This window comes from Sorghum bicolor, chromosome 3, assembly GCF_000003195.3.
Source record: "Sorghum bicolor cultivar BTx623 chromosome 3, Sorghum_bicolor_NCBIv3, whole genome shotgun sequence".
Classification (NCBI taxonomy): Eukaryota; Viridiplantae; Streptophyta; class Magnoliopsida; order Poales; family Poaceae; genus Sorghum; species Sorghum bicolor.
In genome coordinates, this window is record NC_012872.2 from 25,470,008 (window position 1) to 25,542,096 (window position 72,089).

A 72,089-nucleotide genomic window follows, 5' to 3' on the forward strand; every position below is an offset into this window, starting at 1 on the left:
CAATTAGCAATGATGAATAATCAAGCTCAGTGATTTAGAAGGGATAACCGCTTCCAAAAGGTTGATGTGGCTAGTGAGATGTATCAAAGTTTCCTAGAAGAGGCAGCAGAATACAACAATGAAGATGAAATAGCCGCAGCCGAATTGGTCTAGACGAAAGAGCCAACTCAGGTTAGTCAACGTTGGTTGAGGCAGCAAAAAGGAACTTATGACTTCGATGTCTCCAAGTCATATAAGTTGTTCAAATTGTTGGTAAGGGAAGGACGTATTAAATTGCCAGAAGGGCATCCCATGCTACGCCCTGAAGGAGTAAAAGACAAGAAATATTGTGGCTTCCATAACACCAATTCTCATTCCATCAATGATTGCCGAGTTTTTAGACTATGAATTCAGAAGGCTATTCAAGAGGGACATTTGAAGTTTGATGGCAAAATGAAGATTGATGCTCAGCCTTTTGCGCAGAACATAGTGTCTTTCCCTATGAACATGATTGTTGTAGATGATCCTAAAGGCAAAGACAAGATGAAAGTGTTGACCTCTGATAGAGCGAGAAGGGCTGGCGGTGTTTATCCCGATCGGCAAATTACAAATGAGGAGCTTTGGCAACGCATTCAATTCGAGATTAGCCAAAACGAGAAAAAGGAGGTTTCCAGGCCCAGGGTTACAACCTGAATTCTGTTGAACAAATGGCAGCGAGAGCGAAAATGCCACTAGAGGCAGAAATACTATGAGGAACGAGAGTTCATGGAGGAACACTAGAGGTACGAAGAGGAGATGTACCGAAGAGAACAAGAATACATAAGAGAATAGGAGCAATCTCATTATTGAAACTGCCCGCTAGGAATAATTGCCCTGAATGCAGTGATCAATACTTAGGTTATAGGCAGTCTTGGGTCTGCCGCCGTCTGGTCCATGAAAGATTTGGGACAAAGTTTCCTGAGGACGATCGACGTTTAAAGATAGGTAGCTCTGAGAATCGGCAAGGGAAGAGATTTGCCGATCAGGGTTGGGTTCATTGCGAGGAGTACGGAGGGGAGAAAAGGCCCCATGAATATATATGACAGAGAGGGCAGTGGTGCCCACTAGGACTAACAAGGAGCCAGAAGAGAAGAGTGCAACGTTTAAGAAACAAGGAGTTAGAGCAAGTGGTTGTCGAAAAGAAACAAATATGGTGTCTTAAGAAGAAATCTAATGAGCACGACCATTCGGCTGATGAACGTATGGCTTTTTTCCTTCCATCAGAGTTTATAGCTCCTGAATGCCAGGATATCTAGGAGGAGGTGTACTCAGATTTTGATGAGAGCGAGTATCAAGATTTAATGGCCCAACTTGTCCTGACTCAGAGGGCAGTTTTTGATAAACCAGCCAAGCATTGACATTTGAAACCACATTATGTGAAGGGATACGTCAATGGCAAGCCTCTGACCAAGAAGTTTGTTGATGGACTGTCTACTATCAATATCATGCCATACACTACCTTTAGAAAGCTTGGGATGACAAATGAGGAATTGTTAAAGACTGACATGGTGCTTAGGGACTTTGCTGGCAATCCTTCTGACACTCGTGGAGCCATGCATGCTGAGTTGATGATTGGATCAAAAACTTTGATTACTACCTTCTTTGTCATTGATGATAAGGGGCATATATTCTGCTCTTAGGGAGAGATTGGATCCATGCTAATTGTTGCATTCCTTCAACTATGCACCAAATTCTCATCCAGTGGATTGGAGATGATGTAGAAGTTATTCACGCTGATGATTCGGTAAGTGTTGCTGCTACGGAACCTGCTTATTGGGAGTATGATGGTATTGACTGTTTCTCTGGTAGAGTGTGTAAAGAAGGTCCCGTGAATGTTTTCAACAGAGATCAACAACCGATCCAAGCAGTCAGCTCTCAAAGCAATTTTTGATGGGTAACCCGATCGATGGCAACAAAGGAATGTTGGGGCGTGGATTTATCTCGGCCGATAAGTTAGAAGAAATAAATGTTGGCGATGTTGTTTAGCCAAGGCCGATGTACATCAGTGCAAATTTAGACCAAGAGTATAGATCAAAGTTGATAGACCTTCTTAAAGAAATTAAAGATTGTTTTGCTTGGGATTATACGGAGATGCCTGGATTAGATCGTTCCATTGTTGAACATCGGTTGCCTAACAAGTCTGGGTACCGTCCTTACAAACAACCCCCTCAGAAGATTTTCAAAGAGGAGGTGTTGGATGATGTGAAAAAGGAAGTTGAGAGGTTATTAGAAGCAAATTTCATTCGGCCATGCAGGTATGCAGAGTGGATTTTGGGCATAGTTCTAGTATACAAGAAAGCCACTCCAATGGATGGACACCCAATATCGGTTGCTGATTTGCTAGTTGATGCAGCAGCGAGTTATGAACTCATCAGCTTTATGGATGCTAATGGTGGTTATAACCAAATCTTTATGGCAATAGAAAATAGTTCAAAAACAGCTTTTAGATGCCCTAGTCATATTGGTTTGTTTGAGTGGATCGTTATGACATTTGGTTTGAAAAATATCGGTGCAACTTCTCAGAGGGCCATGAATTATATTTTCTATGAATTGATCGACAAGATTGCAGAGAACTATATTGATGACGTAGTGGTCATGTCTTGGAACCATGAAGGGCATTTAGCCGATTTGAGAAAAACTTTGGAGTGCACTAGGAAACATGGTTTGAAGATGAACCCGAACAAGTGTGCTTTTGGGGTTTCGGCTGGTGAGTTTTTGGGCTTCTTGGTACATAAATGAGGGATTGTGGTTGGAAAGAAGAGCATGGAAGCGATAGACAAGGTTGCCTCTCCAACTAACCTAACAGAGTTGCAATTACTGCTCGACAAAATTAATTTTGTAAGAAGATTTATATCCAACTTATCAGAAAGGTTTGTGCCTTTTTCTCCACTACTGAAACTGAAAAAAGATCAAGAGTTTATATACGGTGACATACAACAAAAGGCTATCGATCAGATCAAAGAATACATGAAGGCACCGCCTGTGTTGGTACCTCCACGACTTGACAAGCCTTTTAAGATGTATGTGGCGGCCGGTAGCCTGACGATAGGATTGGCCCTTATGCAGGAGTTTGAGGGAAAAGATAGAGTAATAGCATATCTTAATTGAAAGATGTTAGATCTAGAGACAAGGTATTTGGCTATGGAAAAGCTTTGCTTGTGTGTGTACTATTCATGTACCAAGTTTCGACACTATCTATTGAATGCCGAATGTGTGGTAGTTTTCTGAGTTTGATGTGATAAAACATATATTATCAATGCCAATTTTGAACGGAAGGATCGGCAGGTGGATTTTAGCCTTGTCAGAATTTTATTTAAGGTACGAATCGGCGAAAGCAGTAAAAGGTCAAATTATTGCAGATTTTATTACCCAACATCATGATCTGTCTATTGACATGATAAGCATTATACCTTGGGCTTTGTTCTTTGATGGTTCATCTTGTAGGAAAGGTGGTGGTGGTGGTATTCTTTTAGTTTCTCCACAAGGGGTAACCTTTAGGTATGCTATTCCCATTGAGTTTTATGTTACTAACAATCAAGCAGAGTATGAGGCATTGCTTAGGGGGCTTTGGATTCTTGTGGAAATAAAGGCCATTGCTGTTGAGGTCTTTGGGGATTCTGAGTTGGTAATAAACCAGTTAACTGGTCAGTATGAATGAAAAAATGATATATTCAGAGGATATTATGAAGAGTGTCGGGGGCTTTTGAGGAATTTTCAGGTGGTAACCTTACATCATATCCCTAGGGAGCATAACGAGGATGCAAATGGGTTGGCCCAAACTGTTTCTAGATACTAAGAAGATCAAGAAATTTTTGCTTTGGATAAAGATCAAATGGTTGATGATTGGAGAAATGAAATTGCCAATTATCTGAAAAATCTGTCGCAGAAGGTTTCCCAAAAGCTCAGGTACAAAGCCCTCAAGATTGAGGTTCTTGATGATCGGTTGTAATATAAATCCATAGATGGGGTACTGCTCAAGTGTTTGAATCAATAGGAGGCTAGAAAGATGATGTATGAGGTACATGAAGGGTTGTGTGGTGCACATCAGTCGGCTTACCGAATGAAGTGCATAATTAGGAGAGCCGGTTATTTTTGGCCAACCATGTTAGAGGATTGTTTTGAGTATTATAAGGGGTATCAAAATTGTTAGAGATTCGACAATATTGAAAGGGCTCCAGCATCTGCTCTGAACCCAATTATCAAACCTTGGCCATTTAGAGGGTGGGGTATAGATTTGATTGGATAGATTCATCCTCCTTTTAGCAAAGGACATAAGTTCGTGCTGTTGGCTACAGATTATTTTACCAAGTGGGTTGAAGCTATCCCTTTAAAAAAGGTTACATCAGGAAACATGGTCGATTTTGTTAAGGAGCATATAATTTACAGGTTTGAGATCCCTCAAACTATAACAACCGATCGAAGGACTCAAGTTCACTACATCTGAGTTTTGTGATTTTGCCGAAGAGATGGGTATCAAGTTGTACAATTCTTCTCCTTATTATGCACAAGCCAATGGCCAAGCCGAAGCATCAAATAAAATTATGATTAAGATTATTCAGAAGAAGATTGATGAAAAACCAAAAAAATGGAATTTAATTCTTAATGAGGTCTTATGGGCTTACCGAATGGCGTGTCATGGGTCTACTCAAACATCCCCCTATGAGTTGGTTTATGGGCATCATGCTCTGTTACCGTGGGAGTTACAATCAAGTTCGAGACGAGTTACATTGCAAAATGACTTGAAGAAGGAAAGTTATAAGGAATTTGATGATGGATGACTTGGAAGATTTACATTTGGTTCGTCTCAGGGCATTGGAAAATATTGAGAAAAATAAATTATGCGTTGCCAAATATTATAACAAGAAGGTTAGAGTGAAACAATTTGAAGAGGGAGACTTGGTTTGGAAAGCTACATTGCCGATTGGGACGAAAGACAGAGTGTTTGGTGAGTGGTCTCCAAATTGGTAAGGACCTTTTCAGACAGTGAGATGTGCATCTGTCAATGTGTATATGTTGAAGACTTTGTTGGGGGAAGAATTTACTAGAGCTATTAGTGGAAGATTTCTTAAAAGTTTTTATCCCAGTATTGAGGTTGGTTCATAAAAGGATTTAGAGATATAAACATGAGTAGCCGATGTAAGCGCATCGCCTTTAGCTGATAAAATACTTTGAAGGTTTGGAGAATAGCCGATACGGTATGTGTTGCCTTTAGAAAAAATGTAAACTCAGAAGAAGATGAACGGGAGTCGTAGATGAATATTTCATAAAGATAAATTGTTCTTGCAATCCAGTTCCTAGATACAGACTACTCGTCGAATAATTTATTAAGAACAGAGTGGGCGTCCATGGATTGGGCGAGGATGGTTGCATGATCGTTATAGCTCTCTAGGAGCTCGTCGATGTTCTCGATCTCTTCTGGGGGCCGCCGGAGAAGCTGACTGGCATGATGGAGAAGTCATCGCGGGTCTGGGTGGACATCGCTGCCAGTCCTAGAGCCACGCCGTGGTGCACGCCATGGATGACGGCTTGATCGATACGGCCGTCCGCATCATCAAGGTGCACCTCGGCGGTTTCTCCTTGGGGTTCACCTTGTCGGCAATCTTGTTCGCCGCAGCCTTCAAGCGATCATTTTCTGCAAAAAGCGCTGCGCTGAGCAGAGAGGATGGATTAGGTAAGCAGATAGATCGAAGAAAGGAAAGTCCAGACAAGTCTTTTGCTAACTAGTAAGGGCGTCATAGAACTGCTTCTGCTGGTCCTCCCATTCGGCTTGTTCAATGCCGAATTGCTTGGAGGCATTACCCAGTTCCTCCCAGGCCTCATCCTTCCCTTGAGGAAGATGAGCACCTCCTCGTGAGTATACGGAAGATCGATTCCGATGAACCCGAGGAGTCGAAGGAATCGAATGAAGGGGTTCCTGGCTCAGTCGCTGTCATTAGGGGGAAGAAGATGGCCCTGGCTGGTGGTAATGACCCTCACCCTATTGAATGACAAAGGGAAATCAAAACTAGAAAGATGAACAAGAAGTAGAACTGCAAGGGGGCAAAAAGTTGATTTTCACCCATGACGTTGACGTCGTGGCGCTCGGTTTCCTTCCGCTTCCCCCTCGGTGGGGCGCTGGCCACGGTCATCACCGCTCGCCATTGCTGCTCTAGGAGTTAGGTTTCTCTCTGGATTGCTTTGAGCAAAGAAAGTGAAGAGGCACAGATGAGAATGCTTGATTGGGGTGTTGGCAAAGGCTGAGGAAGGGAGTTTATTTATAAGCCGAATGAGAAGTCATGGCGTATATCTCGGAGTAGTGGGATGAGAATAGCAAATGACGGAGTAGAGTTTTTCCTCTCGGTTGGGCCGTTACTGGATTGGGCCGGGCTCATTTAAGTCGGGGGCCACTCGGTTGTATTACTCAACGGGAGATAAATACGATCGGCTATATCCCAATCGGGAAGTTAAAGATGATTGGTTGAATTCTGGGCAATCAGATGTATTCTAATTGGGAACTCAAAAGTGATCAATTATGTTCTCAAACAAGCAGAGATATATAAAAGTAAGATATAAAAGGGTCCAATAATTCTGGAATATAATATATCATGCTTAGTCTATTATAGATCCAGTGTCTACTTGCTCAGAAGCTGGTTAATTGCGTCTATGGCTTCGGCCCTGATTCGGCTGACATTGTCCAATACCTTCTGGTCTTCATCTTCAGAGCCTTGGATGTTGGCAGCCTTGATTTGAGCTGCTGATCCTCTTTGATGACAGATGCTATCTTTGCTTTGGCTGTTGCTATAGAATTTGGTGGATCAACCATTTTGTCTTTATGGGACTGAATTCTAGCATTCAATTGGGCCAATTGAGCTTCCAACCTAGATTTTTCCTCCTCCAAGCTTTTCAACTCAGGATCTAGAGTTGACAAAGAATGTTTAGCATCACTACAAGAAATGTACCATCTTATGACGATTACGGCATGACATGTGATCGAAATGTCACTAAATCGATGAGTTTATGACATTTTTTTTGAAAGCAATCTCAACTTAGTGACATAAATGATTTCATGTCACAAAAAATGTCTTCAATATAGTCAAACTCCATATCAGGGCTCCGGGTGCGAATTATTTCCCGTGACTTCACTTTCCCAGACTTTTCACCGAGCTACAGCCATTCACTACCGCCAACCCTCTCCTGCCATTCAGCCCTCAAAGCTATCAGGGGCAGCGCCCCATTCCCCTCATCGCACCACAGCTATGGGGTGTTCCCATGGCGCCTTCCCGTCACCGCGTCGTACGCTTGGTTCGGCGGTGGCGCGAACCTCTGATTGCCGGGGTGGACAGGCGTCGTGCCGATGCTGAGGGGCCCGAGCAGATCTGCGCTAGGGCAAAGCGGATCTGCGTTGGGGTGCCGCAAACCATGGGCCGAGGAGCTGAGCGGAAGGGCACAACGGTGGTAGCGAGCGGTAAGCGTTTTCCTTGTATCCTCTCCCTCCGAACTCATCCAGAGGGGCTTCAGATCTAATCTACATACCCATTAGTGTGTAGGGTATTGGTTCCTGGGATTTTGCGGTCACCACCTAAAAATTTTTTGTTGCTGCCGTACACCACCTGAAACATTGATGGTAATGTGTAGTTGCTGCCGTACACCACCTGAAATTTATTCTTTCTTGTATGGGGGATTTTTTTTGTTTTGGTCTGAAGCAATTTGTGCTTGTTTAATTTACAACAGTTTTTGTTTTTAGTTTTGGTGTGAAGTAAATGAATCACGAATGTTTCCTTTTTTGTCTTGTTTTGGATGTAGTTAGGGATTGGAGATGACTCCTCTCGTGCCAACTAACTTGGACAACAACGATGGTCACTAAATAGCCTTGTATTTTGTGGTGAGTAGCCTACTCAAAGCATGTGTGTTGGTTGTATATATTAGTAGCTTCATATTGTCATCCAAGAATTGTTAGCAAGCACTGAAAGTTTCTTATATGTTGAGGTGTGCGGGCAAGTCTTGTGTTATGAGAGAGCAGCAACATTGTGGTGAGGCAGAAGAACATGAAGCCATGATGCCAGAACAGCATGAGCTTGTCAATGGACATGGATGCTTTAACAATGTTCAGATGACAGGATCTAACTATTTTCTGTTTCAGGCCTGGGCTCTAACTCGTTGGTTGGTTCCATTTATCTTGTTTTAATTGTAGAGAGGAACCACAGAGATGTGCAGAAGCTATTGCATTGCCAACACAGGCCTGTTAGGAAACAATAGTTACTTTACTCCTAATTATCATCTTTTATTTGTATGGTAGCTTAGTTAAGTTGATAAATAGAGCTCTGTAATAAATTTGCAACAATAGTGTTTTAGATGGAAGCTTACTTACATTGACTAGTTGTGAACTTAATTAATTGATTTAGTCTAGAGTGTTGTTAAAACAATGGATGATGTTGGTGTAGTGATATCATATATGCATAGATTATTATAACAGTTGTTTGATTTCTTCCAGCTTACATATGAAAAGTTCCTTTTTGACTTTTTCATTTGTTTTAACAAGTGATGTTTGTTTCTAATATATTTTCTACAGGACATGGAGAAATTTCAGCAACCTAAGGTATTCACACATGCTCCTGACACCAAAAACACCTATCTGCCAGCACCTATTGAACTATTAGTTTGGTGACTAAGGTCACTTGTGAGATAGGGATGTGAGATTTCCATTTGTTTAACTTATCTGAGATAACTTTGTGACTAAGTTAACTTATTGAACTATAGTTTGGTGTTCGTGATGAATGTAATAAATATATTGATGAATGACTTATGATATTATGACATGAACACTTAAACATCACAAGTTATCATTAAAGACACTCATCTTTTGACATTTTAATTAGTTTTTGTGAACTTGGTGTCATAAATGGTGATCTGTGACTTATTTTGCATGAATTATGACACATATCAAATGTCAAAAGATGACACATTTCTTGTAGTGCATTTTGAATTTGAGAGTGCAACTCTTTAGCTTCTTGCTTCTTTAGGGACATGTTATTCTGCAGGGTAGCCCTGGAGGATATATTCTTGTTTGCTTTCCTCACCATGGCAAAGTAATCATCAAGGTGAGCTGCAGATTCTAGAGAAGCTTTGACGACTAACGGAATATCTTGATCAATAAGCTCGAGAAGATCACTTATTTGGTCTGCTTCTTGAACCAGATTGTTGATATCCTTGTTTAGCAGCACAGCTATATCCTTCAACCGAGCTTGATTCCCCACTGACAGAGTTTGTTTGGATGTGTCTTCTTCACCCTTCTCACTGATATAGTCCTCAACAGCGAAGGAATAGCTGGTAGTCGGCTTGATGAAGTTCTTTAAAAAGGGGAGAAAATGTGTGTTAGGTGATGGGGTGATTTGCTAAAAGGTGGTTTAGAGCGGGATGTTACCTGTTGTGTTGGGTGATCGTCAGGTTGAGCTGTGTCTTGGTCTGGCTGAGGGCTTAATTGAATAATCAGAGGTGGTGGACTTGGAGCTTGATCAAAAGAAGATTCTTTTGCCAGTTTGTCTAGAATGTGATATGAGTATAGTGGGTAGACATGCTAGAAAGGGAGAGTACAATTATCTGAATGATATTACCGATATGCTCACTAGTTTCATGGATTTCTGCATCTTTGGTAGATACTTGAAGAAAAGTATCCACAGTTGTGGAGACATTGTTTGATCCCAGAAGTTCAACATGTAGCTGCGGTGGAGGTGATGAAAAATGGAGAGGGTCAAAGTTATTTCCGAATAAGGTTGTTACCGAATGAAAGATAGAAGATTCATACCTTTGGAGCCGGCTTGACTTTCTTGGACCTTTTCCTCCTGGCTACGCTGACATCCTCAATGTCATATAAATATCAGAGTGGAAAATGAGAAAATGAGTTCGAGAACAAGAGGGTGATAAGTACAATGGAATTACCTCGCTATCAGAAGCATCGAGACTGCAAATCTTGGCATATGGGGTGTACTGGTATGTTAAAGATATGGGCTTGCCATTCTTGCCACCATGAAGAAAAAAGAGGATGGGCAGCTTCTATCAACCCGAATGTATAGGGTTCATATATGGGCAGAGTGCATCCAAGCTCAAAGACTTTATTGGCTTCTATCCCATCCCTGATCACCTCTCTGAATCTTATGATTCTTGAGAGGAAGAGCCTTGGGGGCAACTGACCACATCCTAGTTGTCTGGCTGCTATGTTTGGATTATAAAATTCATAGGTAGGCTGCACTAACCTCCCATGATGAAATTTTGATGGCAGAATACAAGGCTTGATGAAGGAATTGAAGATCTCTATGGACACCTTACCTAAACAGCCGAATTCGTAGCTAAACTTGCAGGGAAGGGTTAAATCTTCATTTTCTCTGTAAGGAAGCCAAAGCACCTTATCAAAACCCTTGAACAATAACTTGAAGAGATGACCGATGTCTATGTCAATTTGGATGGAAGATGCTGCTTCTCCATAAGTCTGACAAGTATTGGTGTTTGTTGTATTGCCTTCGACATAGTTGACTGAAGGAAAGCTTAGGTTATGAAGGTCCACAGAAATTATTTGATGCATATACAATTGAAGCCACATCTGAACTAATCACGAGGGGCTACTCACACAAGATATTTCTACTCCCTGGTGCATCTGGGCAGTGATCTGGTGCATCATATGATAGACAGATCCCAGAAATATTTGGGCAGTGGAATTAGGGTGCCAGCAGCTAAGTCTTCGGCCATCACTATGTGATTCAGGGTTGGTTCATTGGATTTTCCATAAAAAATGAATCTGCAAAGCCACATGTTCATGAAAGCCTTGTATTCCTTGTCAGAAACAGCACAAGAATGGGCCATGTAAGTTTGGATATATTTAGCCCATCCAACTCTAGATTTAACAGCTTTTTGGCTACTGTTGCCTTTGTACTTAAAAGGGTATACTGGTTTTGTCACATTCAAACCAGTCATCATAAACACGTCAGCTAGAGTAAGAGTCATCATACCATGGCTGAAGACAAGGATAGTTTCTTGGCATTAGACCAGTAGTGAGCAGCTGCTATTAGGAGGGAGTCGTTTTTGAGCATTTCTGACAAGGATAGTTCTAAGCAGTGTTGAATGTCCTAAGTTTCCTAGTGACAGCTGCTTTTTTCTTGCATCCTCTGGTACCAACTTCGCCATCCGATGATTGGAGGAAATGACCAGTTCTTGAAGGTACTTGGACATCGGTTTGGCGGTATAACTCCAGATTTGAAAGGGATTCTCAGAATTTCCTTCTCGATAAACTCAGTCGGGTCAAAATCTCCCAAAGGACCAAGAAGATAGAGTCAGGATTGGCTACATAGGGGATTAAAATTTCATTCTTGTATTCCTTCAAAAAATGATAAAATCAAGGAGAGAATAAGTTGGAGGAAAAGGCGAGAAAATCAATTGGGAATTGCCAAATGTATAAAGGTGAATGTGATTTATCTCTGGAATTTCATTTTGGGTCGCCATCGAAGATTCGAGGTGGATTTGGGACCGTGCTGGGAGTTTGGATCTTTGAGCGGTGGCTACAGTTTTGAACAGTATTGACCTAAGAGAAGGAGGAGCTTGTGGTCAATTTCAGAATAAAACAACTTTTATCCCGAAATTGAGGGGGCATGTGTTAACACTGGATTTTGGGACGCTTAAGGAGATGACAGGTGGGCCAGTGCACGGTGGTTTCACGGAAAAGCAAGTGTTCTGAGTATTTCAACAAATATCTATGCGGTCAGCTAATTCCTAAATATTTGCCAAACGCCTATGCGATCGGTTGTTCTGAGGAAAGGCAGTTTCCGTTTAGAAAGCAACAAAAGCGGCAAGTAAAGACCGATCAGACGGAGGAGATCACGATAATTAAGGCAATGGAGATTCCGAGGAAGATTGAAACTAAAGATGTCACATTTTTAGGTTTTCTTTGCTATTGTGTATCGTGGTCTTTTAGGACTCGTGTTACTACCGGGGTATAAATATGAACCCTTGGTTATTGTAAAATTGTTCACAACCAAATCAATTCAACCGGCCCCGTGCCAACTTCGAGTCTTTGTCGTGTCGTCGAGTTCTTCGAGAGGAGTTATCGACCCATCGACCTCCGTTTGTTCCGACAACCTTGTTATCATGTCTAGTATCATGCGGTGGATTTAGACGTTGATACAAGTGATCTTGTTTGTCTCGACAGAATGGCCATGCGGCAGGCGTTTGCTTGACAATCAAGAAATCTTTGCTTATGCTTGGTTTATCTCGACTAAATGGCCGTGCGGCAGGCGTTGCTTGATAGCTCAGCAAAGCAAGATAGTTATCAGCTCTATTAAGATTTGGCAAGATCTAATAGATTCATTAAGTTATCACGTGTTGCATGTTTTAAATACTTTATGTATTTGTAACACCATTTGCCCAATCTAAATCGTTAAGGTTCGGCTCCATATATTTATAAATCTATTTATGCTCTAATGATTTTGCTTTCACGCCGTGATATGAATAGATCACATGCTTATAATAGCCAAACTAAACTAATGTAGGTTGTCGCATGTTGCGGGTTCATGCATGTCGAATACGTTTAAATTTGAATAAAGCTAGGTGTCGTGCGGCGGATACAAGTTTTTGATCAGTTTGATCATGTTTGCTTGCATGTTCCTTCTCCATAGATCCCAATTCGGCCAGACTGTCAGGCTTGGTTACATTTTAACTCATAATTTGTTAGAACTTATTCAAACATATTTTCCCATGCACGTGCATTCGGCAATCAATATTTTACGCTCATTATGTTTGTTTTGGCCGAATGATCTACGAACCTGTTGGCAGACAACTTTTATAGCTGTATGTCGTCGTAAGTGGCTTCAGGGCCATATATATGGAATTGTCTGGTTTCACCTGGCACATTCTAGTTTTGAATCTAATAAATTTTTTCCCTTGTTAGTTGTAGGTCAAACTGACTGGCACATTTCCGAACTTCGATGCACCCGGGAACCCGATTGAAGCCACGCTTTTCAGCTTGCTGTGTGTGAGGCACAGTGCGCCACATTTTGTGTCAACATATATATTCAACTCCAAAAAACTTCATCTCTATCTTCTGGATTTCCTTGTAGTATGCGTCCATATTCTCATGGGTCGTGTCCCAATCTTTGTTGAGCTAGTTGATGACCAAAGCCGAACCGCCATACACGTATAGGCTGTTTATGCCGAGCTCGGCTGCTAGTGGCATGCCATGTAGTCAAGCTTTGTATTTGGCAATGTTGTTGGATGTAGGGAAGTGGAGCCTAAGGATGTAGCAGAGTTTGTCCTTGTTTGGAGACACGAAGAAAAATACTGGCTCTGGCACCATCAATGTTGAGCAAACCATCAAAATACATTTGCCAATACTCGATAGTTTCGTGGCTAGGTGGTGCATTTAGGTCAGTCCATTCTATGATGAAATCGACGAGTGTTTGGGTTTTGAAGGTGGTTTGGCTCTAGAACTCCATGAAATGGGACATAATTGCATTGCCCACTTTACTATCCGGTCATCGGCGTCTTTCTTGCACAGGGTATCACCCAACAGGAAATTTGTCGTCAAGACAACATGATGCCCGTCGAAGTTGTTGATGCAAAAGCTGATCTACAAACACAAAGGGCTAATACCTGATTCAAACGTTAAGGCGTGCCAGCCGATTTGACCTTACTATCGGCAAAGGTGATAACTCGAATACTTTGGTCCCGACAACAGCGATGCGCCCGGATGCCACGGCCAAGAGGTATTCAATCGGAACTTGAGAATACGCCGAGCTTAAGTCGACGAACTCCTAAGAACTCATAATAAAAGGAAAATACGACGAAGTCGTCGAAAAAGTAGATGCTGGAATATGAGTAAAAACGTGTGTTTGATTGATTGATAGATAGATTATCGATTACAAGGCCCTAGGGTCCACATTTATACCCTGCTCAAAGAGCTACAACCAGACACGACTAGAACTCGAATTCCAAATTTAACAGAATCCGTGTACAAAACAATTTAAACAACTAAGGAAAACATAAAACTATCCTGCCGTGACAAGCTGGGACACGACCACGGACCAAGTAGCTGCCGTGACAAGCTGAGACACCACCACGGACCAAGTGGCAACCTCCAAGTCTTCCTTCCCCGTCATCGGCAGACTCCCCATCGGCAACGATCAATACTGGCCATCGGCATCACCACCCACGGACTTAGCCACATTCAATCCTTATCAGCAACTCTCCTGCAGACCAGTCACTATTACCCTTTCTTGCCGATCTACATCCTACCGATCCTGGGTAAGTGTCCAAAAACGGTGTAAACACATGCCCCCCAATTTCGGAGTATGAAATCATTAATGCTCCGAAATTTTCTGCAGTAATGATGTCTTTCCGCAATTATTTCTCTCAATTTGGTAACCGACAACCTTAATCTGAACAACCTTGATTCGATTCCTCCGTAGATTCCTCGAAATCCTCAACTTCCCACACGAACATCTCCACTTTAGTCGCCCATCGGCAATGTTACAGTTACAGAGACCCGCCAATGGATTGGCCAAGACGTTCTGTTCAGTAAAGTATCTTATTCTCCCAAACGGATATCTCCACTTCATCCGCCCATCGGCAATATTACCGTTAAAAGGCGCTGCCGATGGACCGACCAGGAAATCTCGCACAGTAAAATATCTCCAGATCACGACCGCCTCCTGTCAAATCGCATGCACAATCCCTTGATCACTGTGTGAACAGTTACTATATCTTCCTGAGTATCCTCGGATTTCACGGATACGGCGGAGTGATAAGTCAAATTTACCCTTGCCCATTTTGTCCTATAAATAGTTCCTTCTCGGGTACTCCTTCTCCATCTCATCATTCCACAGTTCCAACTCCACCTTCTTGGCGGTGCTGTTCGAGATCTCCAAAAACTCCAACAAAGCCCCTTCTTTACCAACCTCGAAGCCTTCAATCATCCTTTTCGTGAGGAGATGGCCATCAACTTCACCGTTCCTGAGGTTAGTTCTTCACTTCACCTCCTGCGTTTTTACTGTACCCCTATTCATCCGCACTTTATTTTACTGAACATTTTTCTTTTTCTTTCTTTGTCTTCCTTTTTTACCTTCAAAACCATTAGGATCTGTCCAATAAAATTGTCATCCGTACCGATCAACCACACCTCCAATGTCTCGGCCCCTTAGGGAATCCGGATCCCACCGATCTTATTAATGCTGAAACAAACAGAATCCCCTTTAGAGCCGAGAACTTTTCTCTGGATCTATGGAAGGACACCTTTCGTTCCTGGCCCAGTCCTACTGTGGGATGGAAGGATTGGTTCCTGAGAGTCAGTCACTCAAACGAAGTCCAATAGGGCGAGAGAAAACTGGACCAATGCATCAGGTTGTCCATTGCCGATATGTATAGGAATGAGTCAGTGTTGATAGTTGCATCATATTTCTGGTCAGACACGCTCAATGCCTTTGTCTTCGGCCACGGCCCTGCTTCCCCTACACTTGCCGATGTGGTCATGCTCACCGGCCTAGATGTATCTTCTGCCGATAGCACCCACTTCTTTGATACCAAACCCAGTGCTAAGGTAGAAATCCGCTCTATCTGTGGTTGGTCAGGATACATCCAAAAATATAAACGAGCAGGCCCTGTTAGCATAAAGGAGCAGACCAGCTTCCTGAACATGTGGCTGGACAAATTCGTATTTTGTGGTCGATCGGCAGGACCAACTTCAGTCTACCTAGCAGCAGCAGAAAGACTAGCCAATGGTGGCCGATTCCCCATCGGCCGATACCTGCTTGGCGCGGCTTACCACCTCCTTCACCAGGTAGCCAAGAAACTCCTGCTCGACCAGTCCATCGGCAAGTTGGGGGTCCCTGGTGGTTTATTAACATGTGGCTCAACCTCCACATGCACAAGCGTCTTGAATTTGACCTCTTTGCACAGCGCTTCCCCAGGGATATAGCCGAGGACTATGAACTGGATGAAGAAGAATCGGCGACTCGCCCTGCTCTGAACTTTGGTGAGGCTGCCATAGTACTACCCGGTACAGGAGGCAATGCAGACCAGGTCAGCCGATTCTTCCAAACCCTGTATGAAGGCTTGACAAGAGAACAACGAGCATGGATGCCCTATGAGGATCCAGACACCATGTTTCCCTTGGTTTTCCATCCCTTCAATGATGCTCTCAACAAGGACCACGATGTGATGACGACACTGATTACTCCCAGAGCTATACCAGTGAACTTCTTTGGTGGTGGGAAAACCTCCAACCAGACCTATGAGTTTTATAACCCATCGGCACTAGCCCGTCAACTAGCTTTCGGCCAGCTGCCGATTGCACTCTGTTATGCCGATATGATAAAACAACGAGAAGTTATCACTAACCTTCTCGAGTGGATCCGAGTAGCCCAGCTGTCACCGAACGCCGATACAGATGCAGACCTCTCAGAGTGGGTTCCAGCCCTCTTCATTACTCAGGCGTACAAACAGTGGTGGGAAGAATGGAAGGAGCACTTGTTCTGCAGATCGGCCCTTACATACCGTGGCATGATTGATCCCCAATACAAGGTCCCCGATGATACTGTAAGTACTTTGAAACCGATGTTTTAATCCTTTTACTCTCATTTTCATCGGTAACTTTCTGTGTTGTGTTGCAGGTTTATGACACTCCTCCATTGGTCAGCAGGAGTGGCAAGCCGATTGACCTTTCTCCATCAGGTCCGATCTCTTCAATCGGCAACAACGCTCCCACTTTGGCTGCCATCATGCATCGAGGCGTACGCCTCAAAAAGGTCACCACCAAAACGACTAGGACATCTCCATCGGTAGCTGCCTCTGCCTTGGCACAAGCCTTCAAGGTATATTTTCAAACTTTTTCATACCGATTCCAGTCTTACATCTATTACACTTGTACTCATAAATTTCCCCTTCTATATCAGCACACCGGCGCATCGGCAAAGACCAGAAGCACAAGTGCCGATGCCCCCCAGTCCAGTCAGCCGAAGAGAAAAGGTGCCAAGAGTACCAGAGCACAAACAAAGCGTCAGAGAATGGCAACGCCTCTTCCTCCATCTTCTCCAATTCAGGTAGAATCTTCTCCATCTTCTCTAGAAACACAGACACAGCAAGTACCATCTCCCCCTCAGCCGCAAGAAATACCTCAAGTGGAAGAACCCTGACCAGAAGAGCCCCAGCCAGAAGCACCTCAGCCAGAAGACACATCGGCTCATATGGGCGAGCAGACTACCGATCCAGCAGGCTCAATCATAGCATCGGTAGTTTCCTCGATCCAGACAAGCACTGCACCTCCTCAAGGTAACATACTTTTACAAAAGCATTGCCGATGAACTTGTTTTCCCCATCTTAAAATTACTCCTGTTACCCTTTCAGCTGGCATAGTACCGTCGGCAACCCCAGCCGATTAACCTGTGGTTCCATCGACATCTTCCAGTCAGAAGCAAGAGATTACCCTGAAACAAGTAAGTTACCCAATCTCTGCCTACATCATTTATCAATACCTAACCACAAAATAACTCTTTTTATTTCTTTTTCAGGAACAAGACTCTCCCGATAGTTTGTTCTCTTTCGCCATTGACATCTCCAAAGATGAAGGTGAAGAAGCCAGTTCTCTCGGGCAGTTGGAATTACATCGGCAGAAATTAGGGCAAAATTGGAAGAACTATCTACCCTCCTTCACTAAGACACAGCTCAACTGGTTGATGACTCCGACTCAGCCAAGGCTTTGTTCAAGACCCTTAGAGGCGAGATCCCTGCCGATGCTGAAGAAGTTCTCTTTCAAGCTGCACATCTAGAGAGCCGTCAGCTGCAGTATCAGAGGGCTTCCCAACGTCTTGCCGATAGAGCTGCCCATGCCCAGCTCTCTGAGGAGATGATGAAGGTGAAGCTCCTTGCCGATGAGAAGCACAAGAACATCGGCATCTTAAAGTCCTCAGGAGACGCTTTGAAGCATAAGATTTCTGATTTGTCGGCAAAAAGAGAGGCCCTGTTGGTAGAACTTAAGCAAGTGGAAGAAGCCCTGTCCCAGGCTCAACAAGAGGAGAACCAGCTGCCTGAGGTGATCAAGCGTCTTGAGCAAGAGAGAAATGTCCAAGCTCGCACAGTGCTGCAGATGAAGAAAAAGTTGAAACCAGTGGAAGGCTCTGCCGATGATGACACGAAGGTGATAGATGAAGCAAACCAGATCCTTCTGCATGCTATATCAACGATCCAGACGCTATTGAACATGTGAGCCATTCATCGGCAACATATTTGCTTCTTTCCTTTGAACACTCTTATCATGTTGGTCTAGCCGATAGGACTGTTATCGGCACTTAAACTTTTATGCATCGACCCATATGCTTGGGTAGTACCTCTTCAGATATTTGCCATTTAATGCTCTGGAAAATCCAACTCCTTCGAGAGTTTCTAGAATATAGGCACTACCATGAGCCGATCGACTTATCCGATAGGGACCCTCCCAATTGGGAGACCACTTCCCAAATTTTAAACTTTTAGTCCCGATCGGTAAGATTAATTTCCATACTAAGTCTCCATCGGGAAATTCTTTAGCCTTTACCTTCTTATCATACCATCTAGCAACTCTCTTCTTATTTGCTTCTATACTCATCAAAGCCCTTAGCTGATGCCCTGCTAGATCATCCAACTCGTCTGTCATCAAAGTAGCATAGTCATCGGCAGTCAACTGACCTTGAAAAGATAGTCGCCTAGAACCAGTCTTAATTTCCTAAGGTAACACCGCATCATGCCCATATACCAACTGATAAGGTGAAACCTTGGTTGATCCATGACAAGCCATCCGGTATGACCACAAAGCTTTGTTTAATAATGTGGGCCACCTCCTAGGATTTTCTTCAATCTTTCATTTAATAAGCTTGATAATCCCTTTGTTAGATGCCTCGGCCTGCCCATTAGCTTGAGAATAGTAAGGAGAAGAATTTAATACTTTAATTCCCATACCGATTGCAAATTCATCAAACTCCAATGATGTGAACATAGTACCCTGATCGGTAGTAATTGTTTGAGGAATTCCAAATCGGTAGATAATATGCTCTTTCACAAAATCAATCATATTGGCTGATGTAACTTTTTTTAAAGGAATTGCTTCAACCCATTTAGTGAAATAATCTGTGGCAACCAAAATGAATTTATGTCCCTTGCTGGATGGCGGATAAATCTGGCCGATCAAATCAATAGCCCATCCTCGGAACGGCCAAGGCTTGATGATAGGATTCATGGCTGATGCGGGTGCTCTTTGAATATTACCAAATTTCTAATAGCCTTGACACCCTTTGAAATACTTAAAGCAATCTTCGAGTGTAGTCGGCCAATAATACCCATTTCTTCTAATCATCCACTTCATCTTAAAAGCCGACTGATGTGCCCCACATACTCCCTCATGGATTTCTCCCATCAAACCCTTAGCCTCATCATCACCTAAGCATCTGAGAAGAATCCCATCAATAGTTCGATAATACAATTCCTCTTCGAGGAGCACATACTTGGTGGCTTGAAACCAAACTCGTCTTTCAACTTTCTTAGATGGATCCTTTAGATAATCAACAATTTCCTTTCTCCAATCATTGGCACCAATTGCCGATACTGCATTAATCATAGGCTGATATCCTGAGGCGTGCTGAGCCAACCGATTGGCCTCTTCATTATGTAATCAAGGAACATGCTCTAACCGGAAATCCTTGAATTCCTTCAACAGTTGCATACTCCTTTCATAATAAGCTATCAATATCTCACTTCGGCGTTCATAACTTCCAACCAATTGATTTATAACTAGCATAGAATCCCTGAAGATCTCAACAGCATCAGCATGAACTTCCCTCAGCAACTACAAACCCTTTATCAAAGCTTGGTACTCAGCTTGATTATTTGTGGACGTGGCAACAATCGGCAAGGAAAACTTATACTTCCTTCCCCGAGGGGAGATTAGTACTATGCCGATTCCTGCCCCCCGGTCACATGTGGATCCATCAAAGAAGAGCGTCCAAGGTACAATTTCCAAAGCCTCCACTGTACCGCAATGTTGAGTTACGAAATCGGCCATAATCTGTCCCTTATCCGCTTTAGCCAATTCATAACGCAGATCAAATTCTGACAGCGCCAAAATCCACTTAGCGATCCTGCCACTCATGATCGGCATAGACAGCATGTATCGAACCACATCGTCTTTGCAAATAACCGTGCATTCGACCGATAGCAAATAATGCCTTAACTTAATACAGGAGAAGTACAAGCATAAGCACAGCTTTTCAATATCCAAATACCTAGTCTCAGCATCAATCAACCTCCTGCTTAAATAGTAAATCACACGTTCCTTCCCTTCAAATTCTTGAATTAATGCCGAACCGATGACCATCCCATCGGTAGACAGATACAATGTGAAGGGCTTCCCTTGCTGAGGTGGAATCAGTACTGGAGGATTTACCAGATAATTCTTGATTTCATCTAAAGCCAATTGTTGTTCCTTCCCCCAAACAAATTCTTGATCGGCCTTTGTTGACGGTCCTTAAGTATCAAATTTAATTATCAAATAAATAAAGAAAAGGATCCAAATGAAATCAAGATCTAGACTTAGGGTTTTATCTGACAGAATTCTACAAGTTTTGGTGTTTGTCTATTTCTGCAGGGGGTTATCAGGAAATATGGAAGAAAGGCCCACATGTCGGGATTACGTAAAGATATTAACGTGCTGCGCAATTATCTTACATCTAGAAGACTCCAGAAGCCACGAGACCGAAGCGGAGGCGAAACGGGGCCTGACCCTGGGCACCCGCCCAGTTGGTCAGGGCGCCCGCCCTGCCTCTGAGTCCAATCAGGACTCTGCTTTGCGGGAGATCTCCACCGACCTAAAGGATGAATCTAAACCATACAATCTATGTCGGTTTGATCCAATGGCCCATATTCACTTGGAGGGACTATAAAACCAGACCCCCTAGCCCCTGGAGGAGAGAGCCTCTCAACCCTAATTCATTGTTCCATCAAGGGAGAAGAAGCCTCTGATCAAGATTAGAGCAACCACATCAATTAGACATCTAGATTAGCATAGCTACATAGGATTAGAACTAGAAGGAGTCAATCTTCGATTGGTTTCCGGATCTGTCAGGAGGATTCTTGGTAATTCTCTAATTGTGCTTCTAATTACTTTCTAATTATCTTTGTTCTTCAATATTATGAATATGACTTTGTTCTACTTCAATATATTGCTTATGACTTTGATCTACTTGCTTATATTCAAGATTATATTGTTCTTAGTTTATCATAGTTATGTACTTGGCTTAGTTAGATTCGATCTATATACATGCTTAGGATCGTATAGCGTTTATCTATCGGATCCATGGGTAAATGATAGATATTGTGTAGGCGTGGTGCTTATACCGTATTTATCTGCGATTGTACCCAATATGCCAGATCATGGGGTGGTTCGTGATAGTGACAGCTTCATTGATTCTTATATAGTCCCCCTCTCGTGTATTGGGCTGGCAGAGCAACATTATTACAGGGGAGTGATTGCTATGTTTCTCATATTCCTTGCTAATATCACTATGCATGGGCGTAGTCTTGTCTCACAATGATTGCTAAGTATGCTTGCACTAACTATGATATGCTAGACTATATAGTTGAGAATAACTTAGGGAATATTCTTGTAGTTCGTTCTAATACCATGCTAATGACTTTCTAGAGTATCTAATTGAGGTGCTTATCATATTTATTATGTGGCTAGATCAGATTAGTTATCCTTGTCACTATTATTATTTCATATATCTTTTATGTGACACTTATCCCTGTATGAAGAGTTAGATATAATGTTCTCAATTATACGTGCAATGATAGATGCTCAATCTCATATCCTATTCTGTAATCAATATTGATGATTGCTAATCCCTTCCCAATGGTAAAAATATAAATAACGATACCTGGAATACTTCCCGCTTAAAATGCTACATCGGTATTAATCTGTGCGCTTGCAGATCCCATTCATTATTTATTTAGAAGAGCAATTGCATATTTCAATACCGCGTCTCTTATATCATGCTGGGGATGACAACTTGGCTTAAGTGGTGTGAGGGATAGGTTTGGCATTTTTGGCACCGTTACTAGATTTTGAGAACTTAGTCTACTTTTGGTAATGATGCTAAGAATACCCAACAGCCTTCAACTTGAGCAAAGGACTAAAAGCACGAATTTTACCAGACAAGTTAGATATAAATCTCCTGATAAAATTTACCTTGCCGATCAAGGACTGGAGCTCAGTCTTGTTGGTGGGAGCAACTATTTTGTTGATGGCATCAATGGATCTTTGACTAATTTTAATCCCCCTCTGATGCACCATGAAACCAAGAAATTGTCCTGCCGATACACCAAATGCACACTTATTGGGATTCATCTTCAACCCATGCTTCTTGTACATTCCAACACTTTTCGTAAATCGGCAAGATGTTTTGCGAAATTTCCAGATTTAACCACTATGTCATCAATATAAATCACCACCAGCTTACCGATGAACTCATGAAATATGAAATTCATGGCCCTCTGATAAGTAGCACCAGCATTTTTCAAACCAAAGGTCATGACTATCCATTCAAACAACCCAACATGACCAGGACATCTAAATGCAGTCTTTGGAATATCCTCCTCAGCCATGAATATTTGATTGTACCCTGCATTGCCATCCATAAAACTGATAATCCGATGTCCAGCCGCAGCATCAACTAGCAGATCGGCAACTGGCATCGGGTAGCCATCCATCGGTGTAGCCTTGTTAAGATTTCTAAAATCAATGCAGACCCGAAGCTTTCCATTTTTCTTGTAGACTGAAACCACATTGGAAATCCACTCGGCATACCGACACTGTCGAATAAATTTAGCTTCAATGAGTTTGGTTATTTCAGCCTTAATATCAGGAAGAATATTAGGATTACATCGGCGAGCTGGCTGTTGATGGGCCGAAATCCAGACTTGATAGGCAACCGTTGTTCAACAATCGATCGGTCCAAACCAGGCATCTCAGTATAATCCCAAGCAAAGCAATCTTTATATTCCTTTAACAAATTGGTCAACTGCTGCTTACACTCAGAATTTAATTTAGCACTAATAAAAGTAGGCCTAGGTTTATCACCACTACCTATATCTATTTCTACCAAATCATCGGCCGATGTGAATCCCTGGCCTAACTTTCCATCATCGGCGAAACTATCCATCAAAAACCTTCATCAGAACCGACTGCTTGGATCGGTGGAATTTCATAATCGGGAACCTTGAGAAAATCTTTCTCCCAAGCTTCTCCTGAAATACACCTAGTTCTCTCATAGGTGTCTGCCTCTGCCGATGCAATAACATAGGAAGAATCCCCCGGGACAATCTCAATCTTGTCACCTACCCACTGGACCAAGCATTGGTGCATTGTGAACGGGATGCTACAATTGGCATGAATCCAATCTCTTCCCAACAGTAAGTTATAAGCACCCTTTCCACGGATCACGAAGAAGGTCGTCGGCAAGGTTTTGCTGTCGATGGTCAACTCAACACAGATAGCCCCCTTAACCGGAGACATATTCCCTTCAAAGTCTTTGAGCATCATATTGGTCTTGGTTAAATCTTGATCTCCTTTCCCAATCTTCCGATACACTGCGTATGGCATGATATTGATAGCAGCTCCACCATCAATCAAAATCTTGGTCATTGGCTGACCATCCACTCTTCCTTTGACAAACAGAGCCTTAAGATGTTGCCTTTCATCATCGGCAGGCTTTTCAAAGATAGTCGTCATCAGATCTAGAGCTAGCTGAGCTATCTGGCTGGAAAACTCTAACTCATCATCATTGGACGGCGCAAGGAATTCCATTGGCAACATAAATACCATGTTGACACTTGCCGATGGACCTTTTCCCTTGGGATCTGTTTGTTGCTGATCTCTAGATTGATCAGAGTTCTCACCCTTGCTCAACTCCTCTCGCCTCTCGCGCTGCAACCTTCTCTTCTGCGTCCTAGTCAACCCCTCTAGACACCATGGAGGAAGTTGCTGCTGCCTTACCGATGGACGATGACTTTCCCTTGACTCCATCTGATAAGTATTGGCATCCCTGTAGAATATAAACTCATCGGGGACCCGTGCATTAGCCATCCCCTCAAGTTCTTCCTGGTTCCTGGGAAAATATCCAACACAATCGCTGAGCCTGTCGTGCACACTGAGCCTGCCCTCCAGCCGATCATGAACAGATGCTCTTCCCCTAATCGGTCCATTGAATCGGCGATCATTATCGTGATAACGCCGATCGGATCTGTCATACCGATCATAACCATTGCACTCAGGACAATCTCTGACAGTAGGAAGCTTGATGTTTTCCTCCCAACAATGGATAAAGAATGGACAATTCCAATGATCCCTATGCTGATTCCACTCATGTCGGTGTCTTTCTTCTTCTCGACGATAGTCCTCTTGCTGGCGTCGATACCGATCCTCACGTTGCTGCCAAGTCTCCCGCGGCCTTCTATGAGTTATCACAATACCAGATCGGGGAGGCCTTCCTGAATTAGCCCCTTCCTAGATCATGTAACACCCTAGGTGTTAAGCATGCACTTAGTCTTACCAAAGTCATGCATAAGCATTCCCATCAAGCATAAGCATCATGAGCATGACACTCTTTTTAAAGTATGATTTTATGTGCATCATCTCATGTGTTCTAAATATGTTAAAAATATGATGCTTGCTTCTAAAATTGTGAAAAATTCAAATTAGGTTGCTTTATGTGTAAGAAGAATTAAGAACATTTTTGTGCAATTTTTGGAGCTATGGAAATTGAGAAATGGAATTTATACAAAATATCCAAAATAACTTTATTTAAAAACCTAGAACTAAGTTTTAATTTGTAATTCAAATTCTATTTAGAATTTGGTCTTACCTATTAAAGCAAAGTTGTAGAGTTTTTAGTTTGGCACCACTTTGCTTTTGGGAGAAAGTAGTGAAAATGATTTGAAAATGGCCAAAATGAATTTATGGGAGAATTTGAGAAAAGAAATTCAAAAAAAATATAGAAAAGGGAAAGGGGACGCTAGCAGGCCGCGGCCTCGCTTCTGGCCCGCTGGCCGAAGCCGGCCTGGCCCGCCCGCGCCTTCCCCTTCTCCCTCCTCGCGCTCGCGCCCGCGTCCGCGCGCGCGGACGGCCTCGCCGTGCCGCCGTGGCGCGCCGGCAGAGCCTGGCCGCCGCATGCCCGCCACGCGGCGGCATGGAGACGCCCTGGTCGGCCACCAGGAGCCCCTGGACGCGCCCGCCGAAGCCCCCGCTCCCATTTGCGCCCTCCACCGCTCGCTCTCTCCTCTCTGCTCTCCCTCGCGCAACGCTCGCCGCTCCGCCGCACGCCATAGCCGCCGACGGCTCGGAGCTTCCCTCCCGGCCAGCTCCGGCCCTCTCCTTCCCCTTCGCGACCACCACCGGCTCCGCCTCGTCCTTCCGCGTCTCGTGCTTGCGCTCTTCCGCGCTCGGTAAGCCCTGCGTGCCCGCTAGAGCTCACCGGAGTGAGTCAGAGCTCCGGCGACCTCTCGGCTCGCACGGTTCTCCCTCTCCTCTCTGTCTCTGCTTGCGCTCGAAGGTGCTTTGGATCCGCCTTGGCCTCGCGCACCTTTTCCCGTCACTAGCTCACGCTCTACCGCCGTGAAACGGCCGGACCACGGCGAGCAGCGCCGCCGCGTCCGCCATTCACGACGGCGAGGTAGTTCCGGTGCTCGTCCGGTGCCAAAGAGGGTACGGCTGGACTCGTCTCGTTCGCGCGAAGCTGTAGGTGCTCACGGTGTCGCCGGAAACCTCACCGGCGGCGAGATTCCGGCCGATCTTTGGCCGCGGGGTCACAGAGTGGATGACAGGTGGGGTCCCCTGACTCGCGTGTCCCGCCTGTCAGTGACTCCGAGGGTTTGAATCCGGGTGCGTTTAGCGTTTTGGGTGACTTTCCGTTTTAAAAGTTTTTCCAGGAAATGATTTAAATGTTCAAAAATCCATATCTTGATGAATATAGCTCCAAAAATGGTGAAATAAATTTTGGTGTGTTCCTTAATTCCAGATCTATAGCCTAGTATGATTGCATGTCATGTTGGAGTAACTTTCCTGTAAGAATATAATTAATCCATGTTTTTCCTAAACTTGGAAAATGCATAGTAAATAAAATATGGTTCAGAAAAATGTAAAACTTGTTTTGCTGGCTCTGCATGTGTGTTTAATCACTGAGAAAATATTGTTACATATTATTTGTTGTATAAATGAATTTATGGTAATTTAAATGCTTGCATGGCAGTGCTTTATGATTTTTAATAATTAAATGGGTCATGCAATAAATCTGGAAAATTTTGTGGGTATTTCTTATGATATTAGATAAATTGTAAAAATATGAAATCTGTTGTTTGACACTTATATCACAGTAGGGTGATTATACTTGCCTTATCCATTAATCTTGTGATTTTTGTGGCTCAAAATAAGTAACCAAAAATTATGAAAAATTTACAGTAGACTTTATGATTAGCTAGTAGTCTCCTGTAATTTTTCTGGAATTTATTGATGAACAGAATTGCATGTGATTTTTAATGGGCTTAGAAACGAATAAAGAAAATTATGAATGGTTGGGTATGTGGGTTGAATGGACTAAGTTGGGTTTGGTGTATCTTTGAAGCATCATGTAGGTTGCTGATTTCATTTGAAAAATAATTATAGAAGAGAATGTAATAGATGTTTGATTCAATTGTTTATTCTTGGATGATGTTGACTACCTTGTAATAAGCATGACCAAGTGCATTACCTATGCATCATAACATGACTCCTTTGGTACTCCCTCATGTAAGCATCCACTCGGGCATCTCGCACTCCACTCATGAGCATATATGCATCATACAGGCTCGCAGGAGAACGAGGTGGGAACCGAGGAACCCGAGGAGCTTCAGGAGCAGGAACCTCCGGAAGCACAGGAACCAGGAGAGGAACTGCAGGAGTGTCCGGATCACTGACCCAGCACGTTTGAGAAAGGCAAGCCCCGGAGCATTCTAAGCCTCCCTATTCTCGCTAACTTATATAAAGTGCTATACTTGTTCTACTGTATTGCATATTAAGTGATAGGAGTTGCTTGATACCGTTGTTGCATGAGTACTCCTTGTTATTCCTACTCATTCAACTACCTTGTCCTATGTAGATAGGCACGAAGTCTATGCTTAGCTTGCTTAGTTCGGTAGAAGTCGGGTGATTCCCTGTCACCTGCGAGATATAGGTGGATACCTGCTTGATTAAGCATTGGTTGCTCGGGGAAAAGAATAACCAAGTGTGGAACGAATTTGGAGACCGGGCGGGGTCTTATGGTGGGTTGACCATGGTGCCCCTGCCTGTGTCGATTAAGGACCGATCGTTGACGGCCCTCTTGTCATGTTGAACGCATGCCCCACACTTAGCTGGAAGGATAAGTCGTTCCGACCGCGAAGCCTGAACACTATCCGGGCCGGGAATCGAGCCGCCATGCGCTGTATTGGTGATGGTTGAGGAGAACGACGAGGGCGCGGCGCGCAACCTTGGTATACCTTGGATACCTCGGTCGCCGGAACGGTCCTCGGGTACTGGCGGTGCCTGCCGAACCCGCGAATTGGTCCTGGATAGTGTAATACGGTGATCTGTAGCTCACTTGATCAGTGAGTGTGGTTTGTGTGGGGAATACCTCGCCAGCTGGTTAGAAATCGATTCGAATCGCCATCGCTCCTGGATAGTGAGCACTTGACATGAGCTTCGTCCTCGTAGTAAGGACTATGGAACACTTGGGTTATAATGAAACGGGTTTATGACTGCTGTGATGAGGTACTATCATAGTCTCATACTTGCTTGTAATAGCACAGGAGCAAACCTAGATAATAGATAATGATACTTTCAACTTGAGCAGATTAAAAGAAGAAAAGATTTATGTAGGTTCGGGTAATAAAACCTTGCGGTCTTTGCAAAATGGTTGTCAGCTACCCCACTAAATAGCCCTCATGATCCTCGATGAGTCTTTATTTTAAGTTTATGACGGGTAAGTCTAGCTGAGTACCTTCTCGTACTCAGGGTTCTATTCCCATGTTGTTTTGCAGATGGTCAAATGTACTATGGTTATTGCATCCTCTGTCTGTACCCAGCTATGGGTGATGACTAGACCAAGGGCGATGGTCACTCCGTCTCTTCTTTGCTTTTGTGGGAATGACCGAACTATGGCACTGTATCAGACTTATCGTGTGTGTTGTAATTTCAAACTATGAAGCTTCCGCTACTTGAAGAACTTGGTTTGTAATAACTTTAAGCACTCCGATGTATTTTATGAATGTTGTAATCTGGATGTGCTTGTGGATGGCGACCGCTAAACTTATTACGATCTTGGCTGTTATGTGATGTGTGGTTTGAAATCCTTCGAGATTTCACGGACTACTGGGATTATATGGGCTTAAGCGTGACAGTTCGACTATGCAAATGGTCACTATTAGGCTTAATCTCTTATAATTTGGTCGGTTCTGTTACAGCTCAAGCCTTTTCCCTTGGCATCGGCAGTAATGATCTGATGCTGAGGATCCACTGATGCACTCCTTTCAGCTGCTTCCGATGTTAAGTCCTTGGCCTTTCCCTTGGCATCCAGAATGTTTGTTGGAAAAGGGTGTTGATCAATCTTCATCGGCTTCTGAGCTTTAGAGCTGTCGAATTTGATCCTTCCAGACTCTATAGCCGATTGTAGCTGTTGTCTAAAGACTTTGCATTCATTAGTGCCATGAGAAGTTGCATTGTGCCACTTGCAATATTTCATCCTTTTCAATTCTTCAGCCGATGGGATCACATGATTGGGTGACAACTTGATTTGACCCTCTTGAAGTAGAAAGTCAAATATCCTATCGGCCTTAGTGATGTCAAACGCGAATTTCTCTCGCTCTTTATGTCCAAAAGGACAAGACATCGGCTTTTTATTTTTCACCCATTCTGCCAAGCCGATGACTGGTTCTTCATCAGATTCTGAGCTTGCCGCTTCATCCACAAATGACACCTTTTTGTTCCATGTTCTCTTGGGCTCGAAAGGCTTGATATCAGAAATTCTCTGCACCAAATGACTTAAGCTTTCAAACTCCTGAGATGCATACTTGTCCCTTATGTGCGGCAATAAACCCTAGAAAGCCAAATCGGCTAGCTGCCGATCATCCAGAACCAGGCTATAGCATTTGTTCTTGACTTCCCGTATCCTCTGCACAAAACCTTCAACCGATTCATCATTGCGTCGCCTTAATTTGACCAAATCGGTGATCTTCTTCTCATGGACACCAGAAAAGAAGTATTTGTGGAATTGCTTCTCTAGATCGGCCCAAGTAACCACTGAGTTGGGAGGTAATGATATAAACCAAGTAAAAGCTGATCCAGATAATGATGACGAGAATAGGCGAACCCTTAACTCGTCCCTGTTAGCAGCTTCTCCGCACTGGATGATGAACCTGTTGACGTGCTCCATGGTTGACGTGTCATCCTGCCCAGAAAACTTAGTAAAATCCGGTACCTTGTACCCATTTGGAAGCGGGATCAAATCATATGCGGGAGGATACGGTGTCCGATAAGAGTAAGTGTTGACTTTGGGTTTTATCCCAAATTGGTCTCTCATTACTTCAGCAATCTTATCGGCCCAATAAGCATCGGCATCTTGCCGATGAGGCGGTTGCGGATCCAGCACCTGCTAGTAAGCTTCCACATGTCTGTGTGGCGCACGATCTGCATAGAACATTGGGTTAATCATTTGACCACCCACCTGCTGACCACCAAACTGCTGTGCGCCGATCTGCTGTCCGCCGATTTGCTGCCTAAGATTCATTGGCTGGTTGGGTAGTCCCAGATTATGGAACCCGAGGCAGATCTGGCCTTGCTGGAACCCTGTAGCCTGATGATTCTGCTGGGGCGTTTGCGGAAAGACTTGCTGCCCAAGCCATCCACTATTAGAATTCATCGGCATAGATCCTGCCGATGTCTGGAAATTGGGTATCATCATTGAATTAACATACCCTGGCTGAGTCATAAACCTCTATTGCGTCGGCATTGAATCTGCCGATGCATTAGGCATCTGGAATGTTGGAGCTTGAGAATTCCTAGTATAAGGCCTGGCAATAGTAGTTGTAGTGTACTGGGGACTCTGGTTCATCGGCATATTTGGAGGTGCCGATGCCGTAGGAGCCTTGCCTCTCACGTCAGCTGCCTGAGATGTGCTAGGTGTCCTCAGCGAATATTCCGGAGGCATACCATAACCCCACCAATTAGGAGGAACTGATCCCGACATTGCCGATGCCAATAGATCTGTAGTAAGCTTGATCGACTCATCTGATGTTGATGGATTGAACGGCATCGGCGTGGATTGCGCATTAGAGACTCCTAGCGTGCTTGGGGGCATAGTAGCCTCTGTGCCTGCAGCAGCCGTAGCAGCCAATGGAGTCGTAACCACTGGCGATCCTGGTTGATGGTAGGCAGGGCCCGTATAATTTGGTGGCAATTGTCCTTCTCTGAAAGTTCTAGCCACAGCGTTGAAAACCGTATTGGACAGCACACTAGCTTGATTGATCAAGGCACGTTTGAGAGCATTATCAACCATGTCTTGGAGTTTACCAGGATTGGCGTCAAAAGTAACCTGCTGAGGGGCCGGCAGCGCTTCTTTCTACATTACTTCGCCGCTCCAGTTGATGCTAAAGGACTTCAAATATTGCTGCTTGTAATCCTCCATGGCTTTTGCAATAGCTTTCTTCTACTCATCCTTGAGATTGGCTTCCGTCACGGGGATGACGTTTTCCAGATCGAACTCAGTAGTCGACATGTCGATCTTGATCTTGAATCTTGTCCCACCGGGCATGCCAAAAGATGTGTTGATGCAAAAGCTGATTTGCAAACACAAAGGGCTAATACCCGATTCAAACGTTAAGGCGTGCCAGCCGATTTGACCTTACTATCGGCAAAGGAGATAACTCGAATACTTTGGTCCCGACAACAGCGATGCGCCCGGATGGCACGGCCAAGAGGTATTCACACGGAACTTGAGAATACGCCGAGCTTAAGTCGACGAACTCCTAAGAACTCGTAATAAAAGGAAAATACGACAAAGTCATCGAAAAAGTAGATGCTGGAATATGAGTAAAAACGTGTGTTTGATTGATTGATAGATAGATTATCGATTACAAGGACCTAGGGTCCACATTTATACCCTGCTCAAAGAGCTACAACCAGACACGACTAGAACTCAAATTCCAAATTTAACAGAATCCGTGTACAAAACAATTTAAACAACTAAGGAAAACATAAAACTCTCCTGCCGTGACAAACTGGGACACCACCACGGACCAAGTAGCTGCCGTGACAAGCTAAGACAGCACCACAGACCAAGTGGCAACCTCCAAGTCTTCCTTCCATGTCATCGGCAGACTCCCCATCGGCAACGATCAATACTGGCCATCGGCATCACCACCCACGGACTTAGCCACATTCAATCCTTATCGGCAACTCTCCTGCAGACCAGTCACTATTACCCTTTCTTGCCGATCTACATCCTACCGATCCTGGGTAAGTGTCCAAAAATGGTGTCAACAGAAGTAAAATGTCTCAGTTTTCGAGAGGTGATTGGGATGGCATAAATCAACTTCTATATTTGGGGGTATCTGCTCTTGGATTCGTTGAGTACTTTGCTTATGAAGTAGACTGGTCGCTGAACCGTGTAGGCATCGTCAGGCTCCTCATGCTCGACTATGAGGACCATTGATACAATGCGATCCGTTGCCACGATGTAGAGGAAGAGGACCTCGTTTGGTTGAGGGGTAGTAAGAATCGGGGAGGAAGTTAGGAAAACCTTCAACTACATAAATGCGGTGTCAGCCTCCTCAGTCTAGACAAACTTGTTGGATGCCTTCAACATTTTGAAAAAGGAGAGGCCCTTTTATCCTATTCAGAATATAAAATGCTGAGGGCAGCCTTGTAGCCGGTGAGCTTTTGTACACCCTTGATGTTCTTCGAGGGCTGCATGTCTAGTACTGCTTTAACTTTGGATGGGTTGGGTGTTGATGGTAGATAAGTACTCTTTTTAACCGTCAACATAGCATGAGAAAGGACTTAAATCAGAATACTAACTAGCTATAGGGGTTATCACTAACATAATTCCACAACTTTTGGTGATTATCTATTTTTGTAGGGGGTTATCGGAATAAGAACAAAAGGAGGTCCACATGTCAGATTTATATATAGAGAATACATGAAACGTCAACTCAGGAATACTCCAGAAGGCTCAGGAAGACACCACCTGAAAAGGTGGGCCTCACCTGTCATATGGCAAGGGTGGGCGCCCCACCTTGTTAGGGGCGGCCGCCTAGGGTGCAGAGCCAATCAGGCTCCACCTCATAGATCCTGCCTCACAGACTTTCAGGCTCAATCTTAAGCGCACATTTAAGTCGGTTTAATCCAAGGGTTGTGGTGCTTCCTAGGGTCTATAAATAAGACCATGACCCCCACTAGAGAAAGAGAAGATAATAATAAGAGTTCATTATTCTCTGAGAAGATCAAGAGAAGAATTAGACAGAGAGGGGTCCCTCGAATAGACCTGTCTCTATAGGTTCTTAGCCACCATCTCCATTAGATCTCTATAGTTCTTTAGCATAGCTATATAGAAATAGATCTAGAAGCAGTCAAGTCAATCTTGAGGTCCGAATCTATCTTCAGTTCTTGGTAAACTCTTATTTTCTTTGTTGTATTTATATTAGTTCTTGCTACTATGAATATGACTTTGATCTATTTGATTATATTAGAATTGACTTTATTCTATTTGCTTATGCTCTCAATTATATTGTTCATAGACTACTTTGATTATATGATTAGCGTAGTTAGATTACAATTATGTTTATGCATAGGATCATATAGCGCTTACTCATTAGGCCGATGGGTAAGTGATAGATATTGAGTAGGTGAGGTGCCTAGACCGTATTTATCAGTGATTACCTCTTATAGTCTGGAGTTTCAGGTAGATCGCAGGAGTGACAGTCCTGTTGAGTCCTTTGTATTCCTTCTCCCTATTATAAGGATTGTAGAGCACCATTATTACAGAGTAGTGATTGCTATGTTCATGATCTTTCTTGCTAATATCACTATGCATAGATATAACCTTTTATAGTGATGATGCTAAGTGTACTTGCACTAATTAAAGTATGCTTTGACAATATAGTTAGAATACTTAGGATTTATTCTTGTACATTTTCGTAATACCATGCTAGTGTTATAGACTTAGAGTAATCTAATTGAGATGGTTGTCATGTTTATCTTAGGGCTATGAGTTCTTATTTATCTTCTCACTTATTATTCATATATTTATCTTATGTGACGTATACCATGCATGAGAGATGGATAAAGACATGGTTAAGGTCTCCATGCTTGCATGTAGTGCTCATTGCTCATTATCCATTGGAAGTCCCTTCTTAGTGGTAAAAATATATATAATGATACCTCAAATACTCCTGGTTAAAATGCTACATCGGTATTATCTGTGCACTTGCGGATCCTTTATTTATTTATTTACTCATTCCTAGAAAAACATATAGATTTAATACCAACACTTCTCTATCATGTTAGGGATGACAACCTAGCTTAAGTGATGCTATGTAATTTTGATGCCCTTGGTAGGGATAGGTTTAAGAGTCTATTTTTAGTAGTTCCGTTGTGAAGTGTCAACAAGCATTTTTGTGTTGTTGCCGGGGAAGATGAAAGCATGAAAGGATAATGAGCGTCACTGCATCCACTCATGGATTGAGCACCATCCACCCTTCTCTCTTATGCAGCTTTACCCTTGTCTTTTTTGTCTATTTTAATCATACGCATGGTAATGTATGAATAGGTTTGATCTCCTAGATAACTTCGTTGATAATCTAGAGACATTGATCAGGAAGATGAACGTTAAGTTGAGAAGGAATCGATCAACATCATCAACATCTCAACTTGCCAATCCTCTTGAGACAGTAGATCAACCTACTCAAAGTTTGACACCAGAGATTGACGTCATCGCTGACAAGTCACTCCATGAGTTCTCAGCTCCCACTATGGCCAACATCTGTACTAGAACAATTATTGACATTAATGGGTCATTCGACCTCAAGCCAGCACTAATCAACATGGTGCAAGCAAGCCAGTTCTATAGGAAGGCCCATGAAGATGCTAGTACTTATCTCCAATACTTCCTAGAGATCTGCAACACTTTCACTGTCAAGGACATCCACAGAGATGCTATATTACTTCGCCTTTTCCCATTCTCACTCTTGAGGAAAGTGAAGCAGTGGTTCTACACTAACAAGGAGAAGAATACTACATGGGCACTATGTTCCACCAATTTCCTGGTGAAGTTCTTTCCCATAGGCAAGACCAATGCTATGCATGGGAAGATATCAAGCTTTCAGGAACAAAATGATGAGACAATCCCAGAAGCTAAGGATCACTTTCAAGACTGTTGACGGTCCTTAAGTACCAAATATAATCATCAAATAAAAAAATAAAGGATCCAAATGCAACCAACACCCAGACTTAGGGTTTTATCTGACAGAATCCCATGAGTTTTGGTGTTTGTCTATTTCTGCAGGGGGTTATCAGGAAATATAGAAGAAAGGCCCACACGTCGGGTTTACATAGAGATATTAACGAGCCGCGCAATTTTCTATCATCTAGAAAACTCCAGAAGCCACGGGAACGAACGGGAAGGTGATCGGGCTCGGGGGCAGGGCGCCCGCCCTCCCCCCTTGGGCGCCCGCCCTATCCTAGAGTCCAATCAGGACTCTCTTCGGGGATTACGCTCCACCAACCTAAAGGATCAAGGATAACCGCTCAATCAATGTTGGTTTGATCTGACGGCCCATATTCACTTGGAGGGACTATATAACCAGACCCCCTGGCCCCTGGAGGAGAACAAGTTCATCATAGAGTTGAGAGGTGCCCTCGAAGAAATACCTCTCCTCTAAATAAAATTTCTTTTCGGCTTAGCATCCAATGTGAGTAGAATTAGATCTTATAGTTTCTACTAGATTGAGAGAGATAGAGTGGAGGTGTAGATCGGAGGAAGCCCAGCCTGTCGCTGTCTACTCCGAGGTTGTACCTACGGGATCAAGTCTCCTAACCCGAGGCTTGCTCCTAGGATTCTTCAGTAATTCAACTTCTAAATCCTAGTAAGTTCTTGTTTTATTGTTCTTTAGTTTATGAGTTTACTTTAATCTCTTTCGGTTGAGTTTAGAGTAATCATTGCTAGCGTAAACGTGGTGTTTGGGCTAGGGTACTCATAGGTATCCCCTGACTAGCTGGACCGTGATAGTAGCGAGGAACGTGACATTTCCGAGTTACCTTTGAAGCCCATATCTCGTTAGCAGGAAGGATAGGGTTTATAGGTGTGGGTCGAACATCTTTTGTGGTGTCTAGATTCCGTAAGCTTCCCCAATAGAACAGTAGATCATCCTTACCAAGGCATAGAACGAGACTACGGTTGTAGTCTTCTCTATACATCGCTCACATCGAGAAACATTCTTTGTAGCCTAAAGGGTAGTAGAAATAGATTTGGTTAGTCAGATGCACGCTTTCTCCCAGTGGTAAAAATATAAATACGATACTCTGGATAACCTCCTGGGTGAAGTGCTCACCGATATCCGTGCGCTTGCGGATCATTTCCTGATGGCGTTACCAAATATCAACAAGCATTTCTGGCACCGTTGCTGGGGAGAAAGACGGTTTGCTGAGATAACTTTAAGTCTTGCTATTATCTTGTATTATACTTTTATTCTTTTATCTTTTTATTTTTTCCATCTTTATGGATAACTCAAAATCCATACCTATTATTGAATTCTTTGCACCTTCGGAGACCAGCCATAGACAATGGGAGTCAATAAGTCCTGCCCCTAATTATGATCTGTGTCCGGAGTTGATTGCAATAGGTCAAAACCAACCCTTTTCTATAGCCGAGGTCCTATCTTTTAATCAAGAAGATAATGAACTTTTAGCTACACCTAGGGAATCTTTTAATCTTTCTATAAATTCTAGTTTAAACCTAGCCCTACAAGACCATGTTTTAAATCGATATTTTCTCATTGGTCTTAATCATATAACCTTTGGTAGAGTTTTTCTTTCTTTATCTAATAGTAAAGCAAGGTATTTTATTCGTGAATATCCTTCTTGCACTAGTCTTCATAGAAAAATCATAGAGATAGAGAAGGAATCATCCCCCAGACAAGGAAAGGAAGTTTCAATAGCCAATTTCCAAATATTTCAATCCCATGATTCGGCTATCCATCCCATCCTTGAGCTAAATAATTTCTACTATGCTCTTTCTCTTGAACCTCCAGATAATCCTATGAATCTCTCTAGACATCCCATGCATAAGAGTCACCAAGACCACAACGAGGATCAAGAAGAGCAACATCGTTGGCTAGAGGGCATTAAAAATTCATGTGCTATCACCATTGAATGGATGGATAAAACAAACTTGAGAGACAATCCTAGAGGAATTTTAAGCATTCATAAAGAATAATCCTTGGAGTTTGAGAATGAGAGAAACAACAGTGAGCATGGAAGTTATTTCATAAATACCTCACCAAGTCCTTGCTCATATAAAACATCTCCCCAATCAATTGGTCTCTCCAACATCACCACATTTAAGATCTCCAACCCCCTCTTCCTTTCTATTTATAAAAACTTTAAAAGAGCGGTTGTCGATGCATATGTCTATAATAAATATTGCAGATCTCGTTGAGTTGATTGATGGTTTCCCAAGGACAAGCTTAGTGTCCTAAAACAAGCACTTATCAGATCATAACATGAACTTCTAATTATTTGCAACATTGCCTTGTGTATTGAGCATATAAAGATAATTGTAGAAATATTCCTTCGAGTATTCTTGCCACTAACCTTTCCAGGATTGAAGCAAGAAGATCGGATGAATGACAAGCACAAGGTATGTCCAACCAACCATCACGCAACATTGAATTAAATTCATCCAAACTTGAATTTTGCAAAATTCAAGCTTGGGGGAGTACTTTACATAAAAACATCATTTGCCATGTTGCTATGTTGGTTGTCCTTACCTTTGAGACATGCTCAATTTGTTAAATACTAATTACACTACTTCACCTCCACTTGAGTAGATCTCTATAAATGCTCTCATGCTACCTTTATTTGCTTTAGTATAAGTCTAGGTTTGGAGTAGTTTCATTTATCTCTTAATTAAGCATGGTGCTTAGTTTAGGAATGATGATCTTACTTCCAAAGGATTTTTAAATTAAGCATGGTGCTTAGGTTAAAATGCCCTCCTAAATCAAATTAGACATGGTGTCTAGATTGATTTTTGAGCCGATAGTATGCTATAGTAGATATGGGATATTTTGTTGGACTAACCCCTGCAGGAAAACTTTCAATATCAATCTGGGAAGTCCTGAGATACAAACTCATTGGAGATAAATGAGACACATGAAGTTTAACAATTTGCACAAGAAGGACATAGCTCATTAAGAGATGATCTATGGAGGGTGTCACAAACACGATGAATAACCGCTAAGAAAGGAAAGCATCCACAAGGTGATACTATACCATCACTCTTCAAGTAAAGTAACACCTTAAGGTACTTGATTATTACTTTTGTTGACACCATTTTTGAACACATACCCAGAGACCAGTAGAGTATAGATCGGCAGGTGGAGCAACGGTAACTAACCTGCAGAAGAGTTGCCGATGAAGAGACGATTGAATATGACTAAGTCCAGAGGTGGTGACGTGTTCTTGCTGATGATTAATATTGGTGTTTGCCGATGGAAATAACAGGAAGACTGCCGATGACTCTGAAGGGAAGCGTGGAGGTTGCCGATTGATCTGTGGCGGTGTTCCGGTCGGTTACGAAGTGGTGGTTTTATGTTTTGCTTAGTTATTTAAATTCGTTTTGTATACGGATTCTGTTTAATTTGGAATTTGAGTCCTAGTCGTGTCTGATTGTAGCTCTTTGAGTAGGGTATAAATGTAGACCCTAGGGCCTTGTAATGAGAGATCTATCAATCAATCAAACACAAGTTTTTACTCATATTCCAGCATCTACTTTTTCGACGACTTCGTCATACTTTTACTTTTTACTACGAGTTCTTAGGAATTCGTCGACTTAAGCTCGGTGTATTCTCGAGTTCCGCATGAATACCTCTTGGCCGTGACATCCGGGCGCATCGCTGTTGTTAGTTCCGCGTGAATACCTCTTGGCCGTGACATCCGTGACTACCTTTGCCGATAGTAAGGTCAAATCGGCTGGCACGCCTTAACGTTTGAATCGGGTATTAGCCCTTTGTGTTTGCAGATTAGTTTTGCAACAACACATCTTTTGGCACGCCTGGTGGGACACAGATTCAAGATCAAGATCGATATGGCGACTAGTGATTTCAACTTGGAGAACGTCATAGCCGTGACAGAAGCCAATCTCAGAGATGAGCAGAAACAAGCTATTGCAAAAGCCATGGAGGACTACAAGCAGCAATGTTTGAAATCCTTTAGCATCAACAGGAGTGGTGAGGTGATCCAGAAGGAAGCGCTGCCGGCACCTCAGCAGGTTACTTTTGAAGCCAATCCTGCTAAACTCCAAGACATGGTTGATAGTGCTATTAACCGTGCCTTGATCAATCAAGCTGGTGTGCTGTCCAATACGGTTTTCAATGCCGTGGCTAGAACTTTCAAAGAAGGACAATTACCACCAAATTATGTGGGCCCTTCTCATCATCAGCTAGGATCACCGATGGTTACAGCTCCATCGGTTGCTGCAGCCGCATTGGGTACAGAAACTGCTGTTCCTCCAAGCACGTTGGGAGTTACTAATCCACAATCCACACCGATGCTAACCAATCCATCAAGATCAGATGAGTCAATCAAGCTCGCTACAGATCTATTGGCATCGGCAATGTCAGGATCTGTTTCTCCTAACTGGTGGGGTTATGGTATGCCACAGAGTTTATGGCAAAGATACCTGGCACGTCTCAAGCGGCTAATTTGAGAGGCAAGGCTCCTATGGCATCGGCACCTCCAAATATGCCGATGAATCAGAGTCCCCATTATACTACAACTACTACTGCAAGACCTTACACTGGGAATTCTCAAGCTCCAACGTTCCAGATGCCTAATGCATCGGCAGATTCAATGCCGACGTAACAGAGGTTTATGACTCAGCCAGGGTATGTCAATTCAATGATGATGCCCAACTACCAGTCATCGGTAGGGTCTATACCGATGAATGTTAATAGTGGATGGCCTGAGCAATTTGTGTTTCCACAGATGCCTCAGCAGAATCATCAGGCTGCAGGGTTTCAGTAGGGCCAGATCCAACCTGGGTTCCAAAATCAAGGGTTGGCCAACCAGCCGATGAATCGTGGCCAACAGATTGTTGGTCAACAGATCGGTGGTCAGCAGATCGGTGGTCAAATGATTAACCCAATGTTCCACGCAGACCGCGCACCGCATAGATACGTGGAAGCATATCAGCAGGTTTCAGATCTGCAACTGCCTCATCGGCAAGATGCCGATGCTTATTGGGCCGATAAGATTGCTGAAGTAATGAGAAACCAGTTTGGGATAAAACCCAAAGTCAATACTTACTCTTATCGGACACCGTATCCTCCTGCATATGATTTAATCCCACTTCCAAATCGGTACAAGGTACCAGATTTTACTAAGTTTTCTGGACAGGATGATACGTCAACTATGGAACATGTCAACAGGTTCATCATCCAATGTGGGGAAGCTGCTAACAGAGATGAGTTAAGGGTTCGCTTGTTCTCGTCATCATTGTCTGGATCGGCATTTACTTGGTTTATATCATTACCTCCCAACTCAGTGATTACTTAGGCCGATCTAGAGAAGCAATTCCATAAATACTTCTTTTTTGGAGTCTATGAGAAGAAGATCACCGAATTGGTCAAATTGAAGCAATGCAATGATGAATCGGTTGAAAGTTTTGTGCAGAGAATGTGGGAGGTCAAGAACAAATGCTATAGTCTGGTTTTGGACGATCGGCAGTTAGCCGATTTGGCTTTCCAGGGTTGGTTGCCGCATATTAGAGACAAGTATGCTTCTTAGGAGTTCGAGAGTTTAAGTCACTTGGTGCAGAGAATTTCTGATCAGGATATCAGACCTTTTGAGCCCAAGAGAGCATGGAACAAAAAGGTGTCCTTCGTTGATGAAGCAGCAAGCTCGGATTCTGATGAAGAACCAGTCATCGGCTTGGCAGAATGGGTGAAAAACAAGAAGCTGATGTCTTGCCCTTTCGGGCATAAGGAGCCAGAAAAGTTTGCATTTGACGTCACCAAAGCCGATAGGATATTCGACTTTTTACTTCAGGAAGGTCAGATAAAGTTGTCACCCAATCATGTGATTCCATCGGCTGAAGAATTGAAGAAGATGAAATATTGTAAGCGGCACAATGCGACTTCTCACAACACCAATGAGTGCAAAGTTTTTAGACAACAGTTGCAATCGGCTATAGAATCTGGGAGAATAAAGTTTGATAGTTCTAAAGCTTAGAAGCCGATAAAGATTGATCAACATCCTTTCCCAGCAAATATGTTGGATGCTAAGGGGAAAACCAAGGTGTTGACGTCAGAAACAGCTGAAAGAAATGCATCGGTGGATCCTCAGCATCAGATTACTGCTGCCGATGCCAAAGGAAAAGGTTTGATCCAGGAAGGATCTAACTCAGGTAGGCCTCCCCGATCCGTTATTGTGATAACCCATAGAAGGCCTCGGGAGACCTGGCAACAACGAGAGGATCGGTATCGGCGCCAGCAAGAAGATTATCGTCGGGAAGAAGAAAGACGCCAACAGGAGTGGAATCGCCATAGGGATCACTAGAACTGCCTGTTTTTTATCCATTGCTGGGAGCAAAATATTAAATTACCTACCATTGGGGACTGCCCTGAATGCAATGGATATGATCGGTATGACAGATCCGATCGATGCTATCGCGATGATGATCGGCGGTTTAATGGGCCGATTAGTGGGAGAACGTCAGTTCATGATCGGCTGGGGGGCAGACTCAGTGTACACGATAGGCTTGGTGATCGTGTTCAATATTTTCCCAAAAACCAAGAAGAACTTGAAGAGATGGCAAATGCTCGGGTTCCCGATGAGTTTATATTCTGCAGGGATGCTAATACCTATCGTGTCGAATCAAGGGAACATCACCGTCCATCAGGAAGGCAGTCACCACTTCCCCCGTGTTGTCCAGAAGGGTTGACTAAGACACAAAAAGGAGACTGCAGCGCAAAAGACGAGAAGAGCTGAGCAAGGGCAAAAATTCTGGACAGTCTGATCAGCAGCAGCCGGATCTAAAGGGAAAAGGACCATCGGCAGATGTCAACATGGTATTCGTGTTGCCGATGGAGTTCCTTGCGCCATCCAGTGATGACAAAGAGTTGGATTTTTCTGAGCAAATAGCTCAGTTGGCTCTGGATCTGATGACGGCTATCTTTGAAAAGCCTGCCGACAATGAAAGGCGGCATCTTAAAGCTCTGTTTGTCAAAGGAAGAGTTGATGGTCAGCCGATGACCAAGATATTAATTGATGGTGGAGCTGCTATCAACATCATGCCATATACAGTCTATCGGAAACTTGGAAAAGGGGATCAAGATCTGACCAAGACCGTTGTGATGCTAAAAGACTTTGAGGGAAATGTATCTCCGGTTAAGGGGGCAATCTGTGTCGAGTTGACCATCGGCAGCAAAACCTTGCCAACAACTTTCTTTGTGATCAGTGGAAAAGGTGCTTATAATCTGCTGTTCGGGAGAGACTGGATTCATGCCAATTGTTGCATTCCATTAACAATGCACCAATGCTTGGTCCAATGGGTAGGTGACAAGATTGAGATTGTCCCGGGAGATTCTTCCTATGTTATTGCATCGGCAGAGGCGGACACTTATGAAAGGACTAGGTGCATCTCAGGAGAAATTTGGGAGAAGGATTTCCTCAAAGTTGCTGATTATGAAATTCCAACGATCCAAGCAGTCGGTTCTGATGAGGAGTTTTAATGGATAGGTTCGCCGATGATGGAAAATTAGGCCAGGGATTCACATCGGCCGATGATTTTGTAGAGGTAGATATAGGTAGTGGTGATAAACCTAGACCTACTTTTATTAGTGCTAAGTTAAATTCTGAGTGTAAGCAGCAGTTAACCGATTTGTTAAAGGAATATAAAGATTGCTTTGCTTGGGATTATACTAAGATGCCTGGCTTGGACCGGTCGATTGTTGAACATCGGTTGTCTATCAAATCTGGATTTCGGCAACATCAGCAGCCAGCTCGCTGATGTAATCCTAATATTCTTCCTGATATCAAGGCCGAAATAACTAAACTTATCGAAGCCAAATTTATTCGGCAGTGTCGGTATGCCGAATCGATTTCCAATGTTATTCCAGTCCACAAGAAAAATGGGAAGCTTCGGGTTTGCATTGATTTTAGGAATCTTAACAAAGCTACGCCGATGGATGGTTACCCAATGCCAGTTGCCGATCTACTAGTTGATGCTGCGGCTGGACATCGGATCATCAGCTTTATGGATGGCAATGCAGGATACAATCAAATATTCATGGCTGAAGAAGATATTCCAAAGACTACATTTAGATGTCCTGGTCATGTCGGGTTGTTTGAATGGATAGTCATGACCTTTGGCTTAAAAAATGCTGGTGCTACTTATCAGAGGGCCATGAATATTATCTTTCATGAGTTCATCGGCAAGCTGGTGGAAATTTATATTGATGATGTGGTGGTTAAGTCTGGAGATTTCACAAAACATCTTGCCAATTTGCGAAAGGTGTTGGAATGCACAAGGAAGCATGGTTTAAAGATGAATACTAACAAGTGTGCATTTGGTGTATCGGTAGGACAATTCCTTGGTTTCATGGTGCATCAAAGGGGAATTGAAATCAGTAGGAGATCCATTGATGCTATCAACAAAATAGTTCCTCCTACCAACAAGACTGAGCTCCAGTCCTTGATCGGCAAGGTAAATTTTATCAGGAGATTTATATCTAACTTGTCTGGTAAAATTCGTGCTTTCAGCCCTTTACTCAAATTGAAAGCCGATCAAGAGTTCATGTGGGGGAAAGAGCAACAGTTGGCTTTAGATGAAATCAAGAGTTACTTAGTAAATCCTTCAGTTTTGATTCCACCTCAGCAAGGAAAGCCCTTCAGATTGTATTCATCTACCGATGGGATGGTTATCGGTTCAGCTTTGATTCAAGAATTTGAAGGGAAGGAGCGAGTGATTTACTATTTAAGCAGGAGGTTAATTGATGCTGAGACCAGGTATTCGGCTATTGAAAAGCTATGTTTATGCCTATATTTCTCCTGCATAAAGTTGAGGCACTATTTACTATCGGCCGAATGCACTGTTATATGCAAAGATGATGTGGTCCGATATATGCTATCCATGCCAATCATGAGCGGCAGAATCGGTAAGTGGATTTTGGCACTGTCGGAATTCGATCTATGGTACGAAACGTTTTAAGGCGGTTAAAGGACAGGTTATGGCCGATTTCGTGACTCAACATCGCGGTGCAGTGGAGACTTTGGAAATTGTGCCTTGGACACTCTTCTTTGATGGATCCACGTGTGACCGGGGGGTAGGAATCGGCATAGTGTTAATTTCCCCTCGGGGAAGGAAATATGAGTTCTCTTTGCCGATTGTTGCTACGTCAACGAATAATCAAGCCGAGTATATAGCTTTGATAAAGGGGTTGGAATTATTAAGAGAAGTCCATGCTGATGCTGTTGAAGTCTTCGGGGATTCTATGCTGGTTATAAATCAGTTGGCTGGAAGCTATGAATGCCGAAGCGAAGTCTTGATAGCTTATTATGAAAAAAGTATGCGACTATTAAAGGAATTCAAAGATTTCCGATTAGAGCATGTCCCTCGGTTACATAACGAAGAGGCTAATCGGTTGGCTCAGCACGCCTCGGGGTATCAACTTATAGTTGACATGTTATCGGCAATCAGTGCCGATGATTGGAGAAAAGAGATCATTGATTATTTAAAGGATGCATCTAAGAAGGTTGAGAGGCGCGTCCAGTTTCAAGCCACCAAGTATGTGCTCCTCGAGGATGAGTTATACTATCGAACAATCAATGGAGTTCTTCTCAAATGTTTAGGTGATGACGAAGCTAAAAGTTTGATGGGAGAAATCCATGAGGGAGTATGTGGAGCACATCAGTCGGCATTTAAGATGAAGTGGATGATCAGGAGAAATGGGTATTATTGGCCGACCATACTTGAAGATTGCTTTAAATATTTCAAGGGATGTCAAGGATGTCAGAAATTTGGTAATATTCAAAGGGCACCCGCATCGGCCATGAATCCCATTATTAAACCTTGGCCGTTCCGGGGATGGGCTATTGATTTAATCGGCCAGATTTATCCACCATCTAGCATAGGGCATAAGTTTATCTTTGTTGCCACTGATTATTTCACCAAGTGGGTTGAAGCTATTCCTTTGAAGAAAGTCACATCGGCCAACATGATTGATTTTGTGAAAGAGCATATTATTTACCGATTTGGTATTCCCCAAACGATCACTACCGATCAGGTTACTATGTTTACATCAGGGGAGTTTGATGAGTTTGCAATCGGTATGGGAATTAAGGTGTTGAATTCTTCTCCTTATTATGCTCAAGCTAATGGGCAGGCCGAGGCGTCTAACAAAGGAATTATCAAACTTATTAAACGAAAGATTGAAGAAAATCCTAGGAGGTGGCATATGTTGTTGAATGAAGCTTTATGGTCGTATCAGATGACTTGTCATGGGACGACCAAAGTTTCACCTTATCAGTTGGTGTAAGGACATGACGTAGTGCTACCTTGGGAAATTAAAACTGGGTCTAGGCGACTATCTTTTCAAGATCAATTGGCTGTCGATGATTATGCTACTTTGATGACAGACGAGTTGGATGATTTAGCAGGACATTGGTTAAGAGCTTTGATAAGTATAGAAGAAAATAAGAAGAGAGTTGCCAGATGGTATGATAAGAAGGTGAAGGCTAAAGAGTTTGCCGATGGAGACTTAGTATGGAAACTAATCTTACCGATCATGACTAAAAGTTTAAAATTTGGGAAGTGGTCTCCCAATTGGGAAGGTCCCTATCGGATAAATCGGTCTGCTCCTGGCAACGCCTATATCTTAGAAACTCTCGAAGGAGTTGAATTTCTCAGAGCATTGAACGGCAAATATTAAAAGAGATATTACCCCAGCATATGGCTTGATGCATGAAAGTTTAAGTGCCGATAACATTCCTATCGACTGAATTAAAAGTGTATCTAGGGCTGGGCTTAATGTTTTAAAAGGATGCCGATAACAGTCCTATCGGCTGGACCAAAATGATTAGAAGAAAGAAGCAAAGAACGCCGTCGATGAAGAGTTCACATGTTCAACAGCGCCTGGATCGTCGATATGGCACGCAGACGGATCTGGTTGGCTTCTTCTATCTCCTTCACGTCATCATCGGCAGAACCTTCCACTGGCTTCAGTTTCTTCTTCATCTGCAATGCTTTACGGGCCTGGATGTTTCGCTCTTGTTCGAGAGTCTGGACTGCTTTAGGCAGTTGGCTTTCTTCCTGTTGAGCTTGGGACAGAGCTTCTTCCACTTGTTTGAGTTCAGCCAATAGAGCTTCCCTTCTCGCCGATAGATCAGAGATCTTTTGCTTCAGTTCGTCACCTAAGGATTTTAGAATGCCGATGCTCTTATGCTTCTCATCGGCAAGGAGCTTCACTTTCATCATCTCCTCAGAGAGCTGAGCGTGAGCAGCTCTATCGGCAAGACGCTGGGCAGCCTTTTGATACTGCAGCTGACGACTCTCTAAGTGTGCAGCCTCAAAAAGAACTTCCTCGGCATCGGCAGGGATTTGACCTCTGAGAGCCCTGAACAGAACTTTGGCTGGATCAGAGTCATCGACCAATTGCGCTGTGTCTTGATGGAGAAGGGCTGACAGATCCGCCAGTTTTGTTCTGATCTCTGCCGATGAGATTCCGACTGCCCGAGAAGAACTTGCTTCCTCACCTTCATCTTCAGAGATCTCGATGGTGAAGTAAAATAGGCTGTCGGGGGAATCTTGTTCCTAAAAAAGGAGACCGAATAAGTTATTTTGTGATCAAGTACTGATAACAATGAAGATAAAGATCGGGTAACTTACTTGCTTCAGAGCTATCTCTTGCCTCTGACTAGTTGAAGCCGATGGAATCACGGGCTGATCGGCTGGAGTTGCCGATGAAACTATGTCAGCTGAAAGATTGACAAAAGTGATTAACAAAATGGAAAAATAGGTTCATTAGCAATAAATGGAAAGTATGTTACATTGAGGGGATGCAGTGTTTGTCTGAATCGAGGAGACTACCGATGCTATGATTAGGTTGGTTCGATCGGTGGTCTGCTCGTGTACAACAGCCGGTGTTTCCTCTCGCTGAGGTTCCTCTGGCTGGAGTTCTTCTATTTGGGGTTCTTCTTGTGGCTGAGAAGGAGATAGTATCTGCTGCGTATGGGCTTCTGGAGGAGAAGGGGATGATTCTACTGGGATCGGAGATGCTGGAGGAGGAGAAGGCGTTGCTGTTCTCTGACGCTTTGCTTGCGATCTGGTACTCTTGGAACCTTTTCTCTTCGGTTGACTGGACTGGGGGGGCATCGGCAGTTGCACTTCTGGTTTTTGCCGATGTACCGGTGTGCTGATACAACAATGAAAGTTTATAAGTACAAGTGTGATAGGTATAAGAATAGAATCGGTGTGAGCAACAGAATTTGAAAATTTACCTTGAAGGCTTCTGCTAAGGTAGAAGCAGCCACCGATGGGGATACCTTCGTTCGCTTGGTGGTGACTTTCTTGAGGCGTACACCTCGATGCATTATAGCAGCCAGGGTTGGAGCACTGTTGCCGATTAAAGAAATTGGGCCCGATGGAAGGAGCTCAATCAACTTGCCGCTCCTACTGACCAATGGGGGTGTGTCATCGACCTGCATATAACAAGGAAGTAAGATACCGATGGAAAGTGAAAATGAAAGGATTGAGACATCGGCTCAGGAGTACTTATAGTGTTATCGGGGACTTTGTGTTGAGGGTCGATCATGCCACGGTGTGTAAGAGCCGACCTGCAAAACAGGTGCTCTTTCCATTCTTCCCACCACTATTTGTATGCCCGAGTGATGAAGAGAGCTGGGATCCAAGCCGATAAATCAACATCTGTATCAGCGTTTGGTGAGAGTTGGGCTACCCTGATCCATTCCAGATGGCTGGTGATAATCTCCCTCGGCTTTATCACATCGGCGTAACAAAGTGCAATCGGCAGTTGGCCGAAAGCTAGTTGACGAGCTAGTACCGATGGATTGTAGAACTCATAAGTCAGATTTGAAGCTTTCCCACTGCCGAAGAAATTCACCGGTATAGCTCTTGGAGTGATAATTGCCATCATCACCTCATGGTCCTTGTTGAGAGCGTCATTGAAGGGGTGGAAAGTTAGAGGGAATCTGGTGTCTGGGTCTTCATAGGGCATCCATGCCCGCTGTTCCCTGGTCAAACCCTCATACAGAGTTTGGAAGAATCGGCTAACCTGGTCTGCGTTGCCACCTGTACTAGGTAAAAACATGGCAGATTCGCCAAAATTCAGAGGGGAACGAGTTGCTGATTCCTCTTCACCCAGTTCATGATCCTCGGCTATATCCCTGGGGAAACGCTGTGCAAAGAGGTCGAACTCAAGGCCCTTGTGCATGTGGAGACTAAGCCACATGTTGACGAACCACCAGGGGCCCCCTAAGTTGCCGATGGGTTGACCAAGCGGTAGTTTCTGGGCTACCTGGTAGAGGAGGTGATAGGCCGAACCAAGCAAGTATCGGCCGAGAGGAAATCGGCCGCTATTGGCTAATCTTTCTGCTGCCGATAGGTAAACTGTAGTTGGTCCTGCCGATCGGCCACAGAAAGCAAATTTGTCCAGCCACGTGTTCAAAAAGGTCGTCTGTTCCTTCACATTAACAGGGCCTGTTCTTCGGTACTTCTGAATATACCATGACCAACCGCCGATACAATGAGTTTCCACCTTAGCGCTGGGTTTGGTGTCAAACAGGTGGGTGGTATCGGCAGAGGATATATCTAAGACAGTGAGCATAAGCACATCGGCAAGTGTGGGAGAAGCAGGGCCATGGCCAAACACAGAAGCATTAAAGGTGTCTGACAAAAAATATGAAGCAGCGATCAGCAGTGATTCATTTCTCTCCATATTGGCAAGGGACAATCTAATGCACTGATCTAGTTTCCGCTCACCCCATTGAACCTCATTTGAGTTATTGACTCTCTAGAACCAATCTTTCCATCCTTTGGTAGGACTGGGCCAGGAACGGAAAGCATCTTTCCATAGATCTAAAGAAAAATTCTCAACTCTAAAAGGGATTCTGTTTGTCTCTGCGTTTATAAGATCAGTGGGATCCAAGTTTCCTAGAGGGCCGAGACATTGGAGATGGGGCTGATCGGTAGGAATAACGATCTTATCGGCCAAATCCTAGAATTTTTTGAAAAAGAAGAACAAAAAGAAAAGGGATTCGGTAAGACAGATTGTGGATGAACAGGGGTACAGTAAAAGTACGGGAAGAAGAGCGGTACGCTGACCTCAGGAACGATGAAGTTGATGGCCATCTCCTCGCAGGGAAGAAGATTGAAAACTTGGGAGTTGTTGGAGGAAGTTTTTGTTGGAGTTCTTGGAGCTCTCGAACAGTGCCGCCGCCAGGAAAGCAGAGTTGGGGCTGTAGAATGATGCGATGGAGAAGGAGTCCCCGAGAAGGAAGTATTTATAGGACAAAATGGGCATGGGCAATTTTGACTTATCTCCTCGCCGTATCCGTGAAATCTGAGGATACTCAGGTGGGTGTGGTAACTGTTCACACGGTAATCAAGGGATTGCGCAGGTGATTTGACAGGAAGCGGTGTGGGATTTCACTGTGCGGGATTTCTTGGTCGGTCCATCGGCAGTTCCCTCTAACGGTAATATTGCCGATGAGCGCATAAAGTGGACAGATCCGGTTCGGAAGGTTGAGGAATTCGAGGAACCTGTAGGAGAATCGGGCCAAGGTTGTTCAGATTTAAACGGTCAGTTACCAAATTGGGAGGATTAATTGCGGAAAGGCATCATTACTGCAGAGAATTTTGGAGCATTAATGATTTCATACTCCGAAATTAGGGGGCATGTGTTGACACCATTTTTGAACACGTACCCAGAGACCAGTAGAGTATAGATCTGCAGGTGGAGCAACGGTAACTAACCTGCATAAGAGTTGCCGATGAGGATAGTTGCCGATGAAGAGACGATTGAATATGACTAAGTCCAGAGGTGGTGACATGTTCTTGCTGATGATTAATATTGGTGTTTGCCGATGGCTATAAGAGGAAGACTGCCGATGACTCTGAAGGGAAGCGTGGAGGTTGTCGATTGATCTGTGGCGGTGTTTCGGTCGGTTACGAAGTGGTGGTTTTATGTTTTCCTTAGTTATTTAAATTCGTTTTGTATACAGATTCTGTTTAATTTGGAATTCGAGTCCGTGTCTGATTATAGCTCTTTGAGCAGGGTATAAATGTAGACCCTAGAGCCTTGTAATGAGAGATCTATCAATCAATCAAACACAAGTGTTTACTCATATTCCAGCATCTACTTTTTCGACGACTTCGTCATACTTTTCCTTTTTACTATGAGTTCTTAGGAATTCGTCGACTTAAGCTCGGCGTATTCTTGAGTTCCGCGTGAATACCTCTTGGCCGTGACATCCGGACGCATCGTTGTTGTCAGGACTAAAGTATTCGAGTTATCACCTTTGCCGATAGTAAGGTCAAATCGGCTGGCACGCCTTAACGTTTGAATCGGGTATTAGCCGTTTGTGTTTGCAGATTAGTTTTGCATCAACAACTTTTATAAGCTTCTCTTTGGTTCTGGCATACACATGAATAAAAGAAACAAACATGTATGATTTGTAGCTCCAAATTAACCAACTCAATTAATTCAACATGTTTAGTCCTTTAATCTTTGTTGTTGGTACTACCTTCGATGATCCCACACTCCTAATCATATAAGCTAATTCGTTGCACATTCAATCTTTGGAAGATATAAACAAAACATAAATATAGATAGATTATCTTTTCATTAGGTTGAGCCATCTGATCTGACAAATGCTACACTCATGATCCATCAACTTTGTCTTGCTCACTATGCTTAAGGTTAGAGAAGAACAAATCACTTTTGGTTCTGTTTGTATTTTCCACCAACAGGGCCTATGCGTTTGATCTCTGCCTTGTCTCTATGAACAGGTACACTTCAAGCAAAACATGGAGGAGCTTACAACTCCCAGACTCCACCAAGTGAAGGACCTGGATCTACGAGCACAAACACACTGAGCAGGATATTGCCAACACCGCACTTCGAACTGCTGGACAAACAAATAACATAGGTGACTCCGTATCAAGAGGTACAGACGTCAAGGTCCACACCTAATCAAATGATGAACTTAAAGGATGAAGACGGTGAGAAGTCTTGTCTAGAAGACTTAAAACATTGGATCCTTGTCGGAGGAGGTCAAGATCGTCGACTCAAGTCGCCTTTCCGGAACACGAAGGACGACCCTGGTGTTCTAAGCATCGAGTGCACCATCAACGGATACTCTTTTTAGAAGAGACTCTACGACACCGGATCTGACGTCAACATAATGGCCCCAGTCACTTATCAGCTGCTGCATGGAACCATGCCCCTACAACCAACATACATTCAGCTCCAGATGATTTTCAGGTCATTGACATGGGAGAAGACGAGTACGATCCACCCATCATCCTTGGAAGACCGTTCGTCAACACTATCAAAGTTATCATCTATATTGGAACTGGAGAAGTCCACATGCACTTCCCCTCTGAGAAGAAGACGACGCAACCGCAACCAGAGGAGGCAAATCATCAAGGACGAATAGGCAGACTACGAAGGAGAAGTGATAAGGTCTGAAGACATACAGCTTGAACAGAACTGTCCTGAGGAGATCATAGCACTGAGTCAGGAAGATAGTTATACACGAAGAGGAGGCGCCACCGGAATCACCGACTACGCCATCCAGCGAATCCTAGGACGACTGAGAAAACGGAGAGTCCCGTTCGGAGGACTTAAAAACACCGAACACCTTGCCAAGTGGTAAACTTGGTAGTTATCCTTTTCCCTTCAATTATTCAAAATAGTTTGCTTAGTTAATCAGGTTCATATCATCTCAAAAAGAAAATAAAAATGTTAAAAATAGTAAGCCCCATGTGAGTATGCTCATGGCATAAAACCCGTAAGTACATTCACTGTGGTGGCGTAAAAATAAAATAAATATATTACTGTCCTATAAAAATGAAAATATAAGTGCATGATCCTGCTAAATAAATAAAATTTATTAGGAGGAATCTCAATATGATAAAGCTAAGAGATTTTATGCTAACACTTAACCAGTTCCACAAAGCTTTGTTGTCTATTTGAGCTCCACAGAATTCAAGGATCAAAGAAGACTAGCAGACGGAGGACATCCTAATCGCTGTTAGGGTGCCGCCAACAGTCAAATACACCTCCGTCACCTGCTAGCTATATCAGAAGAAATTACGTCAAAATCTAGCTTGGGGGAGAGCACCTCCATTTATCCAGCTAAGTGTTTCTACTCGCGTTTATACTTTACTCAAATAATAAAAAGATGCATAATCATAAAAACCCAAATAAAGATTTTGTGCTTATATATATACATCTTTGCTTAGTTTGCTAAATAAATAATAAATAATGTTGGCTATGAACCCTCATGATAAGCTCTCACATGGAAATGATGAATAGTTGCTCTGCCATGACTAGTTCTCAAAATTGAAATCTCTCTCAAGTTTAGGCATGACTGTTATGAATTAAGATTTGTTCTAAACCTGAACTTGTGGGAAGAGTACTTGATTTAAAGTCTAAGTCGTTAACGGATATGATATGGGAAGGTTGAGCTGTTGTTTATCTGTTCCTAGAGATGCTAGAATTCTGGAGAATTTTATCTTTGAAAATCTTTAAAATGTTGCATGATGAGTTCCTGTATGATGAGAGTTTAAAATCCTACCACAGCCATATATACATGCTTATTAGACTATGAACCATACATTTACTTTTTACTGCTTATGATCATTGAGTGTGGTCAAGCTGTGTCGACCCTTAGGAGCTTGTCATGCGGTTAAAATCAAGATCCACTTGCACTTCACTCATACATGCTACTTCTACTCTGGAAGTACGCATCCACATACATCCACTCAATTCCATCTCCAGATTCACCTAAAATTATTCTACTCCTAATCCGGGAGAGAATAGCCAAAACATTCTCCTATTTCTATTTTTCCCTGTGAAATAAATGCTCGAGTTATCTTGGTTACTACCACTTGCTATATTATTTCAGGAGATGAGTGCTCTAAAAAAAAGAGAAAGAGAAAAAATATATATAAACGAGGAAACAAAAATGGGCAAGTTCCCGAAACCTCAAAAGAAAAGAAAAAGTGAGACGAGAGGTAAAAATGGACAAGTGTCCGACAGTAGAATTAGGGGTACAAGATACCCACCTGAGAGAAAAGAAAAATAAAATATAGAGCATCTCATTCTCCTCCAAAAGCTTCAAAGTGCAAGAAAGGTATGCATCCCCTAAAAAGAGCAAAAGTAGAATTAGACTTTCACCATTGTTATCACCATCATCACCATACACCATTCACTCGCCACACATGCACATCTTGATTTGACTTATTGACTTGTTCTTCTGGATCCATGGTTTGACTATGCAATAAATGTCTTGTAAGTATGTATTATCTGTCTCCCACCTATGAGATCCAGATATCAAAACCTTATTAGAGTAGGGTGAGAAAGAAGGCAATATCACTATGCCTCATACCAAAAACACCACATACTTTGAGAGAAGGCATATACCATTACTGCCTTGGAAAGGATCCAGAAATACCACAAAAGAGAGATTTGAGAGAATCATATAAGGAATCTCTGAGTTTTATTTGAAAATCTGCAAAAACTCCAGAGCTATAGCTGTAACAGAACCGCCCAAATTATAAGAGATTAAGCTTAATAGTGACCACTTGCACAGTCAAACCATCGAGCTTAAGCCCATATAATCCCGGTAGTCCGTGAAATCTTGAAGGATTTCAAACCACAACTCATAAATACAGCCAAGATCGTAATAAGTTCAGCGGTCACCATCCATAATTACATCCAGTTCACAACATTCATAAAATACATCGGAGTTCTTAAAATTATTACAAACCAAGTTCTCAAGTAGCGGAAGCTTCATAGTTCGAAAATTAACACACACATACTTAGTCTGGTACAGTGCCATAGTTCGGTCATTCCCACAAAAGCAAAAGAGGAGGTAGAGTGACCATCGCCCTTGGTCTAGTCATCGCCCATGGCTGGGTACAAACAGAGAATGCAATAACCAAAGTACATTTGACCATCTGCAAAACAACATGGGAGTAGAACCCTGAGTACGAGAATGTACTCAGCTAGACTTAGCTGTCATAAACTAAAATAACGACTCTTCAAGGAATCATGAAGGCTATATAGTGGGGTAGCTGAGACTTTTTGCCTAAAAGCATTATTCCACTAAACATAGTCTAAAAACCTTTCTTCTTTTAATTAGCTCTGTTGACACCATTTTTGGGCACGTGTCCAGGATGGCAGGATAGGGTGGCAGTACGATGCGGGTTGCTGGTAAGGATGGTTGCCGATGAAGGAAAGGTTGAGTGTGACTAAGTCCTCAGGCAGTAATATGGTGCCGATGACCAGGTAAAAGGGTCTGCCGATGACTATGGCAAGGGGATTGCCGATGACGCGAAGGAGGAGTCCGGAAGCTGCCAGTTGTCATGTGGAGGAGTTTCGGTTTGTCACGAAGGATGATTTTATTATTTCCTTAGTTATTCGCATCGTTTTGTATACGGGTTCCGTGTAATTTGGAATTTGAATTCTAATCGTGTCTGGTCGTAGCTCTTTGAGCAGGGTATAAATATAAGCCCTAGGACCTTGTAATCAGGACATCTATCAATCAATCAAACACACGTTTTACTCATATTCCAGCATTTACTTTTCGACGACTTCGTCATACGTTTTCTTTTTACGAGTTCTTAGGAATTCGTCGACTCAAGCTCGGCGTATCCTCAAGTTCCGCGTGAGTACCTCTTAGCCGTGACATCCGGGCGCATCGCTGTTGTCAGGACTAAAGTATTCGAGTTATCACCTTTGCCGATAGTAAGGTCAAATCGGCTGGCACGCCTTAACGTTTGGATCGGGTATTAGCCCTTTGTGTTTGCAGATTAGTTTTTGCATCAACACATCTTTTGGCACGCCCAGTGGGACCGATTCAAGATCAAGATCAACATGTCGATTTCTGACCTCGATCAAGACAACGTCATCCCCGTGACGGAAGCTAACCTCAAGGATGAGCAGAAGCAAGCTATTGCCCAAGCCATGGAAGAGTTCAAGCAGCAATGCCTGAAGTCTTTCAGCATAAACAGGAGCGGCGAAGTGGTCCAGAAAGATGCACTGCCGGCACCACGGCAGGTCACCTTTGACGCCAATCCTGGCAAGCTTCAAGACATGGTTGATAATGCCATCAATCGAGCGTTGATTAACCAAGCTGGTGTACTGTCTAATACGGTTTTCAACGCCGTGGCAAGAACCTTCAAGGAAGGACAAATCCCGCCGGATTATGTGGGCCCTTCCCATCATCAACCCACGGCACCAGAGGTCACGGCTCCATCGGCTGCCTTGACAAGTGCGAGTGTACAGTCTGCCGTTCCTCCGAGTACATTGGGGACTACTGGCGCACTATCTATGCCGATGGCAACCAACCCACAAATTTCAGTTGGGCAGCATAAACTGACAACAGATATGTTGGCATCGGCAATGTCGGGGTTAACTCTTCCTCCTAACTGGTGGGGTTATGGTATGCCTCCAGAGTTGACGCCGGGAACATCACAGATAACTGACATGAGGGGCAAAACTCCTATGACATCGGCACCTTCCAATGTGCCGGTGAACCAGAGTCCTCGGTATACCACAACTACTACTGCAAGGCCTCACACTGGAAATCCTCAAGATTCAATGTTCCAGATGCCTAACGCATCGGCAGAGTCAATGCTGATGCAACAGAGGCCTATGGCCCAGTCAGGGTATGTCAATTCAACGACGGTACCCAACTACCAATCATCGGCAGCACCTATGCCGATGAACGCTAATAATGGATGGCTTGGACAGCAAGCCTTTCCACAGTCGCCCCAGCAGGGTTATCAGACTACGGGGTTCCAGCAAGGGCAGGTTTATCCCGGGTTCCAAGGTCAGGGAATTCCCAACCAGCCAATAAATTTTGGACAGCAACTCGGAGGACAGCCAATCGGTGGACAGCAGTTTGGTAGTCCGCAGATTGGAGGACAGGTGACCAATACGATGTTCCATACAGGTCACGTCCCAAACAGACACGTGGAGGTTCGCCACCAAGTGCGAGATCCGCAGCAGCCTCATCGGCAAGATGCCGATGCGTATTGGGCCGATAAGATTGTTGAAGTAATGAGGGAACAATTCGGGATAAAACCCAAAGTCAACACTTATTCTTATCGGACACCGTATCCTCCAGCGTATGATTTGATCCCGCTTCCACATCGGTACAAGGTACCGGATTTTACAAAGTTCTCCGGACAGGACAACACGTCAACCATGGAGCATGTCAACAGGTTCATTATTCAATGTCGAGAGGCTGGCAACAGGGACGAATTGAGGGTTCGTCTATTTTCGTCATCACTGTCTGGATCGGCCTTTACTTGGTTCATATCATTACCTCCCAACTCAGTAATTACTTGGGCCGATCTAGAGAAGCAATTCCACAGATACTTCTTCTCGGGGGTTCATGAGAAGAAGATCACCGACTTGGTTAAATTGAGGCAACGTAATGATGAGTCGGTTGAGGGATTTGTGCAGAGGATACGAGAGGTCAAGAATAAATGCTATAGCCTGGTTCTGGATGATCGGCAGCTAGCCGATTTGGCTTTCCAAGGTTTGTTGCCACATATCAGGGATAAGTATGCATCTCAGGAGTTCGAAAGTTTAAGTCATTTGGTGCAGAGGATATCTGATCAAGACGTCAAGCCTTTCGAGCCTAAGAGGGCATGGAATAAGAAAGTGTCATTTGTTGACGAAGCAACAAGCTCAGATTCCGACGAGGAACCAGTAATCGGTTTGGCAGAATGGGTAAAAAAACAAGAAGCCGATGTCTTGTCCTTTTGGGCAGAAAGAACCAGAGAAGTTTGCCTTTGACACCGCCAAGGCCGATAGGATATTTGACTTTCTACTTCAGGAAGGTCAAATCAAGCTGTCACCTAACCATGTGATCCCGTCGGCAGAAGAGTTGAAGAGGATGAGATATTGCAAGTGGCATAATGCAACTTCACATGACACCAACGAGTGCAAAGTATTCAGACAGCAGTTGCAATCGGCCATAGAGTCAGGGAGAATCAAGTTTGACAGTTCTAAAGCCCAAAAGCCGATGAAGATAGACCAACATCCTTTCCCGACAAACATGTTGGACGCCAAGGGGAAGGCTAAGGTCTTAACATCGGAAACAGCGGAGAAGAGTGCATCGATGGATCCTCAGCATCAAGTTACTACTGCCGATGCAAGAAGTAAGGGCTTGGTCCAGGAAGGAACTAGCTCAGGAAGGCTTCCTCGATCTGGCATCGTCATAACTCATAGAAGGCCTCGAGAGAGATGGCAACAACGGGAAGATCGGTATCGGCGCCAGCAGGAAGATTATCAACGAGAAGAAGAAAGATGCCGACAGGAGTGGAATCGGCACAGGGATCATTGGAATTGCCCCTTCTTCATCCATTGTTGGGAGGAAAATATCAAGCTCCCTACTGTCAGAGATTGCCCTGAGTGCAACGGTTATGATCGGTACGATAGGAACGATCGGCGTTATCATGATGATGAACGGCGATTTAATGGGCCGATCAGAGGAAGGGCGTCAGTTCATGATCGGCTTGGGGGCAGGCTTAGCGTTCGCGATCGGCTCGGTGACCGTGTCCAGTATTTTCCCAGGAACCAGGAAGAGCTTGAGGAGATGGCTAATGCGCGGGTTCCCGATGAGTTTATATTTTGCAGAGATGCTAACACACATCGTATGGAGTCGAGGGAGAATCGACGCCCGGCAGTAAGGCAAAGGTCACTTCCTCCATGGTGCCCTCAAGGATTAACCAAGACACAGAAAAGGAGGTTGCAGCGAGAAAGGCAGGAGGAGTTAAATAAGGGAGAAAGTTCTGAAAGTCGGCAGCCGGCAGACACTAAGAGGGAAGGTCCATCGGCAGGCGTCAACATGGTATTCATGTTGCCGATGGAGTTTCTTGCACCAGCCAGTGACGATGAGTTGGGATTTTCTGATCAGATAGCGCAGTTGGCTCTGGATCCGATGACGGCTATCTTTGAGAAACCTGCTGATAACGAGAGGCAGCATCTTAAAGCTTTGTTCCTCAAAGGAAGGGTTGATGGGCAGCCAATGACTAAGATCCTGGTTGATGGTGGAGCTGCTATTAATATTATGCCATATGCAGTATATCGGAAGCTTGGGAGAGGGGATCAAGATTTGACCAAGACCGATATGATGCTCAAAGACTTTGAGGGAAACGTGTCTCCGGTCAAGGGGGCGATATGTGCAGAGTTGACCATCGGCAGCAAAACCTTGCCGACAACCTTTTTCGTGATCAGCGGGAAAGGTGCTTACAATTTATTATTAGGGAGAGATTGGATTCATGCCAATTGTTGTGTCCCATCTACAATGCATCAGTGCTTGGTTCAGTGGGTAGGTGACAAGATTGAGATCGTCCCAGGGGATTCTTCTTATGTTATCGCATCGGCAGAAGCGGATACTTATGAAAAGACTAGGTGCATTTCAGGAGAAGTTTGGGAGAAGGATTTTCTCAAAGTTGCCGATTATGAGATTCCACCGATCCAAGCAGTCGGTTCTGACGACGGTTTTTAATGGATAGATTCGCCGATGATGGAAAATTAGGCCAGGGATTCACATCGGCCGATGATTTGGTAGAAGTAGATATAGGTAGTGGTGATAAGCCTAGGCCTACTTTTATTAGTGCTAAATTAGATTCTGAGTGTAAACGGCAGTTAACTAATTTGTTAAAGGAATATAAGGATTGCTTTGCTTGGGATTATACAGAGATGCCTGGTTTGGACCGATCAATTGTTGAACATCGGTTACCCATCAAATCTGGATTTCGGCCACATCAGCAACCAGCCCGCCGATGTAATCCTAATATTCTACCTGATATTAAGGCCGAAATCACTAAACTTATTGAAGCTAAGTTTATTCGGCAGTGTCGGTATGCCGAGTGGATTTCCAATGTTGTTCCGGTTTACAAGAAGAACGGGAAGCTTCGGGTGTGCATTGATTTCAGGAATCTCAATAAAGCTACGCCGATGGATGGATACCCAATGCCTGTCGCCGATCTACTGGTTGATGCTGCGGCTGGCCATCGGATCATCAGCTTCATGGATGGTAATGCGGGTTACAATCAAATATTCATGGCAGAGGAGGATATTCCAAAAAACGCATTCAGGTGTCCTGGTCATGTTGGACTATTTGAGTGGATAGTCATGACTTTTGGGTTAAGGAATGCTGGTGCCACTTATCAAAGGGCTATGAATTTTATATTTCATGAGTTCATCGGCAAGATCGTAGAAATTTATATTGATGATGTAGTGGTCAAGTCTGGAGATTTCTCGAAGCATCTTGCCGATTTAAGAAGAGTGCTGGAGTGCACAAGGAAGCATGGATTGAAGATGAATCCCAACAAGTGTGCATTTGGTGTATCGGCAGGGCAGTTTCTTGGTTTCATGGTACATCAGAGGGGTATTGAAATTAGTCGAAGATCTATTGATGCCATCAATAAAATAGTGGCCCCTACCAATAAAACCGAGCTCCAATCTTTGATCGGCAAAGTGAATTTTATCAGAAGATTTATATCGAATTTATCTGGGAGAATTCGTGCTTTCAGTCCTCTTCTGAAATTGAGAGCCGATCAGGAGTTTGTTTGGGGAGAAGAGCAGCAGTTGGCTCTAGACGAAATCAAAAAGTATCTAGTAAATCCTCCAGTTTTAGTTCCACCTCAACAAGGGAAACCCTTCAAATTATATTTATCTACCGATGGATCGGTTATCGGCTCAGCTTTGGTTCAGGAATTTGAAGGGAAAGAGAGAGTAATTTATTATTTGAGTAGGAGGTTGATTGATGCTGAAACCAGATATTCGGCCATTGAGAAGTTGTGCTTATGCTTGTATTTTTCATGTATCAAGCTAAGACATTACCTATTGTCGGCCGAATGTGCTGTTGTTTGCAGAGATGACGTAGTCCGATACATGCTATCTATGCCGATTATGAGTGGAAGGATCGGTAAATGGATTTTAGCGCTGTCGGAATTCGATTTGCGTTACGAATCGGCTAAAGCGGTCAAAGGGCAGGTTATGGCCGATTTTGTGACTCAACATTGCGGCCTAGTGGAAACTTTGGAAATTGCACCCTGGATGCTCTTCTTTGATGGATCTACCTGTGACCGGGGAGCAGGAATCGGCATTGTGTTAGTTTCTCCTAAGGGGAGGAAGTATGAATTTTCCTTACCGATTGTTGCTACATCAACTAATAATCAGGCTGAGTATCAAGCTCTGATCAGAGGATTAGAGTTGTTAAGAGAGGTTCGTGCTGATGCTGTTGAAGTATTCGGGGATTCCATGTTGGTTACAAATCAGTTGACCGGAAGCTATGAATGCCGAAGTGACGTTATCATAACCTATTTCGAGAAGAGTATGCAACTGTTAAAAGAATTCAAGAACTTCCGATTGGAGCATGTTCCCCGATTGCATAACGAGGACGCTAATCGGTTAGCCCAGCATGCCTCAGGATATCAGCCAATGATTAATGCAACATCGGCAGTCAGTGCCGGTGACTGGAGGAGAGAAATTGTCGACTATCTAGAAGATCCATCCAAGAAAGTTGAAAGACGGGTTCGATTTCAGGCGACCAAGTATGTGCTCCTTGAAAATGAATTGTATTATCGAACTATCGACGGAATTCTTCTCCGATGCTTGGGTGATGATGAAGCCAGAAGTTTAATGGGGGAAATCCATGAAGGAGTGTGTGGAGCGCATCAGTCAGCTTTCAAGATGAAGTGGATGATTCGAAGGAATGGATATTTTTGGCCAACCATACTTGAAGATTGTTTTAGATATTTCAAGGGATGTCAAGGTTGTCAAAAGTTCGGTAATATCCAGAGAGCACCCGCATCGGCTATGAATCCTATAATAAAACCTTGGCCGTTCCGGGGGTGGGCCATCGATCTGATCGGTCAGATTTATCCATCATCTAGCAAAGGGCATAAGTTCATTCTAGTTGCCACTGACTATTTCACTAAGTGGGTCGAAGCTATTCCCTTGAAGAAAGTCACATCGGCCAATATGATTGATTTTGTGAAGGAGCATATTATTTACCGATTTGGGATTCCCCAAACGATTACTACCGACCAGGGCACCATGTTCACATCAGGGGAGTTCGATGAATTTGCAATCGGTATGGGAATTAAGGTGTTGAATTCTTCTCCTTACTATGCTCAAGCCAACGGGCAGGCCGAAGCGTCTAACAAAGGAATTATCAAGCTTATTAAGCGAAAGATTGAAGAAAATCCTAGGCGGTGGCATACATTGTTAAATGAAGCACTGTGGTCTTATCGGATGGCTTGCCATGGATCAACCAAGGTGTCACCCTATCAATTGGTGTATGGACATGATGCGGTGTTGCCTTGGGAGATTAAGGCTGGATCTAGGCGATTATCTTTTCAAGATCAATTGGCTGCCGATGATTATGCCACTTTGATGACCGATGAGTTAGATGATTTAGCAGGACATCGGTTAAAGGCCTTAATGAGTATAGAAGAAAATAAGAGGAGAGTTGCTAGATGGTATGATAAAAAAGTGAAGGCTAAGGAGTTTGCCGATGGGGATTTGGTGTGGAAGTTGATTTTGCCAGTCGGGACTAAAAGTTCAAAGTTTGGGAAGTGGTCTCCTAATTGGGAAGGTCCTTATCGGATAAGACACTCAGCTCCTGGTAATGCCTATATTCTAAAAACTCTCGAAGGAGTTGAATTTCCCAGAGCATTAAATGGCAAATATTTGAAGAAGTACTACCCCAGCATATGGATCGACGCATAAAAGTTTAAGTGCCGATAACACTCCTATCGGCTGGATTTAAATGTTCAAGGGCAGACTTAATGTTTCAAAAAGATGCCGATAACAGTCTTATCGGCTAGACTAAAAGCTAAAAGCGGAGAAACAAAGGTGTGTCGCCGATGAAAGCTTCAGATGCTCAGCAGCACTTGGATTGCGGATATGGCGCGCAGCCGAATCTGGTTGGCTGTCTCTATCTCTTTGATATCATCATCGGCAGAACCTTCGATCGGCTTCAGCTTCCTCTTCAGTTGCAGCGCTTTGCGACCATGGACGTTTCGTTCCTGTTCAAGATGCTTGATGGTCTCCGGCAGTTGACTCTCTTCTTGCTGGGCTTGGGACAGAGCGTCTTCTACTTGCTTGAGTTCAGCCAGCAGAGCTTCTCTTTTTGCCGATAAATCAGACACTTTCTGCTTCAGTGCATCACCTGAGGACTTTAAGGTGCCGATGTTCTTATGTTTCTCATCGGCTAAGAGTTTTTCTTTCATCATCTCCTCAGAGAGCTGGATTTGAGCGGCTCTATCGGCAAGGCGTCGAGTAGCTCTCTGGTACTGTAGCTGGCGGCTTTCTAGATGTGCAGCGTGGAAGAGTGTTTCTTCAGCATCGGCAGGAATTTGGCCTCTAAGAGTCTTGAACAGGGCCTTGGCTGGGTCAGAATCGTTGACCAGTTGAGTTGTGTCTTGATGAAGTATGGCCGATAGCTCCTCCAGCTTAGCTCTGGTTTCTGCCGATACAATTCCAACTGCCCGAGAGGAGCTTGCTTCCTCGCCTTCTTCTTCGAAGATATCAATAGCGAAGGAGAACAAGCTGTTGGGAGAATCTTGTTCCTGAAAATGAAAATGAAATAGGTCAATTTTATGGTCAAAACTTCGGCAGACGATACTAATGGAAAAGTGGATGACTTACTTGCTTCAAGGCGATTTCTTGCCTTTGACTCAGAGAGGCCGATGGAGCTGCAGGTTGATCGGCAAATGTTGCCGATAGAACGATATCGCCTGAAAGAAGACAGGAAGGATTATAAGAATAAATGAGAATAAGTTTATCGGTAGAAGTATTGTTGAGATATGTTACCCGGAGGAGAAACAACAGTTGTTTGAATTGAGGAGACCGCCGATGATGTAACTGTACCTGCCGGGCCAGTTGTTTGTTCACCTACATCAGCTGACATACCTGCCGTTTGAGGTTCTTCCTGTTGGGGTTCTTCCATCTGTGGTGCTTCCTGTGTTGGTTGTGGAGATAGTACTTGCTGTGCCTGGACGTCTGGAGAAGAAGGGGAAGATTCCACCGGGATTATCGGAGGAGGAGGAGGAGTTGCCACTTTCTGGCGCTTGGTTCCAGCCTTAGCACCGTGGATGCCCTTCCTCTTTGGCTGGCTAGACTGGGGGGCATCGGCGCCTTGGCGTTTGACTTTCGCCGATGCACCAGTTTGCTGCGACAACAAAAAGGAGTTTATGAGCACAGACAGCCGATACAAAGATAGTCAGCGTAAATGAAAAAAGGTTTTAACAGATTGCCTTGAAAGCTTGCGCCAGAGTGGAAGCAGTTACCGGTGGAGTTTTCCTGGTGGTAACTTTCTTGAGACGCGCACCCCGGTGCACGATGGAAGCCAGAGTGGGAGCATTATGGCCGATTGAGGAGATCGGGCCCGATGGGAATAAGTCGATCGGCTTGCCACTCCTGCTAACTGATGGGGGGGTGTTGTCAATCTGCAAAAGGAATACAGGGGTAAGTTACCGATGGGAGTGATATTGGAAAATGAGACATCAGTTCAAAATACTTACAGTGTCATCAGGGACTTCATATTCGGGGTCGATCATGCCGCGGTATGAGAGGGCCGATCTGCAGAACAGATTCTCTTTCCATTCTGTCCACCATAGTTTGTATGCCTGGGTGATAAAGGCGGCTGGAACCCATTCTGACAAATCTACATCCGTATCGGCATTTGGTGGTAGCTGGGCTACTCGAGTCCACTCGAGGAGGTTGGCGATGGGTTCTCTCGGCTTTATTACATCGGCATAAGGAAGTGCGATCGGCAATTGGCCGAAAGCTAGCTGGCGAGCTAATGCCGATGGATTATAAAATTCATAGGTTTGGGGAGAGGTTTTCGTGCTGCCGAAGAAATTCACTGGTATGGCTCTGGGAGTCACGATTGCCATCATCACCTCATTGTCCCTATCAAGAGCTTCGTCAAACGGATTGAAGGTCAGAGGGAGCATGCTATCTGGGTCGTCATAAGCCAGCCATGGTCGTTCATCTCTGGCCAGACCCTCATACAACGTCTCGAAGAATCGGCCGATCTGATCCGGAGTGTTCCCTGAACCGGGTAAAACTATAACAGCTTCGCCAAAGTTCAGGGGGGCACGTGTTGCCGATTCCTCTTCACCCAACACATGGTTCTCGGCTATATCTCTTGGGAAGTGCTGAGAGAATAAGTTGAGATCGAGGCGCTTGTGCAGGTGCAGATTGAGCCACATATTAATAAACCACCAAGGACCTCCCAAGTTGCCGATAGGTTGGCCGAGCAGGAGTTTCTGGACTACCTGATGAAGAAGGTGATAGATAGCGCCGAGCAAATAACGGCCGAGAGGAAATTGACCACCGCTAGCCAGTCTTTCTGCTGCCGATAGGTAGACAGAAGTCGGTCCTGCCGATCGACCACAGAATACAAACTTGTCTAGCCACATGTTCAGAAAGGTGGTTTGCTCCTTTATGGTGACAGGCCCTCTCCCGCGGTACTTCTGGATGTACCCTGACCAACCGCCGATAGCGCGAGTCTCCACTTTGGCACTGGGGGCGGTATCAAAAAAGTGGGTGCTATCGGCAGAAGATATATCTAGCCCAGTAAGCATGGCTACATCAGCAAGGGTAGGAGAAGCAGGGCCGTGGCCAAAAACAAAGGCATTGAGAGTGTCTGACCAAAAGTAGGATGCAGCTATCAGCAATGACTCGTTCCTGTGCATATCGGCAATGGATAGCCTAATGCATTGAGCTAGCTTCCTCTCACCCCATTGAACTTCATAAGAATTGCTGACCCTCAAGAACCAATCTTTCCACCCTACAGTAGGGCTGGGCCAAGAACGAAAGGTGTCTTTCCACAGATCTAAAGAAAAGTTTTCAGCTCTAAAGGGAATCCTGTTGGTTTCTGCATTGATAAGGTCGGTTGGATCTGGATCCCCTAGAGGGCCGAGGCACTGAAGGTGTGGTTGATCGGTAGGGATGACAATTTTGTTGGACAACTCCTAGTGTTTTGGGGAATAAAAATACAAAGAAAAAGGAAAAGGAAAATATTCGGTAAGATGAATCGCAGATGAACAGGAATGCGAGAAAAAGGTACAGCAGATGAGATGGAAGTCTGACCTCAGGGACGACGAAGCCAACGGCCATCTTGTCGTGAAGGGGACGCTGGAGGGCGCCAGAGTTGATGAAGAAGAATGCTTGTCGGAGATCTTGAGGATTGAGAATGGCGCCGCCGCTGGAAAAGTGAAGTTGGATGGTAGAATGATGTAATGGGGGAGGAGTACCCAAGAAGGAACTATTTATAGGACAAGATGGGCAAGGGCAAATCTGACTTATTTCTTTGCCGCATCCGAGAAGCCCGAGGGTACTCAAGTGGATATGGTAACTGTTCGCACGATAATCCAGGGATTGTACAGGTGATTTGACAGGAAGCGGTCATTATCTAAAGATATTTTACTGTGCACGACCTCCTGGTCGGTCCATCGGTGATATTCTATAACGGTCGTCCTGCCGATGGGCGGATAGAGGGGAAGTAACCGTTGTTTGCGAATCTCCTGGGCAGAGCATCGGCAGATCTTTGTAACGGTATTGTTGCCGATGTACGACTAAGAGAGATGCCCGTTTAGGAAGTTGGAGATTTCGAAGGATCTGCGGAGGATTAGGATCAGAGTTGTCCAGGTTGAGGTTGTCGGTTACCAAATTAGGAGCATTAATTGCGGAGAAGACATCATTACTGCAGAAAATTTCGGAGCATTAATAGTTTTCTACTCCGAAACTGGGGGGCATGTGTTGACACCATTTTTGGGCACGTGTCCAGGATGGCAGGATAGGGTGGCAGTACGATGCGGGTTGCTGGTAAGGATGGTTGCCGATGAAGGAAAGGTTGAGTGTGACTAAGTCCTCAGGCAGTAATATGGTGCCGATGACCAGGTAAAAGGGTCTGCCGATGACTATGGCAAGGGGATTGCCGATGACGCGAAGGAGGAGTCCGGAAGCTGCCAGTTGTCATGTGGAGGAGTTTCGGTTTGTCACGAAGGATGATTTTATTATTTCCTTAGTTATTCGCATCGTTTTGTATACGGGTTCCGTGTAATTTGGAATTCGAATTCTAATCGTGTCTGGTCGTAGCTCTTTGAGCAGGGTATAAATATAAGCCCTAGGACCTTGTAATCAGGACATCTATCAATCAATCAAACACACGTTTTACTCATATTCCAGCATTTACTTTTCGACGACTTCGTCATACGTTTTCTTTTTACGAGTTCTTAGGAATTCGTCGACTCAAGCTCGGCGTATCCTCAAGTTCCGCGTGAGTACCTCTTAGCCGTGACATCCGGGCGCATCGCTGTTGTCAGGACTAAAGTATTCGAGTTATCACCTTTGCCGATAGTAAGGTCAAATCGGCTGGCACGCCTTAACGTTTGGATCGGGTATTAGCCCTTTGTGTTTGCAGATTAGTTTTTGCATCAACAAGCTCAAGTTCGATATTATCATTACCTATTATCTAGGTTTGCACCTGTACTATTACAAGCAAGTGTAGTAATATGATGATACCTCATCATAGCATTCACAATTCATTTATCATCATAACCCAAGTGTTCCATCATCCTTACTACGAGGACGAAGCTCATGTCAAGTGCTCATTATCCAGGAGCGATGGCGATTCGAATCGATTTCTAACCAGCTGGCGAGTTATTCCCCACACAAACCACACTCACTGATCAAGTGAGCTACAGATCACCGTGTTACACTATCCAGGATCAATTCGCGGGTTCGGCAGGCACCGCCAGTACCCGAGGACCGTTCCGGCGACCAAGGTATCCAAGGTATACCAAGGTTGCGCGCCGCGCCCTCGTCGTTCTCCTCAACCGTCACCAATACAACGCTTGGCGACTCGACTCCCGGCCCGGATAGTGTTCAGGCTTCGTGGTCGGAACGACTTATCCTTCCAGCTAAGTGTGAGGCATGCGTTCAACATGACAAGAGGGCCGTCAACGATCGGTCCTTAATCGACACAGGCAGGGGCACTATGGTCAACCCACCATAAGACCCTGCCCGGTCTCAAATTCCATTCCACACTTGGTTATTCTTTCCCAGAGCAATCACCGCTAATCAAGCAGGTATCCACCTATATCTCGCAGGTGATAGAAAATCACCCAACTTCTACCGGACTAAGCAAGCTAAGCATAGACTCCGCACCTATCTATATAGGACAAGGTAGGTAAACAAGTGGTGATATCAAGGAGTACTTATGCATCAACGGTATTAAGCAACTCCTATCAATTAAATGCAATATAGTAAAACAAGCATAATATATCATTTAAGTTAGCGAGAATAGGGAGACTTAGAATGCTCCGGGGCTTGCCTTTCTCAAACGTGCTCGGTCTGTGATCCGGGCACTCCTGCAGCTCTTCTCCGGGCTCAGACACTCCCAGAGGTTCCTGCTCCTGTGCTTCCTCCTGCTCCTCGGGTCCCACCTCGTTCTCCTACGAGCCTGTATGATGCATGGGTGCTCATGAGTGGAGTGCGAGATGCCCGGGGTGCAATGCTTTATGCAAGAGGATACCAAATGACCATGACATGATACATTGATGATTTAAGTGGTCATTTCCACAAGGTAGCCAGCATCATCCAAGAACATGCAATAGAGTTAAGCATCTATTGCATTCTCTTCTACAAATTGTCCTTAAGTGTAACCAGCAACTCACAAGATGCTTCAAAGATACACCAAACCCCTTTTACTTTACTTAATCTATGTATAACCATTCATAATTTCTTTATCCATTTTTAGGCCTATCAAAATAGCATATATTTCTGTTTCTCAATAAATTCCACAAAAATTACAGTAGACTACCAGTGAAACATAAAGTCTACCATAAATTTTTCATAATATCTGGACACTTATTTTGAGCTACAAAAATCACAAGATTAATTTATAAAAGCAAGTATAAATACTCTACTATGGTACAAGTGTCAAACAGCAGATTTCATATTTTTATAATTAACCTATTAATATAAGAATCACCCACAAAAGTTTCCAGATTAATTGCATGATCCAATTATTTATGAAAAATCATAAACCACTGCCATGCAAGCATTTAAATCACCATAGATAAATTCATACAGTAAATAATGTGTAGCATATTTTTCCTAGAGCCTAATCATCCATGCAGAGTCCATAAAACAAGTCTCATATTTTACTGAGCTATATTTTAATTACTATGCATTTTACAATTTTCAGCAAAAACATGGATTAAATATAATTGCACAGAAAAATTATCTAATCATGACATGCAACCAAACTAAACTATAGATCTGAGATTTTAGAACACATCAAAACTTATTTCACTAATTTTGGAGCTGTAGAACTCAAGATATGGATCTTACAAGATTTAAATCAATTTCTGGAAATCATTTTCCTGAAAAACAAATCAAATCCACCCCGGGACCAGCTAGGTGCACCCGGTGCAGTGCACCCACGGTCGCTGACGAGCGGACCCGCCTGCCAGCCGGGCCCGCTGGCCAGAGCGCAGAGAGGGGAGAACTCCGGCGAGCTGGAGCTCACCGTCGGCGACCTCTTTCGGCGAACCAACCTGCCCTACGCATTCTACGGCTCAAGGCGAACTCAGCGCACCCTTTTGCGCGGCCTGAAACGGACCGGAGCAAGCTCGCCACCGGCCATGGCGGAACGGCGGCACGGCTCGCCGCGGTCCGGCCACCACACGGCGGTAGAGCGCGCGCTCACGGCCGGGATAGGTGCGCGAGGCCAAGGTGAAGCTAACGCATCAAAAAGCGCGAGAAATGGCAGGGTAGAGAGGGAGAACCGCGGGGACCGAGAGGTCGCCGGAGTCCCGACTCACTCCGGTGAGCTCTCCCGGGCGCGCGGAACTCACCGAGCGCGGTTGAGCGCGAGCACACGATGCAGAAGGATGAGGCAGAGCTATTGGTGGTCTCGGAGAGGAAGAAAAGGGCTGGAGCTTGCCGGGAGAGGAGCTCCACGTCATCGGCGACGATGGCGTGCGGCGGAGCGGTGGCTGCTGCGCGCGAGTGAGCGGAGGGCGAGAGCGCGAGTGGAGGAGCGCAAATGGCAGCGGGGGCAACGGCGGACGCGGCCGGGCGCTCCTGGTGGCCGACCAGGGCGCGTCCAGGCTGCCGCATGCTCGCCACGCGGCGGCCGAGCTCTGCCGGCTCGCCACGGCGGCGCGGCGCGGCCGTCCGCGCGCGGGCGCGAGCGCGGGGAAGGGGAGAGTGCGGGTAGGCTGGGCCGGCTTCGGCCAGCGGGCCAGAAGTGAGGCCGCGGCCTGCTAGCGCCCCCCTTTCCTTTTTCTTTTTTTTTTAATTTCTTTTCTCAAATTCTTTCTAAATTCATTTGGACCACTTTAAAATAATTTTCACCTTTTTCCTCCAAAATAAAAGTTGTTCCAAAACAAAAACCCTACAACTTTGCTTTAGGTTGAATTCACAAATTCCAAATAGATTTTGAAATCCAACTCAAAACTAGTTATAGGTTTTCAAATAAATCTATTTTGGGGATTTTTGTATAAAATCAATTTCTCACTTTCCATGGCCCCAAAAATATCACAAAATTACTCTTAAATATTCTAACACTTATTTCAACCTAATTTGAATATTTCACAATTTTAGAAGCAAGCATAATATTTTTAACACATTTAATTCACATAAAATAAAGCACATGAAATCACACTTTGAATGGATGACATGCTCATGTGATGCTATGCTTGATGAGAATGCTTATGGATGAGTTTTAAGAGACTAAGTGCATGCTTAACACCTACGGTGTTACAGCCCTTCCCCCTTAGGGAAATCTCGTCCCGAGATTTGGGTTACTAACCATTTCTTATGGAATTTTGGGTAAACTATTTTTAGGTAATCCTCGGTTTCCCAGGTGGCATCCCTGTCATCATGATGACTCCACACCACCTTATAGGTTTTGACAATTCTGTTCCGGGTTACCCGCTCCTTGGTATCTACGATACCCACTGGTTGCTCCTGATACTCTAAGTTTGCCTTTATCTTGATGCCCCGGGGTTCAATCTTTTGCTTGGGTACCTTCAAACACTTCCGTAACTGCGACACATGGAAGACTGGAAAGATTGAACTCAACTCTTCAGGTAATTGAATCTTGTAGGCCACAGGGCCCTTTCTTTCTAATATCTGATACGGTCCCACATATCTGGGCGCAAGCTTGCTTCGAACTCGGAAACGTTGAACTTTCTTCATTGGCGTAACCTTGATATAAACGTAGTCACCCACTTTGAACTCAAGTGGTCTTCTTCGCTTGTCTGCATAACTCTTCTATCGTGATTGTGCTGCTCTCATGTGTTGTTGTATAATTTGCACTTTCTTCTCGGCTTCGTTCACGAAGTCGGTACCATAGTATCTCCTTTCACCAGGTTCGACCCAGTTTAACGGAGTCCTACATCTTCGACCATACAAAGCTTTGAACGGAGCCATCTTGATACTCTCTTGATACCTATTATTGTATGCGAATTCAGCCAAGGGTAACCAAGATTCCCATGATCCCTTAGATGATAACACGCATACCCTCAGCATATCTTCTAGTACCTGATTGAGTCTTTCCGTTTGACCCGAGGTTTGAGGATGATACGCTGTGCTTCTTATCAGACTAGTCCCCAAACTCTTATGCATTCGCTCCCAGAAATGGGCGGTGAACTGCGGTCCTCTATCTGATATGATGGTCTTAGGAATACCATGTAACTTGACAATCTCAGCCATATATATATCAGCATACTCGGGAGGTCTGTATGTGTTCTTGACTGGAATGAAATGAGCCGACTTGGTCAATCGATCTATGATTACCCAAATCGAGTCATTTCCCTTTCGTGTTGTCGGCAAACCTGTGATAAAGTCCATGCTGACCTCTTCCCATTTCCACTCTGGTACTGACAACGGTTGTAATAGACCTGCAGGTTTCATATGTATAGCCTTGACTCTGCAACACGTGTCACAACGGGCCACATACGCTGCTATCTCTTTTTTCATCTTAGTCCACCAAAAGTGAGATCTTAGGTCTTGATACATCTTACTACTGCCAGGATGAATAGAAAGCTTGGAGAGATGTGCTTCATCCATGATGCGATTCTTTAATTCTCGATTCTTCGGAACTACTAGCCGGTGTTGGAACCACAATATCCCTTTCTCATCAACTCGGAACTGCGTTTTTGGGTCATCTTTGATCTTCTCTTTGATGTGGAAAATACCCTTGTCTGTCTTCTGACCTTCAATGACTTGACTTTCAAGCGAACAACTGAGCTATATATGACATAAGACTTCAGGATGCATGAGATTGAAACCATCCTCAAACAACGGTTGAACCACTTGATAGTGCGGTTTGCGACTCAAAGCGTCGGCTACCACATTAGCTTTGCCTGGATGACAGTGAACCTCCAGATCGTAATCCTTGATCAGTTCTAACCATCTTTGTTGCCTCATATTCAGCTCCGACTGAGTGAAGATATACTTCAAACTCTTATGATCTGTGTAGATATGACACTTATTTCCTAGTAAATAGTGCCTCCATATCTTCAAAGCGTGCACTACAGCTGCTAACTCGAGGTCGTGAGTCGGGTAGTTGACTTCATGTTTTCTCAACTTTCTTGAAGCGTAAGCTATCACTCTGCCATCTTGCATTAGAACACATCCCAAGCCACTTTTCGATGCGTCGCAAAACACACCAAAAGGCTTCTCAATATTGGGTTGCGCCAGAACGGGAGCGGTGGTTAGCAACTTTCACAAGGTGCGGAAGGCTAGCTCACACCCTTTTGTCCAGACAAACTTATGATCCTTTTGTAACACACTGGTCATCGGCTTAGCAATCTTGGAGAAGTCGTGTATGAAACGACGATAATACCCGGCCAGACCAAGAAAACTTTGAACTTCCGAGACAGAAGTTGGTGCCTTCCAGTCCATGACTTCCTCCACAGCAATCCCTTCTTCAGACAGAATATGCCGTAGGAAAGGAACCTTCTTCAACCAGAACTCACACTTGCTGAACTTTGCATACAACTGATGTTCTCGTAGTCGTGTTAGCACGACCCTTAGATGCTCGGCATGATCTTGCTCATTCTCTGAGTAAACCAGAATGTCGTCGATGAACACCACAACAAACTTGTCTAACTCTGGCATAAAGACCGAATTCATCAGATACATGAAGTATGCAGGAGCATTTGTCAATCTGAAGGACATGACAAGATACTCGTACAACCCATATCTGGTGGAGAAAGCAGTCTTTGGGATATCTTGCGGACGGATCTTGATTTGGTGATACCCGGACCTCAAGTCTATCTTGGAAAACACTTTTGCCTTGGACAACTGATCAAACAAGATATCAATCCTTGGCAAAGGATACTTATTCTTGATTGTCACCGCGTTGAGTGGACGATAGTCCACGCACATGCGCAGCGATTGATCCTTCTTTTTCACAAACAAAGACGGACAACCCCACATTGACGAACTTG